This window comes from Pseudoliparis swirei, chromosome 14 (assembly GCF_029220125.1).
Source record: "Pseudoliparis swirei isolate HS2019 ecotype Mariana Trench chromosome 14, NWPU_hadal_v1, whole genome shotgun sequence".
Taxonomy (NCBI): domain Eukaryota; kingdom Metazoa; phylum Chordata; class Actinopteri; order Perciformes; family Liparidae; genus Pseudoliparis; species Pseudoliparis swirei.
The window spans coordinates 8865789-8933506 of NC_079401.1; the positions used below are offsets into that span (position 1 = coordinate 8865789).

Consider the following 67718-nt stretch of genomic DNA (forward strand, 5'->3'; position numbering starts at 1 on the left):
TCTTGCCTGTCTTCAAAACGTGAGAGCCCTGCACACGAATACCGAGTGTTTTACTTAGACAATTAAATGTCAGTACACACACGTAAATATTACATCATGGAGGCATTTACCTAATTTTAAATGTAGAGGGAAATCACTGGTCCTCGTAGGTCTCTAAATGGATGATAACAAATAAATGAAAACACTTTTCAGAACAGTAAAAATATCCAAAAGCAGCTCAATAAAATATAGAAAATCTCACAGGTTTGTTTTGCCATTTACGCTTGCCAGGTAAGACTGGAAGTATCTGGAGTAATCACGAGAATCCAACTATGTGTTGGTTTAGTCAGCGACGCTCGGCTGCATGAGGACACCCGAGCCACTAGGGGGCGATGTCGCGCTAACATTGGAGTGCGCACGCCAGTGATGAGGACAGTCTGGTTTTCACGTCTTAACGTTTCTGTAACCTTGTATATCATTGAACTGCTTTAATTTAAAGCATGTTACGAACTTTGTGTCAGGCTGGTGGCGCCGTCTTTAAGGTAAATAGGCCTACACTGTTTATTGGACTCTGAACAGTCTCTTTGTGCAGGTTGACCGGTCGGCTTACTAGCTGCATGCTAACTTTGACGCTACATGTTGACATGTGAGCTTCCTGTGTGTGTATTTATATCAAGAAACACGGCGATTTTTACCTGCACGAGACAATCTGCTGCTTACGGTAGTTTTGACGTAAAATGCACAGCGTCGGCATCTAAATAGCTTACTTAATGGTCGATTATAAGACGCATTTATCCTAAATATAGTAAACAAAAAGAAATCGTAACCCCTTTCATATATATATATATATATATAACGCTATTGCAGCACCATCACTAGTACATGGAGTTACGCATTTACGTAAATGACGGGATGACGTAAGCGGAAGTGTTAACCCCTCACCCTTAACGAGCACTCGGGACACAGAATTAACTCAAAAGTTTGATTCTAACTAAAGAATATTTTCGACAACATCACCGAGCCAAATATTCATTTCACAAATTATAACTTTCAAACTCTTGCAAGCATTACCAAGAAGTAAAAGACCAATTGTTACAAGACTAACATCCCTAAAACAACAGGCACAATTATATAGATCTATCTTATTAACCAAAACCTCCACTCTATGCATCTCGACCACCGACTGAGAAAAGGAGGCATCAATTAATAGACTATATAATGCAACAGTTTGCTTTAGGTCTGTTGAATTGGTCTGACAAATTGAATTTAAAAAACACACTTGGAGAAGTATGAAATAGTAGTAAGACGTCTTCTTGGAGATGCATGTAACTTGGGTTATAATTGGGGCAGATTAAGTGATTTGTACATCACTATTTGTCTCCTGTCGCTGCAGAACTCCCAGCGGACGGTGCCCAGACTCTGGCCGAGTCCAGTCCAACAGCGATGGGCCTCCCGCTTACCCATGAACACGGTGGTGCTGTTTGTGCCAGAGCAGGAGGCCTGGGTGGTCCAGAGGATGGGTCGCTTCCACCGCATCTTAGAGCCGGTAGTTATTTTAATAGGAGGATACTTTCTCTTTTAGTCAACAATGCATTTGGTGTCAATTAAAAAAGCACGGACATAATTTATCCCAATCTTTTGTCCTTTTCTCCAGGGACTGAACTTCCTCATTCCCATACTCGACCAAGTTCGTTATGTGCAAAGCCTGAAAGAGATTGTTATTGACATTCCTGAACAGTCAGCTGTGTCCCACGGTATGTTCAACAAACGGTTGTGCTTATTATTTGTCTGCTTTACCGTCGTCACGGCTGAATTAACTGACGTGTTCTCCGTCTTTACACAGATAACGTGACTCTGCAGATTGACGGAGTTCTTTTTTTGAGAATCTTAGATCCTTTTAAGGTACGTTGCAAAGAAGAAGCGAAGAAATGCTCCAAAGTCCGAGCACGTTATTCTCTCATCAGTACCTGGTTGATTTTGTTGCCTGACCCGAGATATTATTCGTCATGGCTCATATTTTACCCATCAAATGGCAGAATACCAGAAAGATATGTCTAAAACGAAACATTTATCTAGATTACTTTACAGTTTGGGGCTGAAGTGACACTGTAGTCATCAAGGAGCTGTCTTTTACCAGCAGGGGGCGCCAGAAAACCAGATTATACACAAGACTAATAATGAGTTGTGTGTCTGCAGGCCAGTTATGGCGTGGAGGATCCAGAATACGCCGTGACTCAACTCGCTCAAACCACAATGCGTTCAGAACTGGGCAAACTCACGCTGGATAAAGTCTTCAGGGTAAGAAACATCTGCACCGCCTCGCGTGTTTTACACTGCGGCAACAAATAATGACGTGTGTGTATGTAACTTGAACCTGCTGCTGCCTCTCTGGTTTTCCAAGGAAAGGGAGTCTCTTAATTCCAACATGGTCCACTCCATCAACCAGGCGTCCGAAGATTGGGGAATCCGCTGCCTGCGTTATGAGATCAAAGATATACAAGTTCCTCCTCGCGTTAAAGACTCAATGCAGATGCAGGTAAGACGCGTAACCACGACAACCAACCGTCGGTTTCTCATCCCTATAATTCAGGTTTACTGGATTCAGGAATATTCTGTGCAGTATCACCTTGTTTTCAGGTAAGTGGTATTATTGTATGTATAAATGTAAACAATGAGACGGCCAAAGACAACTCGAGTGTTTCTGATGGCTATGAACACCGCCGGGTGGTTTTTATTTTTGTATTTCTCTGCAAAAAAAGTATATTTTATACAGCCTAATACCACACATTACGAATTTGCCTCAGAGGGCTTTACAATCTGTACACGTACGACATCCCTGACCTTTGACCTCACATCGGATCAGGGAAAACTCCCAAAAAATACAAGAAAAAAGACCTTCAGGAGCGCAACAGAGGAGGATCCCTCTCCAGGACGGACAGAAGAAGAGATGTCATGATTACAGAGTTCCGTAAACGCATTCGATGACGATGACGGAGTGTCTGCGGTCTCCGTTTGCTGCGTAGGTGGAGGCCGAGCGCAAGAAGAGAGCCACGGTGCTGGAGTCCGAGGGAACGCGAGAAGCGGACATCAACATCGCGGAGGGTCGCAAGCAATCCCAAATCCTGGCCTCGGAGGGAGAGAAGGCCGAGCAGATCAACAAAGCAGCCGGTTGGCGCATCTTACTTCTCACTCGATAGACCGGGACGCCAACGCGCACGAATCGCGTGATCGCAAACGTAATTGGCGGTCTTGTTGTCGTAAAACGGTCATTATCTCAAATCCACAAAGCATTTAATTGCGTGCCCGCAGACTCCACGGGGATCTTTCCCATTCAGACTTTAAACAAACCGAACGGGCGAGCACATTTGAGGCGATGTTGAAACGGGAGGTTTAAAGCCCACGATATACTGTAAGTCCAAAACCAATCCACTGCGGTGCTCCTTTACACGCTGTGTTGTCTTCAGGTGAGGCCCAGGCTGTGTTAGCCAAAGCAGAAGCCAAATCCAAGGCCATCCGTCTGCTGTCGGTCGCTCTGGCGGAGCAGGTATGACGTAGATACGGTCGCCTCCTTTTCCGTTCAAGGATGAGACGCTCGTCTGGCGGGCGTTCCCGGTGTCGTACGCTAACCCGAATGCCGGTCGCGTCCCCGACAGAACGGAAGTGCGGCGGCCTCGCTGAGCGTTGCCGAGCAGTACGTCGCCGCCTTCTCCAACCTGGCCAAGGAGTCCAACACCGTGCTGCTGCCCTCCAACACCAACGACGTCAGCGCAATGGTCACACAGGTAAACTGGTTCACCCCTTTTTTTTATTTATTTTTTACGAATTATAAGAAAAGGTCAATTTATCAAAATCTATCTTAACTACCCGTCTCCCCTCAGGCCATGAGCATTTACAGCCGGCTGGCCCAACCGACGCCGAAGGCCGAGAGCGTGAAGACGGATGAACGGAGCCAGTGAGGAGCCTCCGGCCGCTGTGGACGCCGTTAAAGCTCCAAAGAGGGGGGGGGGGGGTTCCACAATTATGGAGCACAATGGCGCCCGCTGTGTGGATCTCCATCTTCTGCAGCGCACAGGATGTCGTGACGGGAGGAACGCCGCCGAACGAGCGGAGACAATGCCGAGCCCGGGCGGCCGGGAGAAGAGAAGCCGCGCATGACATCACCCGTGTGCTTCGTCGCCTTTCAATGGACGTTCGCCGGTTGTTAAATTATGTGGAAAATCCAATATATTTTCTAAATAAGTTGCTTTTCTTGTTTTCTCTATCACATGAAAAACTTTTTAGAAATCCCGAAAGTTGGAAGATGCGTAAAATAAAATAAGTTCTTTATAAACATGTTTGGTGGAAAAAAAACTCTGCGAAACAATAAAAGTTTCTCTCTGTTTCAGAGAGCGATGGCAGAATGTGTTATTCATATTGCGGCGGTTCGGTTCCTCCAGTTCTTTGTGCAGCATTTCAGACCCACATGGCACCCGGAGCTCAGAGGACTCGCCTGGTTCCAGTCCAGACACGCACGGTGGCCGTCGTGGGTCCTTCAAGTGGATTTCTACAAAGCTCCTCGTTGTCATAAATGCACGAGTAACCTCGTCAGGATAAGTGCAACGTGTAGTTTCCCTTTCATAGGATGTGATGATTCAACACATACCTTTCCATTCCTTTAGTTATCCTGCGAAAAATCTGATATGAGCCGTTAGAATAATTGTTTGAGGCATGAACCTCAAATAGTTCGACTGCTTGATTTTGAGAAGCTCCGCAAGGTTTCTTTTCTATTATTTTTATTCTCACTCGACTTTAGCGCAAGCTGCATGTATCGTACACAACGATCAGATGAAGCCTCTTGGTGCCATCGACTCCGACTGAACGGGATGAATCCCGCCATTACAAGCTGATAAACGTCTCGAATTCTTTGCTCCCGGCTCGCATGATGAAATGGAGAAAGCAATGACTGGAATGTGGACTTTGATTGCTCGGATTTCAACACATAAAGCGTGCTGCAAGCAGACACTTGCCGCTGTGTGTGTGTGTGTGTGCGGGGGAGGAACGGGGGGAGGGAGGGAGGGGGGGTGCGTCTTTAATCCTTGAAAAGGCCGGCAGTGACTGGCCCAAAAATCGGATGTTTTCTCAATGGAGAGTTTCCCAGACACACCTCTTCCTCCTTCCGCGTCGCTGTCGGCCTCCTTGTGTCCGTCCGCCTTCCCCGTAATTTATTTTACAGTTGAGGGTAACTGCTTCGCCTCAGAGAGAGAGGGAGAGGGGGGGACGGGACAAAAGAAGACATCACCAGTTAGACAAAGCTCCTGCTCACCGCCTCTTGCCCTCCACTCCTCATCCTCCATGACACCCAAAACATGCCCACAGCCTTGGGGCAGCAGAGGGAAGGAGGTGTGCAAAGTGTGTCCCTCTTTAGGACCTTGAACGGCAAAAGAAACCAGAGGGTTGAAAGAGAACAAGGGAAGAGGCGAGAGGGGGGAGGGAGGAAGACAACGGTGGCGCTCGATGACGTGCGAAGGAGCAGAGGCCGAGGAGGCGTCTGCAGCTGCAGGTGTGCGGGACCAAATTTGTGGTTTTATGTCCGTCTGTCTCTCACGCAGAGGGTCAGAGGACCTTGAAATAGGTAAATGGAGAAACCAGCAGGACGTGCGGGCAGCTGACATGAGGCAGAAACAGCAGAGAGAGAGAGAGAGAGAGAGAGAGAGAGAGAGAGAGAGAGAGAGAGAGATCAAAGGTATTAGCAGCTCATAAAAAGGCACTTAGTGTTGCAGTTGAGCAACTCACACACACACACTTTTTTAAGTCTTGCCGGCAGCTGTTCCCATTACCAGGGATTACACAGATGGAAGGACAAAGACGCCAAGATAAGGAATCAGTGAGGAAAGGAAAGAGCGATTAGGGAACATGTGAGGTCTGTCTGATTTCATAACTGACAGTCAGACAGCTTTTTTTGCCATTTTTTTGAAAAATGGCCTCTCCAATGAATCAAAATCACATAAAAGGAGGAGGATGGCATGTGTGGAGAGGAAGTGTGTCTGCAGACACTGTGTAGCCTGCACTTTCTGGGGGAATAAAAAGAAGTGTGTCCGTATAATCAGCTAGAACGCAGAATCATCTGCTTCAAATCCTTCACTCCGCCCACAAGATACAATCCCTCTATTCTTGTTTTAGTTTTTCCTCATTCACTCCAGCAGGACGTCTGTGAGCAGGACTCCCATTCGCACTGGTGGGCCTTCTTTCTTTCTTTCTTTTTTTAAACCTCCAGCTACTACTTCTTCTTTCTTTCTTTTTTTTTATCACTTAATTGTCTCTCTCTTTGATGCTTCTCAAAGGATCAGGCAGCCGGACAGAAAATCTTGTGACAGATTTAGAGAGAAGAAGGAGGAGAAAAAAAAGTCCAGAGGGAGGCAGACGGCTTTGCCCCGGAGGTTCACGAGGAAGAAACAGGAGACAGATAAAGAGGCAGGCATAGTCGGAGAGAGGGAGGGGAAGAGCACAGCTGTTGTGCGAAGAGAAAATACAGATAAAGAAGGCAAGTGTGAAGGGCGACGGAGAAGAGACTGACGGAGACAACCAAGGCTGGAGAGAAAAAGGGGGGGAGAGACGAGACGACAAAAAAAAAGACTGAATGAAAGGAAATCTTATTTTCCGGTTGAAGGTCAAGAACGACATCCAGAGATAAAGGGCAAACGGACACCTGACGTCACCAGCGACCGCAGTGAGCATGGAGACGCAGCCCGGGGGAAGACCTCCTCTGAAGTGAGAGAGGAAGGAGCCGCGTCTGACGCCGAAGCCGAGGAGACGGTTTCCTCATCATCGGTTTCCTCATCATGTTTTATTCAGCCGCTTCCCCAACTTCAAACAGCCTGCGCCGGGAGAGCAACTTCGTCCCGGGACCGAATGAAGAGAGGAGCGAAGAGATACCTGCCGAGGCTGTGATACCCTCCTACCCCTCCTGTTCCTCCTCTCCTCTCCTCCCTCACTTCCTTTGACCTCACTAACTTCCTCCTCCTCTGCCCTGATATCTCCTCTCCTCTCCATCTCCTCACTATGTGGATACCAGCTTTGCTCCTATGGATGCTTAATACCAGCCATTTGTGCTCAGGACAAGACTATTCGGACTATTACCAGCCCGGAGACATGGGCACCGAGGTGAGACTTTGCATTTATTCATTTTAGTTTGAGTTTCACCAACTTCTACAGCGTGGGAATGAGCGTCTGCTCCTGCTTACATACAGGTGACCAATAAAAGGAGCGGTCATTTGATTCACACACAATGTCCTCCGCTAGATGTCTAAATATATCTGTGTTGGAACAACGCTGTTAGTTAATAAGCTCTGATTTATTCAGAATATGTATTTTTCAAGAGACCTGCCATGTGTGTGTGAAGCATCACAAAGAGATAATCCAGTCACACAATAATCCACCCTGTGTGTTGTTGGTGGACACACAATATCTCTTTAATCCAGGGGAGAGAGAATTGTATGATGTTTAGTCTATTTGGTTCCAGGACAAGGATTCTTTTGTTTTGGGCCCAGCGTTTTCATGGAGGCTATCTCAGGGATATCAATGCTCCGTGCTCCTGATGAACACTGGAACACGTGTATTTATTGTCGACTTGAGTAAATGTACTCGTTGATTAAATGTGCTTGGTTGCATTCGAGCCCTGCACACACAAGCGGAGTGGAGGCGGTTGAATCTGTCTGAATCTAAATTAAGATGCTATCGTCGGCATTAAAAATGGACCTTACCGACCCGGAAAGGTTTGAATCGGGTTCAAGAAGAATCATCAGAACCGATGTGAAGCAGCTCATTCTTATGACGCGTGGACACGTCCACAAAGAGTGCAGCTCGATGACGCAGAGAGTGAACAGAGTCCTCCACAACACCGGCTGCAGGAGCCATTGTTCCCAATAGGTCGGAGTATTGATCCGCCCATCCCTTCTTCAGACAGGCAGGATGGCTGGGATCAGGTCACAAGGTCACCCCTCATCGTCACGTGTTCGTCATCTCTAGGACGCTTAATGTCGGTCATCTCTTCGATACACGCTCTAATAATGTACATCGTCTATTGGCAGAAATGGAATCATCTCCCATAGAGTTGTTACTTTCAGTACCCGAGAATTATATCTCCACACGCAGCCTGCCGCCATGTTTCTACAGGAGCCCAGAAGGGACAAACCAAACACTGGTTCTGGAGAAAGACAATTGAGTTTCCATGTATTTGCGTCAGTGACCGACACGCATTGAGAAGTTTCTGTTCCGGAGTCTTATTTTTAGACCCAGTTTATAAAATCACTTTTTTTTCCTTATTCAAATAGTCTCAAAACATGTTTTCTTTTTCTTTCGTAGAGTCACGTCTTGTTTCAGTGACGTCATTTCAAAGTAAGAGCCCAGCTCTGTGTCAAGGATAACGTCTCCTTTGGCATCGACGCTCTCCTTCCGGTAAAAACCAGGAAACCATTTACTGATTTTCTGTGGAAATTCAAAAGTGTGTCACGCAGTCTCATCACACGCTCACCATCTCCTCCACGTGTTGAAACATGTGTTCACATTCACTGGAAGAGATCCGAACAATCGTCTTGGAATTGAATGAATGAATCCCGATCACATGATCTGGCGGACCAGCGACTTATCAATTGTTTAAAAGAAGTACATTTGTGTGTACAAGAAGAAGAAGAAGAAGAAGAAGAAGAAGAAGAAGAATTCATGGGTGTGTGCATGTGTGTGAGTCTACTGCTGGAGCCCAGTGGGACTATGAGATCATGACCTCATGGTCCCACAGCGATGACCTCATGTCATGCAATCACTTAACAACACAAAGGCGGGAGAGGGGGAGAGGGGGAGAGGGAGAGAAATCTGGGAACATCTTGAAAGAAAGAGAAGAATCCACCCACCCAACTACTATCCATCAATATTATTAGAGCTTGTGTCTCTGAACTATTAACAGTTATGGAACCTTCCGGGGTGAATTGGTGCAAATACCTAAATCTGGCCCCCCTCCCCCCCCCCGTGGAAATCGGTGACGCCGAAGGGAGACGTACTGGTATTTGTCGCCTCTACACTTCACCATGAGAGGAACGTTGTTTCCATCAGCCTGCAGATGTCTGCGTGCCACTGGAGCCTCTTAGTCTTGTCTTCGACGTGGTCACGTTGAGACCTACGAGATGGATGGAAAGACACAGAAAGGGAGGGGTGGGGGGGGGGGGTAGACAGGGAGAGAAGGAGATAAATGGAGAGACTGATAACGACGGAGATCTGGTTTCTGTCCGGGCGATGCCAGCTGTACCCGTCGGCTCCCTCTCGGCCTGGGAAACTAAACAACCGAGGAACGATTCCTCCGCGCTACTCGAGCGGCCGACTCCCCCGGCTGACAGTCGGTCCCCACGGAGGATCCGGCAGCCGGTCCGTTACGCGGGTCACCCTTTCATCCGCCGAGGGGAGTCGTCCATCACGACGGCAGGGAAATCATTACGGGGGGGTGACTCGCTGCGGGAAATGTTTACGGAGCTACTGTAAACGGAGATAAAGCCCTCTCGTACAACCATCATCATCATCTTAATAATAATAATAATAATAGTGTTGTTGTTGGCTGAGCTGACAATCTCCAGTCTGTCTGGTCCACATAAGCAGGACTAATGCTGCATTTAAGGCCTCCTGTGGAAGGACGTAGGAGAGCACTTCTACGACGGGGGTCATCCGCTCTGTTCATAAAAAATACTGAGAACTCACACAAATAAGTATCTTATCATCTTAGAATATCCACGTCCGGCATCGGCTCATAATTTAGCCCCCTGTGAGTTCACTGTGTCGCAAGCCGACATCGCCACCTCTTGATTTTATTCATGTTTTATAACAAAAACAGAATCCTCCTTCACCTTTTAGGAAGCTTGATATTTGCAATCAAAAGGATTTAGAGATGTAGGACAAAAGAAGAGATTCCCCCCCCCCCCCCCCCGTGGGTAAACCGGGTCAGATCACGGCGACTTGCTCGAGGGCGCTGCGGCAGCACGCCGAAGAACTCGTGGCGTTGCCTCAGGTGACTCCGTTTCTCAAGTTCAGAGGTCTGAACGCTTTGAACGGGAACCACAAGAAAGAGCCAGAGCGGGGGGAGGAGAAGATACACACACACCCATAATAACCAACAGTAGCCAACAGCAACATGTTACAACACATTGGTGGCCGCGTGAGGCGTTCACTGCTCACCTATCCGGCGCTGTAAAGTCTAATAGTTTTCAGGATATTTTTTCAACCTGATCCCCCCCCTCGGTTCTTTCCCGCCCCTTAGGCTCCGGAGCTGGCGGACGACCAGCCCAGTTTGGAGTCGGTGACCTCGGTGGATCAGCTGCTGCAGCTCCTCTACCCCGAATACAGTTTGCTTCAGCATTGCCTGAGGAAGAAGTCCTGGCACGCCTCCTCCGCCCCGTCGTTTTCCTCGGCGAGCCCCTCGGTCCACGAGGACCTGTGGGGTCAGCCGAGGGAGGAGGCTCTTTTCAAAGTGGACGGGCCCCTGGGAGGTAAACGCTCACATTATTCCCCGTGCAATATGGTGAATTGAGTCACTCCGATAGAATGCAAATGAGTAGTTTCTGAGCCTGTATATTACCAGATAACTTCCAAAAACTCCAAACAGGGCCGTCTGGGGGATTCCAGATAGATTTTGTTTTTGCACTGGAGACGGACGATGTGCAATAAATTGAAAGCCGAGCGAATTGATGCCCCCAATAACCTCAAAGCTCTCGTGCGTCCGTTACCTAATCCCATATGTTTCCAGTCATCCTGGAGGAGATCCAGCGGACCTCGTGCCAGCCCAGAGAGGTGTGCCTGGAGGCGGCCAAAGAATACCCAGAATCCACCAGTCAGTTCTTCCTCCCTCGCTGCGTGGCGCTGCATCGGTGCGGCGGCTGCTGCAACAACGAGGCTTTCTACTGCACCAACACGAGCCACGCGCTGGTCAACAAGACGGTGAGCGCCGGCCTCGCTCTCGCCTCGGACTCGCGGTCCGGCCAGTCGTGCGACGAGCTCGTCCGTATCGCAACCCGCCCGTCTGCAGCGGGACGCCTTTTAGCTGCAAATGGACATCGAGCGAAGAGTCACGCACAGTTGCGCAACCTTGCAAATAATGACATCAACCTCCTCCGCACGTCAGCCGGAACACTTCAAAACACTCCAGTGTTGTTGTTGCTCTCTCACTCTCACACACACACACACACACACACACACTCGCTCACTCATCTTTCTGTCCTCCTGCCAGCTGATGGAACTTTCCCCGCCCAGGATGGATCGCGTCATCGTCATGGTAACCTTCGTCAACCACACCTCGTGCCAATGCCTCTCCAAGCGGCCGCTGCACTCCATCATACGACGAGCCGCGACAGATCACCTGTGAGCGAGGGGGGGGGGGGGGGGGGTTTACACACATTTCTGAGTCATTCGTCACGCTTCCATTGTTTTTTTTTTATATGCTTGTGTGTGTGTGTGTGTGCAGGTGTTCGCCGCCCGACCTTCCCTGTGCTTCTGGGTCATTATGGGATCCGGTGAACTGCGTGTGCGTCTCCACAGACGACATAAACTACTCCGAGAGAGAGACGGGTGAGTCGCGCGGGTCGCGTGGGTCAGGATTCTAGGTTAGGATGAACTCTGCGGGGATTTAAGATCAATTACACTTTTTTCTGAGAAACCCTTCATACAGTTTCAGCTCAAGTCCATCACATGAATCACGAGGGCTCGCCGCGTCCTTTTAAGATCAAGCTAAAAACATCTGGGCCGATGGACGTGGAAATCAATGCACCTGCTGCAGAGTTTCCCTAGGAGAGCAACTTCTGCCCCCAACATGTTGTCTTATTCAAGAAATGTGCTTATATATATATATATTTTTTTTCTTCTTCTAAAGTGTGTTTTTTAAAACTAGTGAAGAGAACTCAAGAAGCATGGGACAGGCTTCGGTTTGTGGGCCAGATGTTTGTGAAAAATGTAAATATTCCACCACCACGACCTGGTGATGATGATGATGGTGATGATGGTGATGTTGATAGGCGGCAAATGTAATGATCTGAAATGCCCCCCCTTTTATTTTTCTTATAATAAACCGGCGGAGCTTATTGATTGAACACAGCTTCCGATGGGAAAGAGTGTGAGCGATGAGAATCCGTGGATTGCCATCTGGAGAATGAAAACCGAGCAACCTTTGACCTTTGACCTTCTTTTCCTCCGCGTGGCTTCCAGATGCGCTGGACTCGGGTCTGCTGGCTCTCTGCGGGCCCAACAGGGTTCTGCACGAGTCCACCTGCGAGTGCGTTTGCCGGAATGGACTCACCGAGGACAGCTGCGACCCGGGATGGAAACTGGACCACACCACCTGTAAGGAGGGGGTTCGGTTACCGAACATATTTGACATGACACCGCCGCGTGAAAGAGAAGTCAGAGTCGGAGAGGAAGTCAGGGACCTTCCAGAGGATGTGAAGGAAGGACGATACTCACGTTAGAATAAGGTTGCCGAAAGCGCTCCTCTTTTCAGTGAAGAACTTGTCTTGTATTTCACTCAGATGAGAACTCTCCCTCTTCTCCCTCAGGTGAATGCCAGTGCGAAGGTCAGGGCGAGGGGAAGTGGTGCCCCACGGGCCAGCGGTGGGACGACGAGCTGTGCGGCTGCGTCTGCGCCGCCGAGTGTCCCGGGAATCAGCCCCTCAACCCCGACACCTGCCTGTGTCAGTGCCGAGAGAGCCAGCAGTCGTGTCTGCGGCAGGGCAAGAGGTTCAACCCCAAGTCCTGCAGGTAGGCCCGCCGCTCCGTCCTCGCCTTGGTGCCACGCCCCCTTTGGGTTGTGAGAGAGAGCCGTGAGCGTCTCTGCGGAGGAAATAATAATGAGAGGCTCGTACTTTATTGTGTCTTATATCACATGTCTACACCCCGGGATCTGTGCAAGAGAAAGGGGTGAGGAAAGAGAAGCAGTGCTGTGAGGGACGGGGGGGGGGGGGGGTGGTAGTGAGAGGGAAGGGAACCCTCAATGGACATGTCCGACATTCCAGACGCGCAATAGAACAACTTTCTTCCCCCGTTTTCTGGAGCTCACGCGTCTCCACGTGACCTTTTATGGACACGCACAGCTCGGTCTCGGCTGCGTGTCGTCGTTCCCACAGCCGGCACGCAAAGGCTCGACCTCCCTCTGACCCGGAGGGGGGGTGAGGGGGGGGGGGGAGTAGAACTTGAGCAGACGGATGGAGTGACAAGGAAAAACATTCATGCAGACATGAGATATGAGATATGAGGGATTTCTCATCCACATCTAATGTGGGAAAGCTCTCACACACACACACACACACACACACATGCAAGTGACCTTTCACGTTTCCTACAAACTGGTTTCCTAGCAACCACTTTACACATCACTAGTCCTTAACGAGCGTGGACACTTCTCAAGGTTTTAATGGTGCAAACTTATTAAATTAAAAGAATAAAGTAGCCACAAAGTTTGAATGGATTCTTGAACCAATAAAATCTTAGTTTTTTTTCTATTTAGATATTTTTTTAAAAGTTTGATTCCACATCTGGTCAGAGTAGGTGGTTTACATCGGACAATACACATACTGTGATTCAGAAAACGAGACTTCCCAGAACTGTTGGCCATATTATTCCCGTCTCTTGAGTAGTTACTCCCTATTTCTCTCACGCACAGAATCGTTTGATGCACCCTGGATCAAGGTTTTCATCCAGAAGGGAACGTGAAGATCTGAATAATTGATGCCAAGAGAGCATAAGCTCTCCAGTGTTTTTATTTCTTCCTCCACCCTTCCCTCAAAAATATTATTTTCCAATCCTTCTTCCCCTGCACTTTGACTCTAATTCCTTTTGTGTAATCACGTTCTCTGTTTCTTCTTCCACTTTCCATCGTCCATCGTCCCTCCTCTGTCTAGCTGTTACAGGTTGCCGTGCAGAAAGCCCCGACGCGTGTGCCAGACTGGTTTTTACTACAGCCACCAGGTCTGCCAGTGCATCCCCAACTACATGAGGCCTGAGTGGAATTGACCAATCACAGAGGAGCAGGGACTGCAGGTGAAGCCGTTTATCGCCCCCCTCATCACGAAGCCCAAAAAGCTTTTGCCCTTAACAGAAAGTGGACATCAAAGAGCAAGTGCCTCTCGAGGGGAAGGTGGAACTATACATGTCCTGGATTAAAACCGCAGCACTTAGAGGAGTTGTGTTAAAGCCGTCCGCTCCGACACCCAAAGGACGACACGAGGGCGACGACACGAGGGCGACGACACGAACGAGAAACCGCCGCTCGTAAAAAGTGGAGTAATCTCGGCCAAAGACAAAAAGAGGAGATGCACCAATCACACTTAGCTAGAAGCAGCACGGCGAGGATGGAGCAATCGGCCGCTGAGTCAGCGCTCATCCCCGCTGCGACGTGTTGGAGCAAGACATTCAACCACGGCATGCTGCAGACACGCCGCTCACGACCGTGTGAAATGGAAAGTCGAATAAAAATAATAACACAGCAGACTCCATGGTTGTCGTGTGTGTGCGTGTGTATGTGTGTGTGTGTGTGTGTTTTATAGATTAAATAAGCTTCAGGCACTTTGGCAGTCTTGAGTTGTTTGAGAGGTTGAAGGATGAATTTTGCATAAATCCTGTAATGTTTTGTTGCCAGGGGTCTAAACTTCAGCCGTCTAAAAGAGAAGGTGTTTAAATGAGAGTTTAATTAAACAAACAGCTTTTATATCCTCCAGTGTCTCCGTGCTCTTTGACCATCTCACTCATACGTGGCTGACTCCAATCACAACTGACGGCAACACTTCTAATTTAACTTTCACACTCAGTTAATATTATTTGTAAATATTGTAATCTTTTTCGTATTTAAAAGTGATGAAAGGTGGAGTTGTAAAATACTGTATGTACTGTATTGTTTTGCAATGAAACTATTGACATGTCTTTGTACCCCCTGCGGTTGTAATTATTATTGTGAATCTGAATTGTTTTGGATGGTTCGTTCGCTGCACTGCAAGATACATTTTAGCCTCTGCCATGCAAAAAAAAAGTTGGGTTTGAAGATTTATTGCAGTGTAGAGATTATTGTCGTGTTTGTTGGATGTGGAGCATTGTTTTCAGGCTGTTAAATATTTAAAATAGTTATGAAGTATTGATTAACGTCAGACTGATAAGTTTGTATTCTTTTTTATGTTAAATGTTGTCTTTTTTAGGGTTCTCTGGCAGCGACAACCTGTGAGAAATATAAAAAGCATCTACTGTATGTTATATATATATCTATATATATATATGTATACAGGACTGTCTCAGAAAATTAGAATATTGTGATAAAGTTCTTTATTTTCTGTAATGCAATTAAAAAAACAAAAATGTCATGCATTCTGGATTCATTACAAATCAACTGAAATATTGCAAGCCTTTTATTCTTTTAATATTGCTGATTATGGCTTACAGCTTAAGAAAACTCTAAAATCCTATCTCATAAAATTTTAATATTTCCTCAGACCAAGTAAAAAAAAACATTTATAACAGCTGAGTGTTTGTCAAGGCTCAGGAAACCCTTGCAGGTGTTTCGAGTTAATTAGACAATTCAAGTGATTTCTTTAATACCCTACTAGTATACTTTTTCATGATATTCTAATATTTAGAGATAGGATATTTGAGTTTTCTTAAGCTGTAAGCCATAATCAGCAATATTAAAAGAATGAAAGGCTTGCAATATTTCAGTTGATTTGTAATGAATCCAGAATGCATGACATTTTTGTTTTTTGAATTGCATTACAGAAAATAAAGAACTTCATCACAATATTCTAATTTTCTGAGACAGTCCTGTATATTTATATATATATGTATATATTTATTTGAAATAGTCTTATTTTATGTTGTCCTTTAAAGCAACACTATGTAACTTTTGCTTAAAACCGGCAAATGTGGCTACAACCAACGATTATGAGACGATGTTGACGTGCTGAACATGTTTCGAGAAATATTGTTTAGCGAAAGTGAATTATGATGAAAATGAATTTATAGGACAACAACCAGCCAACATGTGTTTGTCATCGCAAACCCCCTGAATGTATTGAACTGAGCAATTGTTTATTTTATTGCCCATGAATTAAACTTTTCATTTGTAAGAGGAACGTTGCGTTATTTTCTTCCCTCTAAAAGTATCAGTCTCGCTTAAAATGTTCTGTCAGGTTTTTCCTCTAAATTTAATCACCCTGGTTTATCGGTATGAAAACGTGAGGATATATTTTTTTCTTATTTAAATTGGTTGAATATGTCGTCGTTTTCTTCCCAGAAATATAAAACATGTAATAAATACTTTTTTGTGTCACTGCTCCTTTAAAAAAAAAAAGGGAAAAAAGAAGAATATTGCATGGAAGCTTTCCTGGGAACTAGATCATAAATGAATGTTACATCGCTCGTGTTTCAAATGACAAAAGAAAGTGCCACACCTGTGGTATCTGAACCCGACTCGTCCCGCGGGCTCTCGTTTCCTCCTCCGTCTGCGTCGACCGCGATAAAACCATATCGACGGAGATGGGTGAAAACGCAGAGGTCACTCGGGTCATTCGGGTCATCGGGCCTCAGCTGACTGTTCCAGGACCCGGACGTGTGGACAGGAGAATAGAGAACACTCAGCAGGGTTCATGTCCACGGTGGCTGCTCCACTTGCAGTATTAGTGCGACACATTGTGCAAAGAGATTGCCGTGAAATTGCGGGCAGCGGGAGGCGCCAGTCGGTGGCAGCTTCAGCTCCTGTTCAAAGAAGAACAAAATGTCATTTCATTTGATCGAGAAGTCAATAGCGTGGCTCCAGAAGGGGGGGGGATGCAACTCACTCTGGTTTGAGCTCGTTACCTTCACATTTACTAACATCTTCTTCCCTTTTTGACCCCAGCAATTAAAACCTCCAGAAAATGATTATAATTCATATTGTTTCCCAATTTTAAGTGTGAGGTACTCTATGTGTGTTTGTTGACGACCTAAATATCCCTTTAAATGAATAAAAAAGTTGATATTCCTTCTATGTTTTACACAGTAGAAAAACAGCCTGGGGTCAAATTGACCCCAAAGAACACCGATGCGTACAAGTTGTGTTCAGCACATTGAAAACATATCATGTGACTTTCATGTTTTCCCAGTTGTCCCCAATAAATTAGGAAAAGTCATGAAATATGAAGCAGAAAAAATGACAATCATATTTTTCGAGACGTTAGACATTGAATGGGGTAAAATTGACCCCAAAGGTAGAGGAGGGTTAAGTCGTGTCACATGGCGGGTTGCAGACGTTGGCGTCAGGCGAGGACGACGCGAGGTGAGGATTATTCTGACGAGTCATCATAATTCAATATTCTCCGTCTCCTCTGCTGCCGGCGCACAGAAGCGATATGTTTCTGGGAGAACTCGCTTCACAGTCCAACAGATAAGACGCCATTTGAAATAAGTTTTATTTTTTACTTCCGAGAAGAAAATATAAACCCTCGCTCCGACACCCACCTTATATAATACGCGATTGAAACTCTTCAAATATTTACAAAAGATACAAAATAAATATAACCTGCGGCCTCCCCGGTAACACTTTAAAAACTGTGGTTGTTTATTACTTTCTCTTTGAAGGAAAGAGAAATCACAATGTTTCTAAGGTCTTGACACTTCAGCCAAGATACAAATCTATGTTTAAATGACAAAATATAATGAAAGCCACAATTTCAGAAATATAATAAACTCAACACGATCATGACAGAACCCGGCAGAAATATGAGCGGGGCGTGTGGTTGGTCTTAATTATTGCTAAAGTAAATCCAGCGTGATGATGGGGACTGGGAGTGACATCTTTTCTCAAATCCCTCCAGTGAAATTATAACATCTTATGCTTTGCAAGAGGAAAAATATGATTGTTAATAAAGAGATTGGTGCGCAGCGCCCCCTACTGGTTACTCAAGGCGAGGACAAGCACATCCCTAATAAAGCCCATAGGGATATAAGAAATACAATTAGTATTTAAACAAGAATTACACATAACATTTTCCAAAAGAGAGGCAACATTTCTAAGTTTAGAAAATTATATGCAACCATAAGATGTTAAAATAGCGTGACTTTCAGATGTACAGTCTCCATCACAGAGTTTAAGCAGAAAAAAATGAGTGCAATAAGCAAACAATGGCATCATATGGCTTTCTGGGGTGAACACATGTGTCCTAGTGATAGCGGGAGCGGCAGTGTCGTGTTTTTTTATCCCTTTCTTTTCACAGCGCTCAAGAGTCCGGACTTCAAGCCACAATTCTTAATCTCCGCTCCAGGGGAAGCAGCTGGAAGCAGCCCGGCGGTTCCAGAGCAGGCACTTCAGTACTCGCTGTCCTGCCAGCGGTCCGACTGGGATTCAGTTCAGTTCTCCTCGTATCGGATTGGCCGTGTTCCGTGGGTTCTGGCCGCCCCCCGGACTTCTCGTTACAGGCACACGCTGCACTGGGAGTCGGGCGACCCTTTGGGTTCTCGAGTCTCCAGGTGAACGACGCCGTTGCCCTGGGAGACGGACAAGTCGTCCGGAGAGCCCTGATGCGTCGAGGTCCGGTCCGTCCGGTGGCTCCATGCAGGTTCACGATGCGTCCAGAACGTCAGTTCACTTTGACACGATTGGACCCGTCGAACTGTTCCCTGAAACAGGAAAGAGAGAGAATAGTGACGATGAGACGTTGCACGAATTAGACTTCTGTGCTCAATACAGGACATATTTATCCTTTTTCTGGAAATTTTTTTTAAATTGAGAGATGCATTACATTTGAAGACTACACAATTACATATAAAGATGATATATATATATATATATTTAAATGGGGAATCTATTGCTTTCATGCCAGTGATTGATATTAAATTGGCTAAGCCAATTTTATTCTTATTTGATTCTCGATAAAGGATCAGATGACGCCCTCTACGCCCTTCAAAGGCGCCTCTAAAACTCCTTCATAAAAAAGGTAGACACAGAATGGGGGGCGGGGCCTGACTGCTCCACCTGGAAACATGGAGCCAGAGACTGATCTGTTACTACAGGAACACACGGTGGGACGATGTCAATATACGGATCTCTAAGACGCATGTTGAACATTAAATAATTTATTCAAACTTTCCATTGAACTCACGCTCGTCGTCGGAGTCGAACCCGAAGAGGTCGGAGCACTTCTGCGCCTGCCGATGACTCTGCAGGTCCTCGGCACTGTTGAAGGTCGCGAAGCAGTTGGCGCATCGTTGTCTCTGCGGCGTCTTGGCCGCGCGGCTCTCGGGAGGAAGGGCGGTCCTCTGGGGGCAGTGGTGACCCGACAGCTCCTTCCTGCGCTTCGGCATGGTGATGTACTTCTCGGCCAGGTACGCCGTCGGCGGCGGCCGCTTGTACGGCCGGCTGCTGTACCCCGAGAGGGCGTCCGTGAACGCCGAGGAGCCGGCGTCTTCCGGGACTGCCTTTCCGTTCACCACGACGGAGGAACCCGCGTTGTTGGTCGTAGATTGTGCCGTTTCCCCCGCTTCACCGACAGAGAGGAACTTCGCTTTCGCCTCGGCGGTTTGGGACTTCTCCGGCTTCGGGGTCGCAGATCGAGCTCCCGGATCGCCGGGCTTCTTCTTCTTCTTCACATTCTTGGCGTCGCCGTCTTTACGAACATTCTTGCGCTTCTCACTTGCGCCGTTGGGGTTTGACTTTTTGGTGATGTGAGATTTCTTGGATTTTTCCTTTGGCGTCGCCTTCTGCGTGTTCTCTTCAGCGGGAGGAGAAGTGGAGGCGTTTGAGCCGGTCGCCGTGGCAGCCGGGTCGGAGGAAAGGGTCGCGCCGAGAGCCGCTCGAGCCTCGACCGCTCGGGCTGCAGATTTCGACTTGGCTTTCTCTTTCGAAGCAGACGTTTTGCTCGCGTCCTTCGGTCTTCCCTTCAGTTTGTTCTTGTCCTCGTTGTGAAGATCCCCGTGTTTGTTTTTGGTCTGGCGTGAGCCGGAGGAAGCCCCGTGGCGATTCTTGTCTTTCCTTCCTTCCGTTTTCACGAGGGATTTCTTTGATTTGTCTCCCACTCCCTCCCGTGTTTTCTCCCCCGAGGTGGTTGGTGGTGCAGTTCTCTCATTTGAAGCCGAGCCGGCAGAGCCGCTTTGTGCCGAGTCGGTGTTTTCCGCCGCTGCTTTTCCCTCGGCTTCTCCGAGAGGACTTTTCTTCACGCCTATCTTTGCGTTGGCTTCGCCATTTGTAACCTTATGCTTCTTTGACTTGCTGGAGTCTGAAGAAGCAGTTGGGCTTTCTTTCGAAGTGGAGCGTTTTTTCACTTCATGCAGTTTCTTAGCTGTGAAAGTGTGTGTTCCGTCTGCCGTGTCGATCGATTGGTTTAAACCGTTTGCTGTCGTAACAGCTGTCGGGGTATCATTTAAAATGTCCTTTTGTTCTACGTGATTGGTCTTAATCGGCTCGTTTACTGATTTCTTAGACTTTAATTTGTTAATTGACACGTCTGTAGTTTTGACGACGTCTTTGACTTGCTCTTCATCTCTTGACTCGTTGCCAACATTCGAGCTCTCTGCTGCTTTGGGGAGGTTTGCGATCTGGGCTTTTTTTTCTGGGACAGTTTGATTGTTTTGCCCATCGGTCGTATTCTCGTCATGCACAGCTTCCTTTGACTTCGGAGGACGCCCTCTTCTTTTAGGACCTTTCGCGTTTCCTTTGTCCTGCTTCTTTTTGAACTTGTGCCTCACTTTGATATTCAGTTTTAACAGCGATGATGAGATGACTTTGTGACTTCTGGTTGTACTTGTCACTTTTAACGTTTGCCGTAATCTCAGATTAGGGCCAGCGGGCTGTGAAGAAGTGTCTTTGTTGGAAAGATTCTTTAAGACGTGTAAATCCTTGGTCTCATTCCGCTCTTTCGACTCCTCTTTCAACACGGATGCACTGACAGTAAGAGGCGCTTGTTTTTCTGCAGTGGAGTTTTGTGCATCTTCTCCTCCTAATTTACAATCAGCCTTCACACCCTCAGTCTTGTTTACAGTAGCGGTTGCATCTTTTGGCGTATGACCCGGTTGTTTCTTCCCATCCGGCGTGTTACCCCGTTTGTCTCCCGTTGGCTCGTTTGCATTCTTGTCTGGTTTGGAAGCATAGTGCTCTCTTTCATGGAGGTTCAGCGCCCAGAGGCAAATGAACAGCTGAGAACAACCAGGGACGCAGCACGCCGCCTGCAGCGGACTGTGCCTCCTGGCGTGGCGTCTCATTTCTATTCCAGTTTTGAACCTGGAAGTGCATCCCAGGTGAAGGCATGGATGCCGAGGAGATAGTCTATGTCTTTCAACATGGTGCTGAAAGTGTTCCAAACTCCACAAAACCCTCACGCAGCAACTGCATTTACCGTGTCCCGCACGGAACGCCACTTCTAAGGGTTTGACCTCGCCGGCGTGATCTTCGAGAGCGTGGTAGAGGAGCGCAACGCCTTTCTTTGACCGGTCTTTAAACCAGCTGCAGCCCTCCACCGGACAGCAAACTCTCTCTTGTGGCTCCTCAACAACTCTCTCGCGTCGTTTGCCGTCCGTCTTCAGGACCCGCGGTGAGTCGGTCTTCTTGGAACAGCTGACCGCTTGGTCCACCTGTGCCCATGTTGCAGAGGAATCCATCTCTGCATCTTGGTTTTCCTGCAACCTGGAGTTTACAGCTCCATCCTTTGTTCTTTCTTGAGGGATCTCCTGCGGTGTCGGGACAGCTTCCGAATCCACGCTGTGCCTTTGCAGAGGGTCGCGCGCTTTCTTTTTCCCATTATGCCCGTTTACCTTGTGAACAGGAGTTTTACCATCAGGGTGCTTGGACACGTTTCGTTTCATTTCATCCCCTGGCTTGCCGTTTGATCTCAACTGTCTGGACCCGGATGGGGTTGAATGTGGAAGGCTCGTTGATTTAGGACAGTCTGTAGATGTCCTCGATCTCCCACTACAGCGGCGCTCAAAAGACACGCTTGTGCTCTTAGCTTTGGCAGAGATCTTACACGTGGAGATATCTTTGGTCTCTTGGACATCGTTACCTTCCGACTCTTTGATCCTCTTCAGCTTTTCAATGTGGTCGGACAGGTGCATCATGGCCAGAAGATCGTCTTTGAACATCGTCCTGCAGAACATGCACTCGTCCTTACGATAATGGAACATGGCATGTTCGACAACACGACTTCCCTTAAAGGCCTTGTTGCAGAAAGTACAACAGAACTCCAACTTGGATTCCTCCGATTCTGGCAGATCACTGTCCTCGGGTGTTTCTGGATCAAAATCCTGAGTTTCCTCCTCCTTTCCTTGGACATCGGCAACTGAGGAACATGTGGAGGTAGTTTGTAATTTGTGAGGAACTTTGTCATCACTTCCAGATGTGTGCTCCGTGGACGGACCATCCTCTGGCGCTGGCTGTTTGCACTTCTCCAGATCTCGAGCAAGTGCCTCAGGCTCAAGTTCAGTTAACATTTCTGTTACCAATTTCAGATCAGACATGTCATTTATGCTGTCCTGATCTGTAGAAGCAGGGCCCATTGCACTTGTGTCATTTTCACAAGGCACGTGTCCGTTTGGGGATTTGGGTGAAACATCCAGCTCAGACAGGCTGCCGCCAACAGCTGTGAGCACCTTTGGACCGTCTGCTTTTGATTGGACGACAGGATTGTTGACAGTTTCAGCCTGAGAAGAGAGTGACTTCAGTTCTTGCCTCCCTGCTCTAAGACCAACTTGAGACGGTGTTGGATCAGTAGCTCCCATGCTTAAAATGTTGGCCATCTTTGAGACTGGAGAGATTTGATCAAGAACCGCCATCTGATTGTTGACCGGAGGTGAAGTTTGCAAAACCTCAGCTGAAGTTGTGGTTTCTGAAGCGTCTTTAACAGCGCGAGACCCTTTATCTAACCCTGGGGATGGAATCACTTTAGTCGCTGTTGAGGCAATCGTGACCTTCATCTCAACAGCAGACTCGTCACAGAGCCCTCTTGCTGAAGCGATGGCTTGAGCTTGCAGGACCGTATCCAACATCGGGGCTTCTGGAACCTCAGTTTCTGCCGACGTCTGCGACGCATCGCTGACTTTCATCTCAGCGGCAGACTTCTCGGAGAGCTCTCTTTCTGAAAATATCTTTCGCGAGACTGCTTTTGTAGTTTGAGCGTGAAGGATTTTCTCCAGTGGTGGGGATGTTGTAACCTCAGCTGCTTCTGGTGCGTGTTGAGTGATTCCGCCTTCGGTCTCCGTGGCAGGTTTGTCAAAGAGCTCTCTCTCTGGATCTTTTGGAGGACTTCCTTGCACTGAGGAGCGTGTGATTGTTGAAACGGAGCCTTGAATATTGGGCCGAATACCTTTCCCTTTAGGCCGCCGAGCATAACAGTGCAGCTGCTGTGCGAACATGGCCGCGTCCCGCGCTCTCAGAATCACTTCTTTGCGGTGCACGGTCTTCACGGGTTCGGACGTGGCAGGAACCTTCAATGTCGGTCTGTAGAGAAGCACTTGAGGGAAACCTCTCTGTCGGTTGTAAGTGTCCTCGTTAAAGGTTCCCAACAGTTCATTGTCTGGCAGGGAGAGCTCAAGGATCACTTGAGGAAGGGTGGCTGGTTTGAGGGTCTCAAATGTAAACCCCTTCTGGTGCTTGCTGCTATTTTTTCTTGCCTTAAGATGACGGTTTACTGAAGGTTTGTGTTTGGCATTGTTCTCGAACTCAACAGTTTCGGACCCCTTTACAACATTGGATCCATGGTGCTTTTGATGTTTCAACCCATGCTTTTTGATCTTTGAAAGAACATTGTTCCTTCCAAGATTTCCTGAGTCTTCAAGAAGCCACCTGGGTTGTCTAATCTTCCGTTTTGGTGGGTTCTTCTCTGAGAGTCTTGTACTTGGACGAAGTTCTCCATACCCAACAGCTCCGTTGTCCTGTAGTCTGTCTCCCTGCCAAAACGAACGCCTCAACGGTTCAGGTGATGACAGCTGGCCGCCTTTCTTCTTTCCGGTGTGGTCAACATCAAGCCGTGCTCTTCCGGGGTTCACCTTTAATCTCTTGGATGCAGTGTCGATGTCATGACGGCCGTCATCTTTATGGTCCCGCTTTTTAGCTGCTGCCCCCTTACTTCCTTTCTGAAATGCTGATGAGCTTGATCGCGAAAAAGGTTCTTTGGCGCAATAGCTCAGGATCCATTTGTCCTCCATGATCTCTTTGAGGTCACCACTAACCAGCTTCTCGGTCATCAGATTCAAACAGTTGGTCCGCAACGCAATGAGGTTACAAAACTCTGGGTCAAAGTGCATGTCCTTCTTCAAGACCTGAGGAGAGATAGAAAGAAAAATGTTTTGGTACCACAATATGGATTAATGACTAGCAACAATGCTCGTCTTTAATGCCACGATGCATTTTCAATGTCACAAGTTGTTTAAAAGGTGCTCTACCTGCAGGGTTTCAAAGCGAACGTGATTTCGGATGGGGCTGTACTCTACGTGGTAATCCTGATCAGGATGCATGTAAAGAAGGTACACCAACTTGTAGGTCTCAACAGTGCGTTCGAGGAAGAAGATCAGAAGAGCGCACGCCCGGGAAACCTCAAGGTCATTGGGGAGCAGGCCGGTGATGGTTTTGTAGATGAGGGACTTGGTGATGACATCGCAGGGAAGGCAAGACCCCAGCGCATTAGCACAAAGCTCCACGCAGAACTGGATACCATCTTCACCCAGCTAATGAGATACAAACAAAAGATTGAATATCAATTCAATGCATCGAAATCAATCAACTCAAAATGATAAAAAGAAATATGCACAGCAGTTGAAATCTCCCACCTCTTCCAGTATGGCTCTGATGAATGGAAAGATCGAGTTGGCGTTGGTGGCAGACAACATCAGCCGATGACTCTCCTCAAGTAGAGCTTGCTTGGATGTATTCAACCGACTGTGAAGTTTACTCCATATGAAGACAAGATAACTGCAAAGGACAGAGTTAAAATGCCTCGTAATGATTTCTTAAATGGGGAGGCGTGAGTTGGTGTGGTAAACTGACTTTACATTACATCGGCATGCGATTTAAGTTCACTTACCACAAATAGTACATGTCACCTCTTCGCAGCTGCTGGGAGAGGAAGGCTCTGCTGAGGGCTAGTAGCAACTCATCCTTTTCCTCACCCTCCAAACTACAGATGATATGAATTGCATCTTTACCATTAAATTCAGCCACCTGAAAAACAAAGGACAGCGAAAGCATCAGTTCCATCAACAGACAGTTCTCAGACATCATTGTGTGGGCGCTAAGCAGCACTAAGAACAGACTGAAGCAAAAACTCTCGCCCATGATAGTCATCCGTCCCCACACACCTCTTTGTGAAGGCGGTCCTGCTGTGAGGTTTTGAAAAGCCACGTGAGGTAGACCTGGAGGAAGAACAAGTGTTGTCCTGCTGGGGGATGCCGAGCACAACACCCAGCCAGGGCCAGAGCCTCGCTGACTCGTTCACAGGATAAGAGGTAGCGCACCCGGAGCTCAAAGAACACCGGCAGCTCAGAGCCGATGCACCCGTCCACTGAGGTACAGACAAGAAGCCACATGGGAGGGGGAGGCAGGGGGAGAGAGAAGGAGAGAGAGGTTTGCTTTGCTACTGCTTCAGAGATTAGCAGCCAAAAAACAAGGATCAACCTATATTACGATAAAGTTTTTTTAGATAACTGCAATTCAGCTAATTCAGTGTTACAACTACGACCGATGCATAATACCACGTCACCTACCTTCACTTTGGGGTAAACTGGACTCACTGAGGATTGCCTGTAAGGCCGGGCCGGCCCAAGGCCCACCAGCCTGCACCAAACGCTCGACCTGAAGCAGGTGAACATTCTGATGCCTCGCAAGCGCCGAGTAACATTCCTGAAAGAGCAAGCGGACAAATACCCATAAATATATTAAGAGAACCGTCGTCTTGTATTAATATAATGTTCTGAATGTTTTTAAATAATCAACAGATGTGCACATCATGCTCACCTGGAATGCAACAGTGAAGTGATTGAGTGGCTCCTGACAGAAGTCCTTGTGGTCAAAGAATAGCAGCAACTCAAAAACACTCCTGTGAGGAGATCAAAATTATTTAGCCTAAAAATTAAATTCACATTTAAAAAAAAACTGTTTTACATCCACACAAACAATTACCCTTCTGCGAGTACTCTGATTAAAGTTAGTGAGTAGGTTTAGAGAGACAGAGGTATGCACTTAATTGGAAAGCAGAGGGAAACCCTTAGAGACACAGGATGGAGGGAGTACGGTCAACAGCTGGCACCATGCCAGGGTTTTCCTTGGCTCACAAATTGAGTTGCTCGAGCCAAAGAACACAATCAACTATCGATTCCAAAAATATTGCCATCAACATTCCCCAAATATACCAGACTATGACAGAGATGGTTGAGCAATATATACAAATAAACGTTTTGCATATTGTATATGTGAATATTCTAGTTGTTTTGTGTATATAATAGATTTTTTTTAAACAATTCATCCAGTTTATTTCAAAGCACTTTTGTTTTATGAAAACAAAAGTGTATTATCAATGTTTTATCAGCATCAGATGTGTTTGTGTCCAGGGTAAATGTAATATCTGATGTTTTGTGTGTGCTTTTCCAAGGACACACTGTGCAAGGCCGGTTCCCTAAGGGGCAAGAAAGGCTTTTTAGGCATTAATTCACAATTAAACATATGTGAAACTTGGAGAGCTGAACAAAGCTGTGACAAAAACACACCAGTGCAAGATACTTCCAGTCTACTTTCTTCAGGGAACCTCAAAGGAAGAGCGTTGGCAGAAATTTGAGAAATGTGCATGTCTTTTTGTTCAGGGACAAATAATTAAAACAAGACATTTTAACAATGCCTTTGACAACACAGTCCAACTGCCAAATATATTGTAGTTATAACTACTGCTTACAATGTAGCTAGGCTGAATGATAAGTAAGAAAGATACTAAAATATGGATTTACAGAGAACCAGTACAGAGAACCAGTTGCATAGACACACCCACAGCAAATATGGTTCAGAGGAAGTAGTTTCAACTCAGAAAAAAACATCTAAACTTTGCTCTAAAGGAAGATTTTACTTGACACAAAAAGATAAACAGATTCAGAGGCAACAGGTTGAGTTAGGATATGAAAGCCTGGTATCATTGCTCTGTCGCCTACGATAAATCTTAAGAGGTGCATTGCAATAGCACTGTACATGATCGTGACTGGTGCAAGATTATGTAACAATAATGTGCAGCAAGTAAAATCTGTGGAAACTACTCAAGTCTTTAAGGGGGGGGGGGGGTCTGTGTACTTACAAGGCCAGACTACTGAGTGTGTGTCGCACATGATCACAGTTTGGTGTGAAGAAGGTGGAGGCTCGAGCGAAGTAGCGGAGAGCGATCCCAAGGATCCTCAGCTGAGGCAGCGGCACCTGCCAGCGAGAGGCATACTCCTCCACCAGCTGCACGGAGAAAAGACAAAACAGAGGCAGTTTGTACCATTTAGCATGTTTACATCTGCGGTGATATTAGATGTTTGAACTGCAGTGGCAGGTACATTGGTGATGCAAGATGAATATGGTTCAGCCTAGTGGCATTTATACATTGTTACCAATAGCAACCAATTGGAGCTGCAATGCTTAGTCAAAGTTTCAAGCAAAAATGCCCAAAAATTCTGTTATGAGCCGTATAAATATTACGATTCCCAGCTTTTCTTAGTTTTATAACCTTGTCAATATAATATCTTTGGGATTTGGACCGTTGTTTTAAAACCTTGGAGCCATACAACCAGATAAATAACACTAAGAGATAACAGATTGGTTCCTCAATTACTGACAGCAACTAATACTAAAGAATAATCTGCTTGTCTGAGGAAAGCATGTTATCATATTGCTTAATATCAAAGTACTCACTGTACAGTGATGTGAGACAACATCTTTACTTTAGAGTCTACAACCTTCACCCTGAAACCCCCTTTGACGAGCGTGCAACAGCAAACGGATAGTTAGTGCTCCTGTGTTTTCATACAGTTAACACTGGAATAAAACGTCTGCATATCATGCCATTAGCCCAGCAGCAACATATTTGGATTAGTCAAAAATCTTGAGATGTGAACGTTTCCTCCTGTTTGTTTTTAGGCTGAACTCCATTGATAAATCTCTTCAGTGACAGTTGAGTATTTGACAACAATGCTATTCAACTGACATTTCAATGCACTTTTCCACGTGATGCATTGACTTGTAATGCGCGTTATGAGCACGACAGGATGTGAGGACATCATGTTATAACGTCACATCGTACAGCTGCATGTTTATTTGACAACAGATTGGGCTTTAGGTCAAATACTTGATAACGCGGGCTACTAATAGCATAACAACCTCAAGTGAGAAGTTAGCTCACATCAGCTGAAGTTAAACGACTACCAAACGTGTCACAGACGTGCAGAAAAGTTGCCCAGCCGATAGTTTGGAAAACAGTCGGCGTACTGAGCGAACTTGCAGGCAAATCCTGTGCTAGCCGGCTCACACGGTTAGCCGACGTAGCTTGCTAGCTGAGCAGTGAACACCCATTCGTGAAAATATGACTGATTTACCGACTCTGACTCTTCAATAACGTTAACTGAATCTGAAGATGGGTTGTCAGACGTGTTGTTTAAAGGGCGCTACTGCGATAAATTTGCGTTTTAAAAAGCGACTACGGGCTCGTTAGCTCGGATGCTAACGATCCTATGTGCTAATGCTAGCGAGTGTAACTGGCAGTTCTGGGGGAGGGGGAGTTCGGCTAACGGCTCGTTTCTACGACGACAAGCATGTCACCAACTTCGGCGACCGCTCCTTACCTTGCGAAAGTCAGAGCAGAACGGTTTACTATCGGCCCATGTTTCCCCGCTTGTGTAACGGCTCAATAAACTCCCCAACTGCTCCTCGAGCGCCTCTGACTCGCGCACGCAGCCCTCCTCCTCCGCCATACTGCCCGTCCAGCGCTGCTCGTAGCAGCCACCACTCCACACATACATCGCGACGGCATTGACGACGCTGATTGGTTGCTGACAACGTAAAGGGATCTGCTCCTTTACTGGTGCGGCGGGCACCGGAGAGGGAGCTTGTTAGGGCGGAGTCTGAGCTCCTAATTAAAACAGAGCCTCAAATTAAGCCCCGCCACCACGGGACAGTGAGGAAAAATTACATGCGCCACAACCCACATGGCAGACACAAACACAGCGCGTTAATGACTATTAGAGCCATTCTGCTGTCAAAAATCTTACACTGCATGCATCTTAAATAACATAATAATAATAACAATAATATGATCTTAATCATATATATATACATGAATAAGTCTATTTACAAAGAATTGTCTGATAGAAGTCCAATAATTTCTTTAAACTTTATTAAAATCAAAGGAAAAATTACGCAATACAAAACGTTTTAGATACAGTTGGGATTAAATGTTAAGGCAACTTTACACCCCAGGTTGCTGGACAATTTGGAAAATACACTGCATAATTTTAAAGAAATCCGATCACCCATTACAGCGTTTGTGTTTGCACAACACAAATGAAAAGGCAACACATCATGAACAGCACTGGAAAGATAATGTGCATATATATATACAGCAGCTAGCTACTTGTCTATTCTTTTAAATGAAATTAATTTGGCTTTTACACAATTCAGTTATATATCTGATGTTTGATTGATACAAAAGGAACAGCGAAACAATCTTGTACTTAAGACAAATAAATCCCCAACACAGATGTCTCCATCCAAGACTCTGATGAAGACACATTTTAAAACATTTGCTTTGAACACAACAATCACATATAATAAGTCATAAGTAACCCAATAACAAGTTGACACAGTGGAAAGACATATTTAGCTTATTAGAGCTTCAGACTAAAGTTAATAAAAAACACAAAAGAATCAGATTTATTGTTATTTTAAAAGACAAACCTCAACTAAAAACCTTTACGAGATTATTTGCCATGTGTAGTCTGCAGCTACCAAACTTGTAGTGGCGTTTGTTGTGCAAGCGGAGAAATGTACAAGTGGTTGCGATCAGTTCAGTTCAGCTCGTCGGTGGACTCTGACATGGATCGCTCTCTCCTTTCCCGACCCGTGACAAAGTTGAGCAGGTCGACGGCCGTCACCACCCCGAAAACCATCTGCTTCAGACACGGAGAGCCGTCCGTCATGTCTGTTGAAGGAACAAGACGAAGAGATGAAGAGGATGAGACAGATAGCGAGAGTGTTGCTAGGAATGACTCCTCTGCTTGAGGAGTTGGCATGTGGTTGTCCAGGTGGCAGTCAATAGTGTCCTTGAGAAAGACATTAACCCTGCAGATGTCTACTTAGCCAAATTGTTTGGATTACAAACACTGGTCCCGATTGTGTGCCACAAATTAAATATTACTAATCCGAGTGTTTGAATGATAATGATTTTATTTGATTCAACAGCACTGTTGCACAGCTTTCTGCTACAGTGCGTTTCTCCACACTGCCACGAGGGGGAGCCAACTGCCAACATATTGCTTAGTTTATCAGATTTGGGCGCCCATGGGGGAGTGTTTGTGTGACTGTTTGAAAATGTACTTACATTGGATCTGTTCATGTACCACCAGGGCGAAGTGGTCAGTCTCCAGAATGCGGGATAACTTTCCCAAATTATCATTCAGACGAATCTAAGAAAAAAGAACAGAAACAAGGGAATGACTTAACGAGGACAACAAAAAGAGCAATATTTATTGAAATGAAATCAACTCGTGATCAAGTATCACGTAATGTTTTTGACCAACTCCAGTCAAAACATCCCAACTGGACTTTGTCTCTTTTCACACCCTGACTTGATAAAAAACCCTTAAAGGGTACCTGTAGTGCAAATCACTATGTAGCCAGAGCAAAAGATAATGTGTTTCTAAAGTGTATTCATGCACTGACGGTCCAGTATTCAATAACAATACGTAGTTTAGGCTGTTCAAAGTGCTCAAATCCGACATGCGACAGTGCACTGGAGCTTGAATATGTCGCGGGTGGTGTGACGTCGGAACGTTGATAGAGCGACAGCCAGCCACAGCGGATGTGTTCAGATACCAATGTAAACAACGTCGAGCGCTCGCAAACAAATGCTGAGAGATTGAGAATATGGACGATGAAAGATTGTCTGATTCAGCAACTGGATACTTGTTTGAACCTTTGAAAGCAGACTATCCCCATTTAGTGAATTGTGACAGCGATGATAGCGATGATTCTGATGAAGTTGATGCCGAAGGACCGCCGGTCCAGATGCTTCACCGTGCGGACCGTGCACGCAAGTCGGCGGACGTTTGGTGCAGTTGTGGGAAATGTGTGCCACAAAAAACAGACAGAGAGTGCATTTGTTGTAAAGAGCACGAACTTATGTCCGATGATATAGTGTCATTAGACCTCATCTGCTTCACACAAAAGAGTGAGCTTGATAGCTACATCGCGCATAAGCCAGCGCTGGAGATGTCTTTCATTGATGCAATGATCGGCCGACATGTTCGGGGCCTGCACCCGAGGGAGAACTGTCAAATCGGTAAGTTAGCCAGTTGCTTCATGTAGGCTAATTTGCGATCACCAGAGTTGGTGTGATTATTACTAATATTCTGAATATATTCACCTTTATTCTCCCATAAGCGAGAGTCCTAACATTTGCCTGCATACTATCGCATACTATCGCAGCCACTTCTTCGCGAGCACCTTCTTTTCCTCTGTAGTAGGTTTGGGCACGCAAAAGAACTTTTTAGTCTTGTGACTCCGTTTATTATTGAGACAACCGAACGCCTTGCACTGCGCCATCTTGGCGTGAACTCCAGACGTGAACTGGTTTGAGGCCACCGATCTATCCCAAGAAGCAACGCGTGTAGAAGTGGCTCCGGATTGGCTGAATTCCTTTCAACGTTCCTACGTCATAGTTAGCTTTGAGCTGGAGTAAATAACTAGCAAAATGGCTGCGCCCACGGATTCGGAATTTTGACAAATAAATGTAAATCCTCGGGCTATGCGTGACTTGTTGACAATAGCAGCGGGGTAAATATGATTTATTTGATGCGCCGAATGGATGTAGCACGTTGCTGTTTTGCACTACAGGTACCCTTTAAGTCAGTCTAACTCAGCATTTTCACCAGGAGATCCTCCCCTGACCTGGTTTGTCTCATTGGCTGCTGTAAGCCCATCAGAATAAATAATGTTGTCTCCAATATCATCCTTCAAATCTTTGAGGAAACACCCAGAGTAGAGACATTTAAATGAGAGTCTTACCTGTTTGAACTGCTTGTAGAGCACTTTGCTGAGGGGGTCTGACACCTTGATTTTCCCTGCTAGAATGCAGGCCAACATGTTCCCTAATGTCACCATGCCCAGGATTAACCTGTACAAACACACACAGGTTGAAGTTAAAGCCTTTGCACAGCACAGCAAATAAACAAAGGTCCAGACATGCGTGAGGGTTGGCCAGCGTCTCTCTCTGGACTCTCACCCCTCCTCATCCACCACAGGCGCCTGGTCAAAGCCCTTCTCATTCAGGATTTTGATGGTCCTCTGACATGTGACGGTGGGCAGCACGGTGAGCGGGGCAGACAGGTTCAAAGCCTGCAGCTTCAGGTTCCACCACCACGGCTTCTTCACCATGAGGTCCTCCTCATTCAGGAAGCCCTTCTCGACCATCCACTTGTCGCTCAAGAACTTGGACCTACAGGACAGATAATTAAAAAATAATTAAAAATCAATACTTGCTTTATCTGTGTTTACACAACAAAGATATCTAATAATCATCAATGACCCCGATTATCAAACTGTACCTTTCATTGTGACATGTTAGGCTGCTCAGATTACTTTTGATTTACTTTGGAAGTCGCTAAAGAATATTTCCCACCCTGGTTTCAGCCATTGGTTGGCCACAAAAAAAAGATCCCAAACTTTAATTTATGATAATCACTTCTAAATTCAATGATTTTGAGCAATCAGCACTATTTGCTGCACACGTTGATGGTAAACAGATTGACGAATGAGGCTCTGTTTCTACTCAATGTGGCCTCCGAATGAAAAAATTATCTACGCACCGCTGCCCATCCAGTTTTGATGACGAGTTATTATTTATAAATAGACGATAATTTTTAGCACCAAGCGATCGGACAGCAACCGATACCGTCAGTTCGTCAATGCCTGAAGATCAGCGGTTAAATATTTTGACATTCCAGAAATATTCTCACATGTAGTTGCGGACGGAGTCCGGCAGGATGACCACACAGCGCTGGCCCTCCTTCAGCTCTTTGGCGACGTTCACTGCGGCCGCCATGGCCGTCCCAGAGCTGCCACCTGTCACAGAAAGGAGCGAGAGGTGAGCCGACCTCGTGACCTCTCTGGCTCACTATGGCGGCGGCGGCGGGAAACTCGAGCGCTTACCGCACAGCAGGCCCTCCTCTCGCATCAGCATGCGAGACATGTTGAAGGACTCGTCGTCGTCCGACTTGTACCAGGTGTCGATTACCTGGAAGAAAGAAGAAAAGAAAAAAAGAAAAGAACAAATTGTGAATCAGGGAAATGTAAGAAAAAGAGAATACAAAATAAACAAGTTTGTGGAACTCACTGATCTGTCGAGCACGGTGGGGATGAAGTCGTACCCGATGCCCTCCACCTCGTACTGGGTCTTATCGGTCTTGTTAATCTCCTCGGGCTCCGCTAGGATGGAGCCTTCCGGGTCAACACCGACAATCTACAGACAGCACAAACCGCTCATGATGTACGAGTGGCTCAACAGACCTTTATCAAGAGTAGAGTCTTATTATATTTGACTTACTTTGATGTTGGGGCATCTTTCTTTGAGTTTGCGGGCGATGCCCGTGATCGTCCCGCCGGTTCCCGTGGACGCCACCAGCATGTCCAGTTTTCCTTTAGGAGTTCAGAGAAAATTCAGGTTTACTCTGCTGATTAAAATGTATTCACACAACAACCTGTAGATGTTGTATTCTTGAGATTAATACAGTTAGTAGGTGGTTAAAAGACGTGTTGGTTTTTTTACCGCCGCACTGCTCCAGTATCTCCTCCGCCGTGGTGTCGTAGTGAGCCAGCGGGTTGCTCGGGTTGCGGTACTGGTCCAGGATGTGAGAGTTGGGGATCTCGTTTTTAAGGCGCCACGCGACGCCGACGTGAGACTCCGGGGAATCGAAGCGAGCGCTGGTGGGCGTGCGTACAATCTCGGCTCCGAGTGCCCTCAAAACATCCACCTGGCCAGAAAAGAAGAAATCGGAGCTTGATGAAATAAACACGTGATTTTGGTAGAGCTTACTTACAAATGAATTGGCATTGTGGTGAATAGTTTGTCTTGTAGCCTGATTGCCCTGCTATTAACCCGACACTATAACGGAGCTACCACAATTTAGATAGGAAGTGGCATTTAAACTTTTCTTTACCACCTTTAAAACTGAATTTGGGGACACAAACACTCCACAGTAACAATTTGAGGTTGCTTCCTATTAGAAATCAATCAAAATATGCCAGTTCAGTGCATCTCCAGTCTGCATTTAGCAGAAGTAATGATGGAGTAATACAGGGCTATTCAACTTCAGTAGCAAGTGGGCCGAATAAGAAAATCACGGGGGGTGTGAGGGCCGCACAGAATATTGATCAAATAATGGCTCAAAATTAAAAACAGTAATGTATATTTCCACAGGTAAACAGTCACACATGAAAATGCGTCGGTATTGTGTGGCAAAAGTGTTGCGAACAAGCATCACTATAAACATGTTTCAAAGTGTAAATATCCGCTCAAGGCAACCAGTTGTTTCAGATCCCAAACCAAACTGTTCCCATGAAAACATAAGAAATGTGACTTAATGGATCAATATATAAATTACTTGGAATGACAATAATATCTGGTGGCGCAGCGCACAGACTGCATGTATTTGAGTGCAGACTCCTTTTGCGTGAAAGGGATCGAAACCAGGTCGGGCGATCTTTTAATTTTAATTTTTTCGAAAATGTATTTCTTCCTCCGTGGCTGTGATGCACTGCTCACTGATACAATCGTAACCGCCGACATGGATATGAAAGGTGGCTTGAAGATCTCCAGCAATATGTTTGTGAATGTGTGACAAATCTGGTGAGCGAGACAGAGCCCCGCTGCAGATGTGAAGAGAACACAACGCACGCACGCGCAGGGAAACCAGTAGGTTTGAAAACCAGTAGGGGTGTAACAACGGCAACCAACACGGGTGCGTAACATAAAGATGTAACCATACAGGTTTGGTTGAGGCAACAGTGAAACTCAATGGCTCTGGGTTAAATGTCTCAATGTATAAAAGAGGCGTGTCCGTCAGTTTTATTTTTTCTTACCAAGCTATACTGATTTGCAGGCAGTCTTGCGGGCTGTAGTTAAACTCAAACGGGCCGTATCCGGCCCGCGGGCCGCTAGTTGAATAGGCCTGGAGTAATAGTTTCAATATGACTGAGAACTCACCTTCTCCATGCTCATTTTCTCAGGCATGACAATGATGCAGCGGTAGCCCTTCACAGCTGCAGCCAGAGCCAAACCGATCCCTAAAACACACACACACACATTTCACAACACTGCTGCTTTCAACCTAATAACTTTAAATACCTCCCTTCCCCCATAGCAACACATGCAGGTAGTTACCAGTGTTTCCAGAGGTGGGCTCTATAATGGTGTCTCCGGGCTTGAGGAGGCCGGCTCTCTCGGCGTCCTCCACCATCCGCAGGCTGATCCTGTCCTTGACGCTCCCGCCGGCATTGAAGAACTCACACTTGGCCACTGCAAACACAGGCGACCCCAGAAAGAGTTATTAGATGAAACGAAATGGTGCATTCAACCCAGGAGCGCCTACAACACTCTGGCGGGACGACGGGTCTGGGGGCACGACTCACGTAATTCGCATTTGAGTCCATACACTTTGGAGATCTTGTTGATGCGAACCAGCGGGGTGTCGCCGATCATGTGCAGGATGTTTGGGAGGATGTTTGGAAGGATGGTTGGAGCGGCGGTTCTGGGAGGAGAAAGCGGAGACAATGCAAAGAAAATCAGGTCAACGGTCTGACTCGACTTGTTTTCCTTCTGGTTCCACAAGCCTGATGCTGCATCTCTCCTCGTGGGCGGTGAGCCACTCCCTGGGAGTTTACACACGCCACTGTTTGAAAAAAAGTACGCACAATTACAAACTGCAGACACTACTCGTGTGCATAATCACACCGACCTTGGGACTTGTGGGTGGGGGGACTCGGCCGCCGGTTCTTCCAGGCTCCATGTGCAGCGGCTGGGGAGGTCGGGCCGGATCCATTTCCTCTCGGCAGCGGCGCTCTTCGCGTTGATCTGGATGGTTCGGGTCGGCTCTCCGGCGTCCGCCAGCGTCAGCTCCTCGAGCCCGTTCGGCGGGAACGACGCCTCGCGCAGTTTGCCTTCCCCGTTGCTGTGGGCGAGCAGCTTGGCGGCGTGGGGGCACCCGGGGGACTTGGTGCCGGCGTCTTTGGTCGAGGGCACTGACGGCATGGCTCAGCCTGGGGCAGCGGCAGAGGGAATGGGGTCACGTCATCCGTCGATATGCACGTACGAATGCCAGTTCAGGGCTTGTCTCGAATTCTCACCACATCGATGTAAACAGCAGAACAAAGAACGAACCACTCCTTTCTTCCGTTAACGCTGAGTCATCCCAACACCGATAAATACATCGTCAGCCTGCTTGAACTGTCGCTTTGACAGCTTCCCCCACACCGCTTTGCCTATTGCATCATTCATTCAATGCATAAACAAGTATCAATTATATGCATTAGGAGTCAAAACCTCCTACGGCTCATGTTGAATGTGCAGACGTGTTCTTATCTACCTTCCAATATCTCCGTGTTTGTGAATTTAAGGGACTCAATCAGCAGTCATTACCAGTTGTAAAAGTCACAAATGTGTAACTAAATGTTTAAGATAACCGTAAACGGGAGTGTTCATTCTGAGAGGACTGAAGTGGAGCTTGAAAGCCGACATGACGGGGAAAGAATTCTTATGTCGTTGAATAACAGTTCATTTTTTATCAAGCAAAAATACAAACAAATTCCCAGGTCCAGCTTCTGAATTGTGTGGATTCGCAGCTTAATACATGGTGATTTGCTTCTTTTTTTTGTATCTGCCGTTTTGCTGACACATTGTTGACATTGATGTTTTCCGAGTGTATTAATGCGTGCATTGGGTTTCTCCGCTATCCGGCGCAGCGTCACTAATATACAATGCACACAGCGAGGTCAGCTGTTAAGACCTCTCTGCAATCATCTACTGAAGCAAACAGCTCTGAGGTGGGGGAGAGAGTTACCCGCTCAGGGGTTAGTGAAGCTCTATTAAATGAAATGCTACATATACCATAAATGACATTTTAAAATGACAGACTCCAACGTGCGTTGGAGTCTGTCATTTTGAAACCAGATCTCTGCAGCCACCAGAGGTCTTACAGCTGGTTAAGGTGGCAAATGTAGTAGAGGGGTGGTATATCTGGTTCAGGGGGAGGGGGATGTGATCCTCCCGTGAAAGCACATGCTTCACTAAGCCCAGGCTGCATGGCAGAAAAGACTTAATAATCATCATAATAGCATAACAGCATTTAATTTATAAAGCGCTTTTCGAGGTACTCAAAAACACTTGCAGGGGATTTAACGAGGATAAACTTCTTATTTTTTGGGTTTTGTTGAACAAGCCAACACAAACCAAGAATCAAATCCTCAAATACCTACCAGGCCGAGGCAATACTGAGCTGATGGGAGCCGGCAGCTCAACGTAGAGACAAATCCTCTGGTGAGACTTGGTGATCTGCTTATGTTGAAGTATAATCTCCTTTAGTATGTGCAGGTCTCTTGAAGCATAATGAATACAGGGGGCAGTGGAGATTTGTTAGGCATGTTAAAAAATAAAATAAAAAACAGACAACTGCTCTGCCAGCATCAAACTCTCAGCTGGTCCCCCAGCATGGGAAGAGCAGCCTATAGATATCCGGTCAGCCATTACAAACGGGAGCAGCAGGAATGCTGCCAGTAAAAGTAAACCAGCAGGAAACATACCCCTGGAAACCCTCCACATGGTCATGAGCTTACAAAATGCAGAAAGTAATGAGAGTAAGAGCTGTCAGGAAGAGAAAAACACTGGTACTATAATAAAGCTGATATTAGTCGATTTAAAAAATCATCATGTATTTTTCTCCTCGGGTTCTTTTCTTGTTTTTATAATATAGATAATTTCTCCAACAAACTACATTTGACTGATTGGAAGATTGTTTTTTTCCCTTTAGTTTACATAAATTAAGAGTTATGTATTAAAAAAAAGGAAAAATGTCAATAATTCACTCAAATAAAAGTCCCATTACAAGTCGTCGCAGCCCTATCCGTTAGAAATTTAACAGGACGAGTGCATGTCAGAATAAAAGCCATCAGATGTAAAGAAATAAAAACATAATTGATTTGAGGGAATAAAAGTATACTCTGAACGGGTCGGCGCAGACTGCGTGGGAGGAAAACACGTCGTAATTAACGCAGAATAGTTACACACCAACGTGCATCGGGTTCAGTGCAAGAGGAGAAATAAACCAAATTAACTGAAAAACGATGCAAGAAAGAAGGTTTCTGCGCAGTTGCGATGTTGCATCATAATTCAGGCTCATCCAACGTCACAGTGATTTGTTTAATGGATTAAATATTTCGTGCAGCGTATATATGTCACGTACTCGTTAATTCTCACTCACCCTATGGTTTAAAAAGTCCTGTAAAATAATATAAATACAAATCGCTGAGGAGCCCCACGTACACGGGATGCTAGTACAGCAATGCGGAGGGAGGGCCTGCAGACAAAGACACACGTGGATCAGGAAAGGGGGAGGTGGTCAGTTTTAGGCCCCTCTCCGATTGGCTGCAGCGAGGGCGTCTGTTTGAAACGCTCCACCAATCATGGGAGAGATTTCTTAATACGGTAAGTGTAAACTCCTTTAATGTCGCCAGCGCCATCTTTTCACCTTTTATTGACTGCGTGTATTTGACGCATGACATTTTGAACCCTCTTGTTGGTTCCAAAATATGAATATATATACATATACCATTAAAAAAGATCCATTTATATTTTTACTTAATTTTAAGTGCAATTTCTTAATCCCCAAATAACCCAATTGGTTATAATGATCTTATACCAGTATGTTTGTACATCTAACTGACTAATCTTAAATAGACTCTGGACTGGTGGGGAAAAAGCATGGATGATTTGCTTTAGCTAATATTGCATTAGATTTAATATTCCAAGAACAGGATGAGACATTTAGATAATCATTCGGATCTAACGTCTGTGTGAGAACTCATTTTCAAAGCAGTTTTTAATGAGATACCATCAAAATCATGACACACAAACTCAAACTGGACTCATATGTTTGTCATGCAGTTTATGATCAGCCCTTTCCGTAGTAAAGGTTTCTCCAGAAGAAATAATCTTGTGTTCATATAAACAAGCGGTGCCAGTGCAGAATTACAAATCTGTTTTATTGAGAAAGCGACACAAGCTCGTCTTAAAAAAAGGGAATAAAAGAAAAACACTTCCAACGATTCACCAATAAAGAAAATCAATTTGTCATCATCACTGCTGGGGTTAGGAGGGAGGGATTCGGTAGAACAATGGGTCAGTCGTGGCTTCTTTCAGAACCTTCCAGAGCGCTCGCGGTCCCCCGACCTTCTTGGCCTCTCGCGCTCCCGCCGTGGCGGCGGCGGTGGTCGTTCCCTAGAGCGGGAGCGTCTTTCCCGGGTACGCGACCCCGAGCGGTTCCTGGTGGGAGAGATGAAAAGTATTAAAATCGACAAATCCCGATTGATCAAATATGAATTTTAAGCTCTAAAATATCTCCGTACCTTTTCCTGCGCCGGCCGTACAAGTCCCTTCGAAGTTCCCGCGAAATTGGTTTCAGGTGCATGAAGTTGCAGAAGCCACCTCGGGTACACTCTCTGTGAGAAAACAGGGATGGGTTGAACTTGCATGTGGTGAAGCATTGCCCCGAGGAAAAGTCCACCAAGTTGAACATATGATCTTTATCCCCCCGCCGCCGCACAAGTTCTTCTTATCACTTGTAGAGCAAACAACCCACCGATTGAATGGAAAAACACTGAGGGATTCATAAAGGAAAGGAAAACGTTTCCTCCCACTGCGCAAGGACACTGGGAGGAAAAATGTGATACAATTCGCACGGAGCCCATGCAGCTGTCGTGGTTTCAGGGCTGGGCTGAAGTCTTATCTAGTTTATCTTCAGCAGCCCAATTCCCCCGCTGGAGGTCCGAGTGGCACAAACAAGATCCTGAGAGCCGCTCGGTGTGCAGCGTGTAGTTTACCAAAGTGAAGCAACCTCCTTAAGGCCCTTATCATGTCAGACGCTACCCAAACAGTTAGCAGCAGACTTTCATCCTGCTGCCTCAACTATTTTTACCGGTGCCATTATCCACACTCTTAATACAAGAAACAAGACGTTGGCTTTCAGCTGGGCTGATGGAGCAGCAGCGTCGATTTGTAGTTCTTCTGGACTACAGATAGGTTATATAGACTAGATTGTAAACATTATGAAGCTGGACATGGTCTTTGGACATGCCCCCAAAAATACTGCATGAAGATTCACATATGTGCAACCAGGTGTTTCCTACTTTTCCAGAATCACTGAAATACTGGACACAATCAGTTTTAGGACTTATTACATTAGAGCACAATGCTGACCAGGTGCCACTCACCCCATTTCATACTGGCGGCAGCAAGCTTCCCTGAAGTCGGTGACGGGGGAGAGCTCCGAGTGGACGGCCTGGGCGTTGAACCAGCGATTATTCAGGTCCATGACGGCTTTCTCTGCATCCTCTTCACGACGGAACTACACGCAGAGAGCAGTCTTAAGGTAACCACGCACAGCGCAGGATGACGGACAACTTGTGGCAATTAATGTGAGAAAGAGAAGTAACACTGTATTTAGAAAAATAAACACGTTTTCAAAAAGACCGAAGCAACAAAAAATATTTCCGTATCCGACATAGTCTTTTTTAATCACACCATTTTATATCAATCTGAAATGCATTAGCGCCGCCTCTCATGAATACATTCAGACCGATTACCAACCTTAACGTAGACATTGCCGACAAGGTGGTCGCCCAGGTTATCGCACACGTTCATCTCCTCCACCTCGCCGTACTTCTCCTCCATCTCTGCGAACACCTCCTGTATCAGAAAAGAGAGAACAGAACATTAAAAAAGTAAACAGGCTCTCATTGCTTAGTTTTGAATGGATGTTAACTAGGAAATTGGCCATGTTTAACACTGTGGCGTAACACGTGTAGACCCGGTGGAGTTAAGACTTTAAATGAGAAGGAAAAGTCTGCCTGCCGTTCGTCGCATTTATTTCCATTTCAAAAGCAGCTGAGAAATGTTAACAAACATCTGTCTGGATCACTTGGACTGGCCTCAGTCCCATATCCAGGACAGACAAACAAAGTCAAAATTAAAAGGTCGACTTAATCTGCATTGTTCTACAATATCAAGGAACACCACAGGGATGCTACAGAATGATATAAACACCTCCCCGCCCAAAACACCCTGAAATAATTGACACTAAACTGAATTAAAGTATGGTAACCTCTCCGATGTAAAAGCAGCTGTTGCATATCTCTCCTGTGTAAATATTAGCCCCCGAATGACTCTTGCTTCAGTCAAAGCCACTTTGCTCCCTCTGCTCCAAAAAGGCAGATAACGCAGTGTTCACGTCACACCGCCCGACATGTGGAGAGAAGATGAGGCGGCGGCACAAAAGGTCACGAACCTCAAAGAACTCGTCGTAGTGCTCCTGCATTTCCACATCGCTGACGGCACCTACAAAAGGTCAACAAGGGACAGTCAGGGCAAGGCCAGATGGACAAGGTGGGCCGTGTAGCTTTTTAAAAACGCATTCCAACTGTGGCAACATAAATGATACGTCTTGCTGTGAGAGTTACACCCTGTAAACATGTTACTTTCCCCCAAAATATTTCAAAGTAGAACCCCAAGGTCGCCCTGTTTTTTCTTCTCTTCTTGGTTAGTGGGTTTTTACTTTTAAATGATTTACCTTCTTTACAGATCTGTTTGTGTAACTATGTGTACCGTAGTTTTTTAAATTTTATTTTTTACTATTCTTACGTCACGACAACACTTGCAACATGAAGGAGAGTTCCCTCCATTGAGGACAGCACTAGCAGAAACCTGCTTCAATGAATCAGAAGCAAGCATGGTGTATGCCTTTTGGAGTGTAACATCTGTTTCACATCTGCAGAACGAAGGACCTGACACCAAAGATGTGCACATTGAGGCACGATATACTACGTTAGATTGAGTTAAGCCAGGGAAATATGCAGAACAGCACGTGGCCTGTTATTCCATCTCCAGGAAATGAGAATATGTTCCTACCCTTAAGCCACATTTATATGGGGAGGTGTGATAAAGTAAGTTAAGTGCAGTCAGTGCTGGAGGGTCCTGCAGATGAAGGGAGAACTTACAGTGTAAACCATCAGCAGACTGGGCAGAGTTTTGAAGGTTATGAAGGGAAATGTTCAAGAGGGGAATGGTCTGAAATACAAAACGCAAACTTCTGTGACATAAATCAACCAAAGTAAAGAGCTGAGGAGGAAAAATATAGGATTAGAATTGTTTCTGTCGGTAAATTGCGGCCCTTAGGTATTAGGTGTCGTCAGTTCTAGGTTTTATTTATGGCCACTCCGTTATTATTGTTGTTGGAAGAGAAGTGTATTGCCTGCACCCTTCCCTGTTTATGATTTAGAGATACTCGCTTCTTTCCCTTTCCATTTTAGCATTGGTTTTGTTTTACATTTGTATAATATAAACAGATAATTGGCTTAAAATGGGCTACAGTTTTTGGCTTAGAGAGTATTATTGGACTAATTCCCATTTTATGTTTAGAGGCTATGGCACACACACACACACAGACACAAATTGATTAGCATGAATAGGCAGAGCTACATAAACAAAGTCAAAAGAATGTGTCTCAGCATAGAAGTGAAAAACAAAAACAACCAAACACAGTGAGGTCATATGTTTGTGTAAGTTACACTTACCTGCATAACAGTTTCAGCTCTGTGAGACTGGGCTCAACATATTTACAGTACACATAGTTCTAAGTATTATACCATAACTAGCAGTCTGTAAGTCATGTTTATGTTTTGGCATGATGGCTCAACTACACGAGGTACAAAAACAGAGTCGAAGAATCATAAGCAAGTGTACTTTCTGTTGGTATTAGGTAAAGCCAGACAAATAAATAAATATTTGGTTTGGGATATTAGGGAGATAATAGGGTCACCAACCGGGTCTCCAGTTACAGGGCTGAAGCGGTACATAACATCCGTTGTTATATGCGAGCGCCACGTTTAGGAAACGCGAAAGGGAGATTGCCGACATGCGTGTAACTTACAGCGTGAGGCGTCGGCGGTCTGTGCGCTGTTCTGGGGGTTACGGTAGATGTTCTGAATCAAGATGGTCTGCAGGAGAAAGAGCAAAGAAGCATATGATCAGAAAGACTCCTTTGATGAACGTTTAGTTTTGTGCCATTTCCAAACATCAACTTCTATTCAAGATTACAAATATTTGTTGATAGTTATGCAGGCACAACATCCTGAGAAGTGGCAGACTCAGAGGCACATTGAAATGCTACTTACAGTAAAGAGCTACATAAATACAGCCCATTTACCATGCACAGTAATATGTCAATAAGTGAAATACACTATTATAGTAACACACATGACAATGGGATCCTCACCTGGCTGAAGGTTGGTTTGTTGTGCAATCTCGAGCAGCGGTCTCCATGTCGACAAGCACCAATTTTAAAATAAAAGGAGCAATTGACCCTGGAAAAGAAAGAAAACATACGTATTTTAGATTTTTCTCGTTTGAGGATAAAACTCTCAAAAAAACAACAATGTGTTAAAAAATATATAATATATTAACGTCGCATCTCTATGGCCCAGAGGAATCATTTAGATAAGGCAATACGTGGCCTACCTAAGTATTAGAAAAATACAATATCAACTAATCGCGTCTTGGGTGTTAAATTATATCAATACTGTATTTATAAAAAATACAAAAATGTATTTATTTTTTGTAATGCGTCTCTTATCTGTTGTGGAATGTGGACTGAGTCTAATGCCAATTGAATCTATTAATTATCAAATCAAACCATTTCCACTCACTTGAATGGGGGAAGCGGCTTGATTTAAAATGTTAACATAAAGTAATCGTCACATTACTGCGATAGTCGTGCCGTGAACACACCAAACTGCACACAGTAGATCGTGTGGAGGACGCAGTTTGCTGCTCTCCACCGGTGAAACGGAACAAAACAATCCGCAAGCTAACGTCACTCTTCCACCCCGCTCGATGATTAACCAAGCCGATTACACGTTAACGACTATATTTAATAATGCACAAAACATTCTGGGGACATTCACGCATGTAATAACTAACTAAAATGAGCGGAGTTTCATTCAATGCGTTAGCTCCGAGTTAGCTTCTCGTTGCTAACGTTAGCTTGACTGTGGCATTCAGCGGCGCAGCGGCCGCAAACTGAGACCAACTGGCGACGAAGAAGCGCAGCCGCAAACAAACTTCGTATAACGGTCGTCGTTTATGCGACAAATACGATACAAATTCAATAAAACTTACTTGTCTTTCTCTGTGCCGAAAATGGACGCCAAATACTCCGCCATTTTCGGCTCGTTGGAGACGTAAGGATTGACGTCATTACGTAAAAGTAGTGCGATTGCGCAGTGGCGACCATCCAACAACGTGCAGGGACACTGAACGCCACACGGTATCGCTGTTGTTCGATAAAATATATAGTCTTTTCTTATTATCCCAAATAACCAAACTTGTCTCATTGAGTGAATCGAAACAAGAAATCACTCAAATTATTCTAAAAAAATAATGTTTAAATATATATATCCACCTTCTCCTCTGTATCCATCCAAGAGTGTAAAACAAGTTCATTCAGTACTATTTAAGAACAAATGTGAGGGAGCCTACTTGATTTAGCCTACCTTGTTTTTTTATTTTGCTTATAAGATGTTGCAGAGATACCGATGACACACTCAGAATATAAATTATGGAAATTATGTAAGCTTATCATAGCTAAAGGTATCAGTAATACTCACACATTATTGTTATGACCCAGAGTGTCAAGGGGATTTTTAGTGTTGTTCACCTCCCTGTCTGAGGGGGAGTGCTGTGTGTTATGTGTTGTGCATTCCTTTTTTCAGGTAATTGGACGGCTATTTAGGAGGAACCTGTGTTGCCGGCCCTTCTTCTCCAGCTTCCAACCGGGCCGTGCGACGCAGCACAGTTTCGTGGGTGGTGGGTTAATTGGTGTTTCGGTAGCCCTTTTGTTTAAACCTGTTGTCTCCTGTTTTCTGCTAGGGAGATAGGTAAGACACCTGTACTTTCTTTGTTCCTTTTGTGGTCTATGGAAGTTAGGTGACTTGCACAGATTGTTTTGTTTGTTATTTTGGGTCAGGCCTCACCCTGAAAAATGGTTAACACTTGTATTCACAAATAAACACATTTTGTTCATGACAAGCTGCCACATTGGTCCTAATTTGGGAGGTGGGGAGACCCGTATTAATGTCACACTCCAGCTCCCCAAGGCCGGGCGTAATATAATAATATAACTACCCTGATTAATTGTTGCTGATTAATAAGAGTATTCTCACAGGGAGGTATTGCCAAACTAAATACATCCCTACATTGTATTTTCACTCTACTCCAATTATATGATAAAGCAAATTTGGATATGAAAAACAACCTGAAATGATAAACTCATCACAGACTCATATAATACATTGTTAGAGGTGTTGAAGGTGGGTCTAAAAGTTTTTATTGCTTATGTATATTTTTATGTGGGTATCCATTTGAATGCAGCGCATTTATTGCAGTATTTATCTTTGTCAAACTAGGCCACACAAGTTTGCAGGATATGCAGACGGTGAAGATGAAAGGATGGGAGAGGGTGGAGGAGGTCGGCTTATAGAGTGAAACACGTTGACAAGAAGTCACTGTCAAGGTGCACATACTGAAACGAGACTCGAAAATTAAAAGGAGAGCTAATGTAAGGCCCTGTGTCACCTTGATTGTTTCATTCCTTGCACCTGCCCTCAGCCACTCCTGTCTCCTTGATTGTTTCATTCCCTTCACCTGCCCTCAGCCACTCATGTCTCCTTGATTGTTTCATTCCCTTCACTTGCCCTCAGCCACTCATGTCTCCTTGATTGTTTCATTCCCTTCACCTGCCCTCAGCCACTGATGTCTCCTTGATTGTTTCATTCCCTTCACCTGCCCTCAGCCACTGCTGTCTCCTCGATTGTTTCATTCCCTTAACCTGCCCTCAGCCACTCATGTCTCCTTGATTGTTTCATTCCCTTCACCTGCCCTGAGCCACTGCTGTCTCATCGATTGTTTCATTCCCTTCACCTGCCCTCAGCCACTGCTGTCTCCTCGATTGTTTCATTCCCTTCACCTGCCCTCAGCCACTCATGTCTCCTTGATTGTTTCATTCCCTTCACCTGCCCTCAGCCACTGCTGTCTCATCGATTGTTTCATTCCCTTCACCTGCCCTCAGCCACTCCTGTCTCCTTGATTGTTTCATTCCCTTCACCTGCCATCAGCCACTCCTGTCTCCTTGATTGTGTTTTTTGTTTTCCACACTGAGTCCTGTCAGTTCCTCTGCACATGAGCTCTTGCACCTCGCTACCCGTGACGCCACCCATGACAGCTAATGTGAGAGAGAAAGATCTTTGCTATGTAGCTGTATCGTCGCTAGTTGAACACCTGACATTTTGGGATCCTTTTAAGCTGAGATGTTTTACTGCATCACACCTGCAACATTTACAGAGAAGCAAGCCCATCGACCTTTGCTCCCCTCTGGTGCACTCACTGCCTCTGAGGGGAGAGGTAGTAAGGGAGCGAGCAGGCAGTAGAAAAAGGAAGCAGCATGCTTGGTATCTTCAACATCAGCTTCAGCACTTCTCTGTTTTGATAACCAAATAAGGATGTGCTCGGAGGAACATTTCAAAGGACTGGCTCCGACTGAGGCATCATGAGGCCGAACCACCGCTGTACCGCCCTGCATGTGTTCATCTTGGCAGGGTTGCTTCTCACCTTAAAAGCTGATGGTAAGTTATTATCCTTTGTCATATTGTGCAGTCTCAGTCTTTGTGCAGTATTGACCCTCCTCTGTGGTCTGACATGTACTTGTTTAATCAGGCCATTGGACTAAAGTCAGCTTCCGAAGCCCATGATCCAAAGAAAGGTTTCTAGAGAGGGCATGAACTTTAAATTTATGTAATGGGAGTTTACAAGCAGCGTATACAAAATGTTCATCTCCAAAACCCAACAAGTTAGGTCAGTAAGGTGTTGAAGTCATGGCGGTTACTTTCATACATTATATCTTGAGAACATCATTGTTACATGCTGCTGCAAAGTGTATTATATTTAACCAAACGGTTATTAAAGTACATGTGTTGACTTAACACCTAACTTGTTGGACCTGCAGAAACAAACATCCAAAACTTTTTGTTGGTCAACTAATTGTATTGTTGTGCAAGATGTATCATATTCTTACTTGACTGGCCACACTAGAGCATGGTTTATAGTGATACAGTAGATAGATGAATAGTCCATAAATTAGAGAACTTTTAGGCGTTAATTGAAGATTGTGATATCTCGATGTTTGTTTAAAAAAAGTAATCAGATTAAATTGTCCCATCACAGTAAACTGTAACGTAAGGATGAATTAACCGTATGTCTGTTTTTTTCCTTTTACAGATTGTGAAGTTGAAGTTGAAGTCCCTGATGACACGGTTTACGAAACCGTCGTCGGAGAAGACCTTCAGCTTAACTGCACAGTTCAATTCTGCGCCGCTTCCCCGCCTCCGGTCTCCTGAGACGACCGACGTCCGCGTCGATGTCAGCAGCAGCAGTCGCATTAAAACCATGTGGAAACTTTTAAAACCTTCAGTAGGAACGTCGCTTTTGATCTTTCAAAAAGTTCGCAGAAACGACTCCGGTGTGTATCAGTGTATAAGCGAAGAAAGCACCAGCCACCACATCAACGTCTCTGTCCTCGGTGAGTGAGACCTTTACAGTAATGCACCCTGACCGAAGAAACCTGTGCTCACGCTCGTATTCTTGACCGCTGCTGAATAATAAAGGAACATGGCCGTCTTCACATCAGACTTGGCTCTGCCGCTGTGCTTTTGTCTTGTAGGTGTTGGTGAGCGTGCCAATGTTACAAAGAACAACGACGCATGTAAGAACTAGAATGGGCACTCAGTAGAGCGCATACCTTCGCATATCACAAGATTGGGCATTCAATTATGAACATTTTGGCATTAGTTGCATGCCAATTGGACAAAAATATATCGTGCTATGGTAAAAAATAAGATGTTGACCTTTCCATGACCTTGACCTTTGACCCGATTGATCCCAAAATCTAATCAAATGGTAAGAAGATTTTGACCTGTTCATGACCTTTGACCTTGATCTTTGACCCGCTCGATCCCAAAATCGAATCAACTGGTCCCCGGATAATAACCAATCATCCCACCAAATTTCATGCGATTCGGTTCAATACTTTTTGAGTTTTGCGAATAACAAGCATACAAATAAATAAATAAATAAATAAATACACGGCGATCAAAACATAACCTTCCGCATTTTCAATGCGAACGTAATAAACTATGAAGGCTTGTGCAGTGAAACTGCCATTCCACTGGCTTTCTATGTCTTCATTTGAATCTATACTCTTCAAACACTTTATTACTGAAAATTACAAACATTCCCATCAACTTCTTCCAGCAGGAACAACTCATGAACACACAAGATATCTGTGGCTGTACGTTGCTGCAGGGGTTGGGCGTTGGTCATCATCGTGATAATTATATCGGTCTTATCAATGCACGGGTGGAAAGGTGAGATGTTGAGGAAGTACACAGGACATGATTGTGACTTTAAAAAGAGTGACTAATGTCAGCAAAATGTCCCCCATGCAAGAAAGAGACGGGAACTGAAAATCAGGTCAGAGAAAGCTGCATTTTAAACCCGCCTCGCTCGCCACCTGCCCTCAGCCGCTGCCGAGAGGAAGCCCCGCTGCGCCGCCATCTCACAGGTCGAGCAGGGGGAAGACCCCGCCCTCACAGCCCGACGAGGCGGCGTCACCGAGAGGCGACGAGCACGCGTACGGCCGCGTGAGAGAGGAGGTCGGGGGTTCTCTCGTGTATGCCGCTCTCAACCATCAGCTCGCAGCGGCGGCTGCTGCTGCTCGGCCGCGGAGGCCGAGGGAGGCGGCGTCAGAGTACGCGGCTATCCGTGTTAAATAACCGCAGTAACAATACATTAATTTGTGCTACATTTTGTCCGTATTTTTTCATCTCCCGTAAAAACTAATGCGCTCAGAGGTTAAATAGAGGTCAAAGAGTTGGGAGCTGGACTGAAGTGTTGGAGAGGCCCAAAGCAGCTCCTTCTCTTAGGGGGAGGGGAGAGGACACCTTCTCACTGACCGTGTTTACATGCATTCGAATAACTGGCTTAGTCGGATTGAAATCGAATTATCCGTTTCATGTAAACACCTTTGTTTGACTATGTGCGGTCCGACTACGATCCGATTAACACCCCTGGATAACTCGATCCGATCCGGTTGATAATTCGACTATCGCGGCATGTAACGGTGAATTGGATTAGGAACTGGACTTTGCGTCTTTGCGCATGCTTGAGATCCCGCCGCCCTCCTCCCCCCTTCCTCCCATGTCGTGACCCGGAAGTCGAAAGAGACGATAAGTTGTCACTGCCGGGAGCCTGGCCGACAGAAAACAAACAAACAACGCCAATAGCGCCATTTGCATTCGCTGGACTCCTATTAACATCATGCAAGAATAGTAGAGGGATGTAGCTTCGCCTTGCTCTCTGTTCGCCTTCTTTCTCGAAATGTTGATGTTGTTGTTGGTAGTGGTGAAGAGGTCAAGCGGAAATGGCTGTATCACCACGAGTTGTAATGAAAACAGCGCCACCTATCGTATCGGATATGACATGCTTTCGGCCAATGATTCGAATTACTCACTGCCATGTATATTGGGATAACAGCAGATCCCCCAAAAGATAGCATAGTCCGACTAAAGCAAGATTCGAATTATACCATCATGTAAACGCACTGAGTGTTGTATTTCAGCTCATCACGCCATCAACTCCCACTCTGAATCCAGGAAATGGGGGAAATGGCACTTTTCACTTCCGACTGAAACCCGCCACATCGCCAATGACGACTGAAGCAAAACTCCATGGGCCTCCTTCTGAAAGGTCATGAAGCGTTGCATCGGGACAACAAAGTAATCACTGCACCGCAGCCTCACCCCGGTTCGTATGGATGTGAATGAATGTTGGTGGTGGTCGGAGGGGCCGTAGGCGCTGATTGGCTGCCACGCTTCCGTCAGTCTGCCCCAGGGCAGCTGTGGCTACTGATGTAGCTTACCACCACCGGGATGACTGTGTGTGTGGATGACTACTGGACTCTGGACTGTAAAGCGACTTCGGGTGACTTGAGAAGCGCTATATAAAATAAATGATTATTGTGTTATGTAAAATAAAAATGTTTAGAGAGTGGACAGATGCTCTAGCTTCCTATAATGTTTAAAATCTGTATAGTGCTCGTGGGATGTCTGGTTTTAAAAGTGCATTGCTTGCAATATCTGGCACACTCACACAAATCCACCCAACTTTGTCTCCTACCATGCACCCTCGATGTGACTCATGCATGTCGAGGGACTCGTTGCCCCCTTGGTGGTACAAGCACGTGTTCATTGTGCAATGCAAGCGTCTTCATTTTGTTATTTAAGTGCAGTGGAAGTGGAAATGTTGTGCACAAAAATATGAATTATGGCTGAGATGGGACCACTTGAAAAACTGACCTTAAAGCAAATCAGTCACCGTCTTGTGGCATACGAGTAAAACTCTGGATTCTGAACCAGCCAAATACTTTATATCAATATTTTTTCGTAAAGTCACTCAAGGTGAGCAGTTTCCTCCAGTTTTTTGTCCAGTCCAATTATTTGCTTTAAATCAAAAATAAAATAAATATGTCAAGTGCCTACAAGTAACAAAGGGACTACCCTTTCCTGTCTTTGTGTGTTTTTTGGAAACTGTGGGGAAACAAAATGTCTATTTACATGAAAGATGTTTGGGGAAAACGTTACAATAGTACAATTTAGAGTTTATTTCCAAAACAGGATGAATTCAGCTGAAGGAAAAGTCAAGTAATGACTTTAAAACAGTGCTTTTAATGGGAAGTCCAATCAAAATATAGCCCAGTTTCCTCCAAATAAGCTTTTTTCACCATTTATCTGATATAATTCAACAATTCGTTTATTATTTTTAGCTATTAGAACTAACTACGGCTCTTTTTTGTGTGTCTCAGAGTTACAGATATTTGATTATGTGTAACCATCAAAAGCATACAAATCAAATGAACAATAAAACCAATTGCATCCTGTGGACATGAGGTTGAACTCAAAGTGCTTCAATGTCATGCCAATAATGAGTTTGCAATGTGTTGTTCGGATTATTATGTCGGCGTAGAAACTGACTTACTCACCTGAAACAATTGTGGAACAAGTCGTGTTATTTTTGGGAGTTTTTGAGAAATTATTGGAAAGGAAAATGTTTGGAATTAATAATCAATATCATCAAAAGTCAATTGAAAAAAGTTTTAAACTGAAGCAAAAGCAGATAGTCTCAGGTTATATTTATGATCCCCTTTCAACTTCAGATTTATCTCAGCACCAGTACAAGGAACTAGTTATTAAATCTTACAGATACTAAAAAAGGTGAATACTGAAAATTAAACAGCAGGTAGACAAAGATTATTTTAACTTCAATGTAGACATTTATTTTCATTAAATCCTTATAATCCTCCTTATATACAGATAATTACTGAAATAATATCCAACAAGGGTGTTTCATTGTGATTAGAAAATACTTTCTGCTGATAACGTAACTATGCGACAATATTTCCCCAAATAAAAAGTTAGATTCTAACACTGTCATGAAATACTGTACAACAATGCCACAACACACACACACACACACACACACACACACACACACACACACACACACACACACACACACACACACACACACACACACACACACACACACAATCCTTTATACTGTAAGTGTGACATGTAACATGAAACAATGTGGTTTTAGTTCAGTTAACATTGTGGCTCGGTTCTGTGGAAGCCCTGATCCCTGATCCCTGTTCCCTGTCTATGTCCCCTGTCCCGCTAAGCTGGAGGTCACGGTGCTGAGCAGCGGGGTCAGGCTCAGAGTGCCACTGGACCTTCATCAAAGCAGCAGTGACGTGATCAGTCTGCACAGAGAGAAAGAGGGAAAGAAAGGACACTGTTTGTCAGAAACTTTCCACAACGTTTCATTTCCCCATTTTACATTCATCAACCCAAATCCTCTCTCAGCGGTCCTCATGTCCTGTCGGACTGCGACACCCTTTTCCTGAAGCAGCAGTGTGAGATTAGCAGGGAAACATCAGGTTGTATAGATTAGTTCTGAAAGTAGAACGTTACGTTTATAATAATAAACTTAATCTTCTCCAACTCTTTCTAATCTTTGGACATACATCTTAAAAAGATGAAAGCAGCTCTCTGCAGCTAAATGCTAACAGGACATGAATCATCTTTTTGATTACAGCTCCAACGAGTTCTCATGTTCCGACAAATCAGAGAATTAGAGGCGGCTCCTGGTATTCATCGTAGTCTGAGAGGTGGAAGTTGGTGCAGAAAATCAAAGTTGTTTCTGCAGTCGCACCCAGAGAAGAATGAGAGTTACTCGGGGCAGAAATACCATAACGTCACGGTCGGAGGTTGCATTTACGCAATATAAATCCTACGCAGGGATGCAAAAATAAACACAGCGAGCACACACACTTCTGCAGAGGACACTCGCATCCAAAAAGACCACGTGCACTAAAATAATGGAGGAATTCCTCCGCCGTGATTCAGGCGCCTGCCACTCCTCGGTGTGTAATGTGGCAGCAGAGTCTGTCCCACACGTGGAGCCGGGGGGGAAAAGCCAATTAGAGCGAGAGTGGCGAGCAGAGAAGAAGTCAATCGACGCTGCAGAAGGCCTGAAGGTGCGTCTGAAAAAGAAGGTGAAGTCACTCTCATCCTGTTGTCGTTTTCTGTTCCCAATCTCTGAGGAGCGATTCAGTCGTGGGTTCATTTCTGCCCTCGAGGCCGGATGTGGTGCAGCAGATTAAAAACATGTCCCTCTTATCTGAGGTGAACTCCCTGTTCTTGTAGCCGTGCCACCGCTGCACCGGATAGTCTGCACACGTCTCAACTCGGCCACACCACACACACAAAGCAACAGCATGGAGACACAAATAGGCGAGCGGGATTTTACTGGAAGAACCTCGGCCCCGCTTCCCGGCCGGGATTGAAGGCCGAGTCACGCCCACTGGTTCCGAGGGGAACCACAAAAGGTCGGGTCAACAGTGGCTTTCTCGGCACTGCTCTCTTCCCTTTCTTTTCATCGTCTGCTACAGCCATCTTTGCATCGCTCATATCCTGAGAGCTCAGGTGTGTGCTCTCGGTCTGTATGATGCCTTAAAAAAAAAGCCTCAACAGGAAGTCTGCTCCAAATAAGAGCCGAGGCATCGCAGCTCTCCTCTCTTACATTACATTACATTACATGTCATTTAGCAGATCTGAATCACATCACAGTAATAGCCTGTGTTCCCGGGCCCACTTCAGACAAGCAGAGACCGGGAAGGACAGTACATGTGTGTGTGTGTGTGTGTACAGTCGAGTGTGTGTGTGTGTGTGTGTGTGTGTACAGTCGAGTGATGTCATCAACTGGGCAGGATCTCAACTTTTGAGCTGTGTTCCTCCTCGTCACCGCCCCCTCCTCCAGGCCAGGGTTAGACAGAGAAAGGGGGTCTTTTCTTCTGGCTGCTAACCAACGACAATTAGCACAACCACTTGGTATTCTCCTCAGGGTTTGAAGTCAGGAAAGACTTTCAAGCAAATGTGGAAAAAAAGTCTCACGCTAACGGGAGAACATCTACTTTTTGCAGTGACCCAGCTGCCATGTATTCAAGATATCCCACAGATGCTTGAGAAAGCTGCGGTGCAACACGGCACCATCAATCACATGCAATACAGTGTTTATGATGACAAGACGGACCCTGAACGATTGGGATGTGAGAAATAACACAAACACTCTTCACTCGACGGCGAGGTTGAGGCCTTTTGTTGCGGGCGGAATTTGCAGCTCGACATTGGGAGGTGATGAATAAAGTCGCATTTAAAGCGAAACATCAGGAAAATGGGCGTATGGAAACAAAGACGAGGAGGCGCTGAGGAAGGAAAGCTTTTAAGGGTCCTTGCAAGGATGAGGAAAATATCAAATATGAAACTACATAAATTGGGATTTTTTCGTATGACTCCGTTTAGCTCACAAATGCTGCATTGTCAAATCGAGATTATCCGTGAGACCGCGCTGACCTCGACGCGCCAGCGAACGCTTTTGTTTTTCTTCCCTCGCGACCTTTCAGAATCGCCGACATCAGCGAAGGCTTCTGTCTCCCTGCCTCTCCTCGGTGGGCCGAACCTTTAAAGATAAAAGGGGAAACGAGCTGTGGGCCACACGCCACATTACGCTGGCACCACGCTGTTTCCACGACACCCAGAGAGGATTGTGGGAAAGGTGTTAACAGGATGTTAAAGGAAGGGGTTGATGACACCTCGGTGTGGGGAGTTGACCTTCTGACTTTGTGTTCAGAGAAATGTGAAGTGCTCCTCTGGTCACTAAATAAGACTGATTGTTGAGAGGTCTGTGAGAAAATGACTCCTCACTGGATTTATTACAGTAATAAACATTGTAAATATGAGTTTATGATCTTCTTTAAGAGAGCGTGATGTTCGTTTAGTAAATGATGGTCCATTTTGAGTAAAAATAGACCATAAAGCAGAGTACGCTTTAGGGCGGGGCTACAAGGTGATTGACAGGTCTGGGAGTTGTCTGTGTTTTTATCTCACAACGCTAACTCGTGTAAGTTTCCAGTTTATAGAAGTTAATTTTATAAATGTTATGAGATCAAATTGTGAAAACAGATAATGTTCTTTTTGTTTGTTTTTCTAAAGTCAATGGCTTCAAATTGCACAAATCAGCTTCTTACTTACTCATCCGGCAGTTATGGAGCAACACCAGCCGTTTGTGTCCACCTGATGGATGTCAGTCCAACCTTTGACCTCCTTTCAGCTCTATTTTTAGATGTTAAATGCTCCACCGTGCTCGCGATGTTTATGTAACCAGTAGAAATACTTCATCATAATCACGACAATGACAAGAGGCTCTCAAAACTTGGCCATCACAACAGGCCACAAGACAAACAAAGCGCTGCATATCAGCAGTGTGTTTGATGGAGGACAGCTCACGGATAAGACGATCAAATGCTCGGCTTGTTTTTACAGTTGCACAGTTGCTCCCTCCATTTCCTGCTGAACTCTGGAACCGTTTAGGATTTACTCAAAGTGCCTCTTTTTCACTTTTCTTCGCCCACTTTTTCCTGTAAAAAGAAAACTTCCACCTTCACATAAGTCGTAAAGAAATGGCACCTCAACAAAACGTGGACAGTAACCGTCACATGTCACTTCTGAGCGAGTGCGGCGAGAGGGAGTGAACGCGCGGGGGGGGGTGGGGGTGGGGGGGGGGAGACTCACCGTCGGTACAGATGAAGCACTTGCAGAGACACACACACAGACCGAGGAGGAGGACCGCCAGCACACCGCACACTGAGAGCAGGATGACCATGGCTGGACCCACTGCAGCACACACACACACACACACACACTTAAAATCACAGTTTATGTTTTATGACATCTGGACGAAACATGTTGGGTGCTTTGGGACCAGAATAACGACCTTTCTTATGAGAAACATAAATCCTTCTCGCAGACATTACAGGATTCAGGACCCCTTCAAAGCATAACCATAATTACCGTGACTAAAATAGATGAGAGTACACACAAAGAACAAAAGGCCTCTTTCTGCCCCACCTCAGCACCCAATAATGTGAAATATAACATTCTGAGAGCCTTTGGTATGGAGCTGTACTTCTGGCCTGGTTTCGTGTTCTGCTGTAACAGCTGATCTGGGGTCTGTGTTGAAACTGACCCATTTGGGACATATTTTTTTCACTGACATTTTACGGGGAGGTCGTTAAACGCGTGGCGGGACGTCGGCGAAAAGATGAATCGGGTTTCATTAGAACAGGACCTCCTCCGAGCTCCTCACCGTTTAAGTTGAGGGACACCGTCAGCGGTTTCTCCAGACCCGGGTGGTGCACGATGCACTTTAAGGACAGGTCGCTGAGCAGCGCCGATTGGAAGAACAGCGTGCTCGTCACCACCGTCGTGCCGTCGCCCTGGTCGAAGGCGGAGGCGATGGCCGGTCCGAGTGTCCGGTTGTCCCCGCCGACGTTCCACGTGATCTCCGCCGCAGGTCGAGACTGGGCGGTGCAGTTTGCCTCGGTGACCCCCGAGGACGAGGTCACGCGACTCACCTCGGGTTTGGGTAAAACTGGTGAGAGAGAGAGGCGGTGTTCAGGAGCTGCTTGTTTTGTTTTTCTGGCAGTAAAATTAAGCAAATTTTTTTCCCAGTTATACCAGCATCCTTTTTTTAGTGTGTGTGTGTGTGTGTTCCAAACAGAAGCAAAGCAACTTTTTCTCACTCTGTGTTGTGTTTGTGCGTCTGGGTCTTCTGTTAGTTGAGACAAAGCTTGTTTAGCAGAGCGAAGGACACACACAGACACACACACACACACACACACACAGACGCCCACACTAAAGCCTTGTGTCTGGGGAAACAGTGAGCCTCTCATGCCCATGGGCTTCCTCCTGAATTAATCACCTCTTTTCCCTACAGTGACACCCTCCCACTATCAACATCATGAGCCCAGAAAACACACACACACACACACACACGCAAAAGACAGCCATTCACACTCCTGGAACGTTTGCGGACAGCTTCTAGTCACAGTGAGGGGGAGGGGCTTAGTGTTGGTGAGGGTCATCAACAAAACGGTGGTTTAATTCAATTCAATTCAATTCAGTTTATTTGTATAGCCCAATTTCACAAATTACAAATTTGTCTCGGAGTGCTTTACAATCTGTACACATAGACATCCCTGCCCCAAAACCTCACATCGGACCAGGAAAAACTCCCAAATAACCCTTCAGGGGGAAACTCTCACCTCAGGGTTTGTTTATTCACAGAGCTTCCTTCTCTTTCCTGAGCTATGTCCGGGATGTACACACACACAAACACACACACACACACACACACACACACAACACACACACACACACACAGTAGCACACATTTCCTGTCAGCTTGAAGTATATCTCCAGTACAATACGCAAGACTAATACAATGTAATATAGTTTTAATGCTGTTCTGTACGTATTTCCCTGTTGACCTTTGTGTATTTGTGTTTAATCTTAAGAGGAGAGCCTCAGTAAAGTGTGTTTGAGACCGTGGGAGCGCCACGCAGAGCGATATATATCGACAAAGCAAGGAGGAAAGGGATCAGCACCACTGGTGCTCACCGTAAACCACCAGGCAGGCGGTGTCTCTTCTGGTGCCGTCCGGGTACGTGTGGAACTCGCAGGTGTAGCACCCCTCGTCCTCCGTCCGCACCGCCTTGATGGTCAGCTGGGTGTCGCCCAGGGATTGGCTCAAGCTGACCCGACCTCTGTACGGCTCCTCCGTCTTCTGGTGGCCGTGCTTGGTGAAGGAGGCCACGGTGGCGGTGTCGCCCTGCTCCGCCGTCTTCCTCCACAGCACCTGCTGCACCCTCTCGGGGAGGTCGTACCGGCAGGAGAGGGTGGCCGGCTTCCCGCTCACGGCCGTCTTGTTGCCCTCCAGGCGCACTTGACCTGAGACGGAGGGAACGCTCCGGTTATTCATCTCGACATCGAGGGAAATGAAGACGACCGCGTGTTGGACGTGTGGGACATTTCTGCTGCTTTCTGTCCAGCTGGAGGAGGCTGGTAAAATGTGTGTGTGCACGTTTATGAGCAACAACAGGAAGTGCCAAGACCGGCGGGGTGGGTGGGCCGTCCCCCCTGCTGGTCTGCTAGTTCAAACCTAAGCCTACTACTTCCTGTCTCATCAGGGGTCTAGTGAGTACAACAAACACCCTCTGTGACCCGAACAAGATGTTTAGTGAGAGCTGCAGCACGGGGAGATGTGTGTTGGAGATAACGGGTTCTTTCAGAAGACAGAAATCCCAAAAGAAACACGAAAACTGTTTCATCATCTCGGAAGATATTAAGCAATGGACTCTTAATGATCTCAAATATGGATTAAGTTTGCTGCGTTCTCTGGAAGATGAGATTTGACCTCCGACTGACCAGTGAGGCTGATGCACGTGAAGCCCTCCAGCGGGCCGCGGGGGTAAACATCAAAGATGCATCGGTAGCAGCCCTCGTCATCGGGCCGCACCCTCTTGATGGTGATGGAGCTGGCGTCGCGGTGGGAGGCGGTGAGCTGCACGTCGGGATGCTGATGGCTGACGCGCAGCGGCGCGCTCGGCTGGTACGCCAGGAGGACCTCCCCGCGCCCGTTGAGCCAGCGAACTTGCCGGACGGTTTCGCCGGTTTCCGTGGTGACGTTGCAGCCGAGCAGCAGGGGCCGGCCGACCTCTGCCCTCAGACTGGCGGGAGCCGTGACCTGACCTGAGTTCAGAGACCATGTGACATTTCAATTTCATGTTTTGAGAGGCAGTGAGAACATTTACAACGATATTCTTTTTTTAAAGTCCATCATATGAAATCCTTCGTACAGCACAGAAGTATAACCAGCAAAATGTATTTAAAGTATCAAGTGGAGGAACTCCTTCTGCATAAAATGGCACTGGTAACATTACTGTGATAGAAGATCGTTAATAGTGATGAATCAACGTTAGAGCAGCGTTTTATAGTTGGAGGTGATCGAGATAAAACAAGTTTTAACTATTTTATATACAGTTTAGTTCCCAACCTGGAGTACATGATAAACCTGAATCAAAATCAAACCATCTGAAAAGTTTAGAGGGGGACATGTCTCTTTTGTATATTTCTTTTGAGCCCCAACTAGATGCTGCAAAAAGGCCATAAGCCAAAAGGTTGTGAACCACTGGTTTCATCTTTTTAGTATTTAGAAAATGTTCTTCTAATGTAAACATTGGTAAAATACCTGTAAGATAGACGTAGAAAGTACTTTCTAAAATGTGGGGCGGTAGGAGTATAAAGTATCAGAAAGCAGTAAGTAAATGCTAAAATGTACTTCTATAGTTCCCATCAGAACCAACTGAACTCACTAAAGTCAAATCTTTTTCTCTCAGAACGTACCTCGCGTCCTGGTAACTCCCACCACTACGACCCAGAGCAGCAGACACGGGGACCAGGCCGCTCCACACATGGCACACTGAGGCTGGGCCACCAGCTCACGCACGAACACCGCCACCGCCAGAGGGCTGAGCCGGCCAGAACCACAACCAGCGACCTACAGCTCGCTTGTGGCCACACAACATCAGCAAAGACACCAGCGTGAATGCAGATGCTGTGATGCAGATGTTCCCCCCCACCCCCACCCCTCCCCCCGTCGGCTGTCTGGTGTCGTGAACTCGTCTGTGCTGCTGGCTGCTCAGCACATCGTACTGCCGGCTGTAGCGGGAGACACAAAGCCAGAGGAGGACGTGAGGAAGGGCTGCGTCCTCTCAGCATCGTCACAGGTGACACGCTTTGCCAGGGAGGGAACAGCTTTGAGACATTAGTTACCATGGTAATGCAATGTGTCAGCATCAACAACAACAACAACAGTAGCTGTCGACTCATGAAAACATCACCTGGAGGTTTTATATGATGATCAACAGCACACGCACACGCACGCACACACACACCCTGTGCCACACTTTGATGTCTCGACAGGGACGACCTCGAGATTTCACAATTAATACCTAAAACTCCAACGTTAAATAAATTACAGTGCTGTGTGTGTGTTTTTGGCTTTAAACATCACAGTGTGTGTAGAAGATGTCAGAACTTCACTCCCACACCACTTCTCTGCATCAACCGCTCTTTGATCTGACTCAAACAAGCCGCCTAGAAACCACAAGACAGACCAGCTCTAGACCTCGGAGCTTTCCGGGCGTCTTGTGCTCATTTACAGGGCCAACCATCTGGCTTCAAGCATGCAGCATGCTGCATGCAGCATGCTCCTGTTGGGCAACAGTTAAAATCACGCTTTACACTACGAAAGCTCCACTGACGTCTCATTGCAAATCTTCTCCAGGCTTTTATTGTGAAATTCAAGCAGATACAGCCGAAGGAGAGTGGAACGTGTCTCATTCAATATGAACTGAAGTTACAATGTTCACAAAGAGACTGAAACCAGACTGCAACCGAGATCCTGAACGTTGGCCCCTAAACATCCAGATGTGCTGGTTCAGTCCCAGAGAACAGATGATACATGAACTATGAACTATTCATACACTCTGTCATATTCATTGAATGTATTTTAACTCTAAATCTGTCCTTCTGTACACATGACATCTATTGCACCTGTCCATCCTGGAGAGGGATCCTCCTCTGTTGCTCTCCTGCAGGTTTCTTCCCTTTTTTTCCCCCTGAAGGGTTATTTGGGAGTTTTTCCTGGTCCGATGTGAGGTTTTGGGGCAGGGATGTCTATGTGTACAGATTGTAAAGCACTCCGAGACAAATTTGTAATTTGTGAAATTGGGCTATACAAATAAACTGAATTGAATTGAATACATGAGATCTATTGATTAGTGGTGGGAAAAAAATAATCCAGCCAATGTTGTAGTTGTAAATCTGTCTCTAACGATGCAATAAAAGAAAACACATATTAAAGCTTTTCTACAGCCTGATAAACTCACATAAATATTTCTTTAAAAATGTGCCACATTTACATTGTTTTGTGGTTATAGTAAATTCAGTTCGAAGTTTGTTTTTATAGAGTATGATCATATGATACGATACTGGTATCTTATTCATTATATGGAGAATTCAAATTAAATTGTTAACACACATTATCTTCACGGACCGGTCCATAAGAAAACTAACTAAATTAATTTAGGTGTTGACATTTTTGAATTAAGAAAGAAAGTTGACATGCTTTTTATGTTCTGTGTCTCTGACATGGATGTTTTATTTTGTCCATTTTAACAGAGTTCTCCCTTATTTTATTTGCTTTGTCTGTTTTGAATGTGTGAGTCTTCTTGTTGACATCAGAAATAGCCTCTTCGCTAACTGGCATATTTACAGATGTTTGTATTAATATGCAGTCTCTTATCAAATAAACCAAGAAGAAAAACAACAACAAACTGCTCTCATTTAAACCCCGGATCGATATTGCAGCCACTAAAAGACTCTTTCAGAATAAAAGACGGAACTTACCGGCAGACAGGTGAAAGACAACGCGAGCTCCCCGAGCTGTGAGGGCTCTGGTGGAGCAGGAGGATGCACTAACCACCAGCGACCCGCTGCGGGTTTCCTGCCGCCGCATTTCAGTCCCTGATTTCCCGAACAGCGTCAACTCTTCCTCCGTATACGAGAGGAAAGAGGGACCTCTAGCGGCCATGTGGTGCAACTGCTGCTTAAAACCCGCAGCACGCAGAACGTTACATTCTGTTCTGGACCTTTCATGGAGGGTTAGGGTCTTCCTCTGTTTGTGTTTATCACATGCAGCTCATTAAGTCCTTTCCAGAGATGTAGAAGATTTTAAGAGAATTTCATTTGCACACAAAAATATTAATTTAAATGTTCCTTGAAGAAAGTATGATGAACATGATTTATATTCAAAGTCCATACGTTTGACTATTAGATGCTTTAACACAAGAATCATACACATTAAATATTTAAATCCAGTAAAAATGCTCGTAGTTTGATGTTGATCAAAATTGTTTTTATACAAAGAGAAATAATACAAACTATAAAATACAGAGAATTATTAGAAAACTACTATTTAAAAAACAAAATTACTGTAAACAAATTATTTTGATCTGCTCTAATTATTATTCATAAACTGATACTATAAAGACAAGTTCTCTATCAAATATATCAGGATGTCAGGACTTTTCCGCAGCATTTCTTTTGGCACTTCAATCGTGTGGTACTAAAAACTAAGTTGTTGTCTTTTCACAGATGATTTTGGGGGCGAGCTGCTTTCATTCTTTGCAGGAGGAGACCTCCGAAACCGTGGTTGGTTTTCTGGATTCATTAAAGGTGTTCCGGGCCTTCAGATAAAAACAGTTATTCAGAAATCATTCAGAACAACAGTGATGTGGACAAACACAGTGGTCCGTGCAGAGTAAAGTGCATCACTCCTTGATATCCTGGTGCACGACCTCTGACCCCTTCGATCATCCGAAGAATGAAGGGACTCGAAATAGCAATTCAGTCTTATTATTATTCTCAAGTTAGCAAATAAGTAGAAAAGTGAAAACACATTGGACTGAATTGTTTTTTCAAGGGAAAAATAATTTAAAAAATAATTAATTGACTTACACACTACTGTCTTTCTCGTTTTTCTCGGAGTCCCCCGGTAACACAGGGGTGGAGTTGAGGAAGCCCGGTGTATTGCTTTGTGGATTTTGTCTGAAACGATTTGGATCCGTCGTTACCGCATATTAACTGTGAGAAACGGGTATTCATACAAGAAAGGTGATTAAAAAGTTACCTGTTGTGTTGTTTACGTCTATAAAAGACAACAGCAGCAGCAGCAGCAGCAGCAACAACAACAAAGCAGAGCACCAGCACCCCAATGGTCCAGCTGATATCAGATCCAGATTCCACATCAACACCTGGGAATCAAAACCAAAAGACGTGAGCTGCACGGCATTCATCGACCTCTGACCCCGTGTCTTTAGAGGTGTGTCTCACCAACAGAAGGCGACAGCTCGACCTCAGGAACCACCGCGTACATGACCGTTTCACGACCGGAGAGCACTCGCACTGCACATCCGACCCGCCAGTCGCCCACGCGGAGACGAGGCACCGCGGCCGTGGCGGTGACGGTGACCGTGCCGTTGGTGTTGGTGGACTTGGTGGTGTTGGTGGTGTTGGTGGTGTTGTAGTGGGGGACGGTCAGCGTTACCGTGGGAGCAGGCCGACCTGTGACCGAGCAGGACACAACCACCTCTTCGGCTGAGTTTGATTCTCTGACGTGCAGAGAGGCTGCATGCAGCTCTGGAAGAGAAGCGATACGAGTGGTGATATTAGAAAAGAGGATTATGGAAGTGTACAGCGCAGCAGAGTTCTTACCGTAGAGCTGCAGGCATGTTCTCCCAGTCAGAGCACCGTCAGGGTTGGTGTTAAACAAACAGAGATAGCATCCTTTATCTCGGTGCGTCAGGTTCCGGATGACTATGGAGCTGCTGTGCAGTCCGACATCTTCAAACTCCACTCTTTCTCGAAATTCAGGGTTCACTTTCTGACCAAAGTATTTGTTGGAAGTGGCGAGATCCTTTTTGCCCTCCGGTGAGATTTTCTGCCACGTGACCTGCACGACATCTTTAGACTGCGTCAGCCGACAGTTCAAGAAGGCGCTGTCTCCGAGAGCTGCCAGCACGGTCGGCTGTGATTGGATGAGAGCGGTTTGACCTGTTGGAAGAAAAGAAAAATATATATAAAGCTCTTGTCAAGAGTTCATTTTCATCATCAGGTTGGACACCTGACACCGATAGGGATCTCACTTATGACGACGCCCAATGCACATACAGAATAGAGCATGCATTTTCACCAGTATATTTGGCTCTTACATACACACAGCATATTGTTTTGAGTGTCGTGAGGAAGACGATGAACATGAAGAAGAAAAGAAAAGGATCACATTGTGGATGCGATGAGCAACGACATACTGCAAGTGAAATTCTGACGTAGTTTGATTAATACAAGGAATTTGTTTCTTTTTCAAAAATATGACTATATACAGGTATTGTATATTTTACAATCATAGCTGCTAAAAACGTAACTGCGATAAATAATCATATTATAGAGCCACACTTTAAATCATACGTGCGGTGTGCAGCTCCGGGTATCACCTCTTCCTCACCTTTGAGAAAGACTCCCACCACACAAAGGAAACGTAAGACTGCTCGCTGCGACATTTTGACCTCATGGAGATTCAAATTTACCGCCGACGATTGTGAAAGTGAAAGTATTGTGTGCGCATGCGCGTTGCAGGGGAGAGGGAGATAAAGCACTGTGGGCGGGGCTGTAACTATCCAGATACTTACATATTGACAAACTGTTTAGCATCCAAATGAACGAAATTAAGAGCAAAAATAAATAGTTAGACAACATCTTAAGAGGATTTATTTTATTAATTGGATGCTAAACACCACACATATACATTTATTATGTCAGGGTGCGTTGGTTCTGTGTCCCATGATGTATATTTACAGATAATTTAGAAACAACCCCCCACTGTCATACAAATGAATGACGATGAATTTGGTCTGACGCTGTTGTTCCGCTGGTTATTTACATAAAGTGAGGGGCCTTTCTTATAGATATAATCCAGGGCCACAGACAACATGTTGGGGACACTGACAAAAATAAAAAAATTGCTTTATTAACCAAACTAAAATAAATGTTCATATGTAATGTGGCACAGAATAAATAAAGAAAACATAGAGTACAATATAAGCTCTTTTAAAACAAGTTAAATACAATTTGTACAAACAAACGTTAAAGTGCAACACAATTCTTGATATATTATGTCTATTGTTTACTATATTATAAATAATCTAACAGTATATAGATATATATAGAATAGTTATATATATATATATATATATATATATATAACTATTCATAAGTGCCAATCTTGCAATCGCACAATCACGTGTCAACTTTAAAAAGATAAACTGTTTAAATTTGCTGTGAATTTGGGCTTCGTCTTCTCCCCCACTAAGTACACTAGATGGCGCTGTTGCTACGCGGCACATTTTCTTGTTTTCACCTCAATGTGACTGTGAATAAGAGCAGAGTTAACTGCATATTAGGGAGTTATGTAAATCACATCTGTGTATTCTCTCTTTGGTTGCTCCATACAATGTTCAAGTGCTTAGTATTGAAATTTAAAAGAAGAGATGGATTTGAAAAAAACCTGCGGAGCTTTAAACTTAACTCACTGTTCACCTCTAAAGTTTAGATGTAATAAAATGCAGATTTTTATAATGCTTGAATGTCCACAGTCGGCAGCGTGAAAGGCTCGTCAAACATGTTCATTTCGTCTGATACCCTTTAACCTGCCAGGAAGAGAGGAACAACACGTTAATTATAAGGAGAATTAAACTTATATGTATTCACTGTTGTCTAATATCTCACCTGTGTCGTGTCATAGCAGCAACGATGATCGATGAGATGAGCAACACGGCGACGATGACAAGTGCGATCCTTGCTGAAGACAGGCCTTTCCCTGGAGGCGAGCAACACAGGGTTAGTCAAGGGAATAAGGTCGATAACATTTCCCTAGAGGAGGACCGCGGTGTGGACATAATGAGGAGGAGGGTGAACTTCTCCCATCTGTCACATGAGAGTCAGGACTCGAAGTCCTGTGACTGGTTTTTCTTGATTATGAAAGCTAATAGAGATAAAGTGAAACAGAATGGATCACGTGTGACCTGCAGAACTGACTGTTTACTGTTTTCTCTCATTGACTTTGGCAAGCCAAAAGCCAGTGGGCAAACTGGTTTCTATCCAAATAGTTTAGGGAAGTTTGATCTTCCAGTAAACTAGAGCACTGGGAGTTCCTTAATTGACATCAAATCATCTAAAGAGACAGTCTTTTTTTTGCATAGGATGCGTTGCGCATGTGAGAGAAAGAGTATGCTGCTGGTGTTTCTGAACAATGATTGACATGCATACCCTCCTCTTCCTCCTTCCCATCAGGTAGAGAAAAGTGGATCCTCTCCCGCCGTGGTCCCGCCTCTCCGCCGTTCAGCAGACAGTCTGCGTGCCCCGCCCACCCTGCAGGCGCGTGCAGAGTGACGTTGCCACTGCTGGTGAACGTGTGGTCACTGTTCGTTACTATCAAACTCTGCGGTGGGTCTGAGGGCGTGGCGCCCGGTGAGAAGGCCCAGCCAATGGTTGGAGCGGGTTTACCTGTCGCAGAGCACCTGAACACAACCTTCTCGTCCTCCCGTTCAACTTCTGTTTTGACTTCGGAAATCCCTTCATGGAGAATAAGCATTGATCATTATGAGGGCTGAAGCCATTCTGACACAATAGAGAACATACAGAATTATTTTAGAAAAAGTCATCTTGCAATGCTGTTATATTTCTATTATCTCTTGATTATTATAATTTCATGACATTTCCCTTCATAATTAAAATGTGCATTTGCTACAATTTACCTTGCACCGTGAGGCAAGTCTGCTTTCGTTTGGACCCTTCAGGGAACACGTTGAAAGAACAGACGTAACAGCTCTCGTCCCCCCATGTCACGTTCCTCAGAGCGATGGACGTGGAGCCGAGAGACGCCTCTGTGAAGGTCACCTTCTCTTTGTGAGGGTCATTTACGTGCTGGCCGAACCGCTGGCTGTAGGTTGCCAAATTCTCAACAACCTCTTCCTTGAAAATCCTCTGCCATGTGACCTGGATCACACCTGATTGGATAAGCAATTAAAACTCAAGAGCTAAAACCATTAGGATTTGAGCCTATTGTGGCCAAAAGGGGTATTACAACAACAAACAGACACAAAGAGCTTCTGTTCTGATAGATTTCAAGACAAAGTTGCATTTTTAGTTTTCTTTTGCATGCAAAACATAAAAAGAGCTTAGAAAATATGATGCTCAACAGCATATTCAAATAGATTTGTAGATTTGCAAAAATGTCAACATTTCATGGTTCCAGCTTCTCAAATATAAGATATGTGCTGCTTTTTATTTTGAAATATTTTACTTTGCAGTGGAAAACCTTTACTTGAGTTAAGGATCTGAATCCACGACCGAGAATGCCTTCACTGGCATAAAAAAATAAATAAAATTCTCACCTGTGGGGTTTGCTACTGAGCAAGAGTAGTGTGCATCTCCGCCATAGACAGCTGTTTTACTTCCATAACCACTGATCTGCGACCTGGAGGCTGATGATAAAGCATCTGGGTGTCAGGAAATGCAGATTTGAAGAAAGATTTCCATTTATTTTGCTCCTTAGTATTGTTAGTGACTACACGTATAACATCCATACAACAATAATTTTAAAAAGACGAGATTGTATTCTTGAATATAAAAAACACACAACTACAGTGAATATAAATTGTCAGTGCCACTTACCTTTAAACTGCAAAGCAGTGAGTATCAGGATCAGCCTCATCTTCTTCTGTCAGACACAGAACTCTTTCAGTTTTGCCTCTGAGCGTCTTCAAATAGCTTCTGTAGAAGTGAAACCGATAGCGATGTGGGTGGGGAGTTTCCAGTAAATTGCATGTGCACTATTTTATATTCAGAGATGGATTTAGATGCAGGACCAACGACTTAGTTGTAACTCTTTATTTGTTTGATTGTTTGTTGTTTGTTATCATTGTTACGGTATAATATAATAACGTTGTTATGCTGACTTTTAGACATTAAACTATACATAAAGAACACAATTGTTACAAAG

General features: G+C 45.3%; 9 protein-coding genes and 1 long non-coding RNA gene across 13 annotated transcripts; 3 read left to right on the plus strand and 7 right to left on the minus strand.

The window, feature by feature from the left end:
• Nucleotides 1-395: 395 nt before the first annotated feature.
• Nucleotides 396-4373, plus strand: LOC130204683 (stomatin-like protein 2, mitochondrial). The gene is made up of 10 exons (XM_056431587.1): nt 396-521; nt 1373-1525; nt 1634-1733; nt 1823-1881; nt 2176-2277; nt 2381-2515; nt 3003-3147; nt 3444-3523; nt 3633-3761; nt 3858-4373. Exons 1-10 carry the CDS (start codon nt 480-482, stop codon nt 3933-3935), a joined length of 1023 nt encoding a protein of 340 aa, XP_056287562.1. The 5' UTR covers nt 396-479; the 3' UTR covers nt 3936-4373.
• Nucleotides 4374-4450: 77 nt separating this feature from the next.
• On the minus strand, nt 4451-10808 carry LOC130204688 (uncharacterized). The gene is made up of 3 exons (XR_008833758.1): nt 10722-10808; nt 9012-9127; nt 4451-5210 (listed from the first exon to the last, which is right to left on the minus strand). It is a non-coding gene; the product is annotated as an uncharacterized LOC130204688 (long non-coding RNA).
• LOC130204681 (vascular endothelial growth factor C-like) lies at nt 6190-16094 on the plus strand. Its single transcript, XM_056431586.1, has 8 exons — nt 6190-7119; nt 10256-10484; nt 10742-10932; nt 11222-11352; nt 11456-11559; nt 12193-12327; nt 12540-12741; nt 13881-16094. Exons 1-8 carry the CDS (start codon nt 7018-7020, stop codon nt 13990-13992), a joined length of 1206 nt encoding a protein of 401 aa, XP_056287561.1. The 5' UTR covers nt 6190-7017; the 3' UTR covers nt 13993-16094.
• Nucleotides 16095-17390: 1296 nt separating this feature from the next.
• Nucleotides 17391-28944, minus strand: LOC130204673 (uncharacterized). The gene is made up of 10 exons (XM_056431571.1): nt 28777-28944; nt 27255-27400; nt 25934-26015; nt 25684-25819; nt 25279-25481; nt 25005-25141; nt 24751-24892; nt 24367-24648; nt 19098-24243; nt 17391-18615 (listed from the first exon to the last, which is right to left on the minus strand). Exons 1-10 carry the CDS (start codon nt 28903-28905, stop codon nt 18581-18583), a joined length of 6438 nt encoding a protein of 2145 aa, XP_056287546.1. The 5' UTR covers nt 28906-28944; the 3' UTR covers nt 17391-18580.
• A 366-nt stretch (nt 28945-29310) lies between these two features.
• cbsa (cystathionine beta-synthase a) lies at nt 29311-38768 on the minus strand. 4 transcript variants are annotated; one of them, XM_056431401.1, is made up of 15 exons: nt 38680-38768; nt 37679-37797; nt 36163-36463; nt 35837-35955; nt 35589-35723; nt 35412-35491; nt 33975-34179; nt 33753-33844; nt 33543-33668; nt 33359-33443; nt 33166-33271; nt 32433-32645; nt 32216-32324; nt 30531-30615; nt 29311-30131 (listed from the first exon to the last, which is right to left on the minus strand). In XM_056431401.1, exons 3-15 carry the CDS (start codon nt 36453-36455, stop codon nt 29998-30000), a joined length of 1782 nt encoding a protein of 593 aa, XP_056287376.1. In that variant the 5' UTR covers nt 36456-36463; nt 37679-37797; nt 38680-38768; the 3' UTR covers nt 29311-29997. The 4 variants fall into 4 exon arrangements, with proteins under 4 accessions (XP_056287376.1, XP_056287377.1, XP_056287378.1 ...); XM_056431402.1 differs by having other exon boundaries at nt 37679-37754; nt 38680-38748; XM_056431403.1 differs by lacking the exon at nt 37679-37797.
• Nucleotides 38769-39433: 665 nt separating this feature from the next.
• Nucleotides 39434-44730, minus strand: LOC130204671 (splicing factor U2AF 35 kDa subunit-like). Its single transcript, XM_056431569.1, has 8 exons — nt 44649-44730; nt 43747-43834; nt 43402-43468; nt 41761-41810; nt 41064-41162; nt 40688-40821; nt 39824-39916; nt 39434-39740 (listed from the first exon to the last, which is right to left on the minus strand). The coding sequence occupies exons 1-8, from the start codon at nt 44690-44692 to the stop codon at nt 39614-39616; spliced, it is 702 nt and encodes a 233-aa protein (XP_056287544.1). The 5' UTR covers nt 44693-44730; the 3' UTR covers nt 39434-39613.
• A 2253-nt stretch (nt 44731-46983) lies between these two features.
• LOC130204609 (uncharacterized) lies at nt 46984-51140 on the plus strand. The gene is given in 4 exon segments (XM_056431438.1): nt 46984-47149; nt 47802-47916; nt 47918-48102; nt 50200-51140. Coding segments are annotated over 4 exon segments (474 nt in total). The 5' UTR covers nt 46984-47073; the 3' UTR covers nt 50298-51140.
• A 608-nt stretch (nt 51141-51748) lies between these two features.
• Nucleotides 51749-61398, minus strand: LOC130204608 (OX-2 membrane glycoprotein-like). The gene is made up of 6 exons (XM_056431437.1): nt 59441-61398; nt 58463-58786; nt 57656-57985; nt 56343-56627; nt 55769-55870; nt 51749-52398 (listed from the first exon to the last, which is right to left on the minus strand). Exons 1-6 carry the CDS (start codon nt 59508-59510, stop codon nt 52394-52396), a joined length of 1116 nt encoding a protein of 371 aa, XP_056287412.1. The 5' UTR covers nt 59511-61398; the 3' UTR covers nt 51749-52393.
• Nucleotides 61399-62004: 606 nt separating this feature from the next.
• On the minus strand, nt 62005-64229 carry LOC130204579 (nectin-1-like). Its single transcript, XM_056431409.1, has 6 exons — nt 64164-64229; nt 63374-63712; nt 62993-63298; nt 62790-62913; nt 62618-62707; nt 62005-62346 (listed from the first exon to the last, which is right to left on the minus strand). Exons 1-6 carry the CDS (start codon nt 64216-64218, stop codon nt 62226-62228), a joined length of 1035 nt encoding a protein of 344 aa, XP_056287384.1. The 5' UTR covers nt 64219-64229; the 3' UTR covers nt 62005-62225.
• Nucleotides 64230-64415: 186 nt separating this feature from the next.
• On the minus strand, nt 64416-67452 carry LOC130204544 (OX-2 membrane glycoprotein-like). Its single transcript, XM_056431355.1, has 6 exons — nt 67391-67452; nt 67111-67200; nt 66472-66723; nt 65984-66289; nt 65444-65534; nt 64416-65364 (listed from the first exon to the last, which is right to left on the minus strand). The coding sequence occupies exons 1-6, from the start codon at nt 67428-67430 to the stop codon at nt 65331-65333; spliced, it is 813 nt and encodes a 270-aa protein (XP_056287330.1). The 5' UTR covers nt 67431-67452; the 3' UTR covers nt 64416-65330.
• Between the last annotated feature and the right edge of the window lie 266 nt (nt 67453-67718).

Bases quoted from the DNA above. Each gene is read 5' to 3' on its own strand.
- LOC130204683 (XM_056431587.1), top strand. From the start codon at position 480: ATGTTACGAACTTTGTGTCAGGCTGGTGGCGCCGTCTTTAAG. The intron at 1,734-1,822 runs GTATGTTCAACA...GTCTTTACACAG, and splicing joins ACAGTCAGCTGTGTCCCACG to ATAACGTGACTCTGCAGATT. The intron at 2,278-2,380 runs GTAAGAAACATC...TGGTTTTCCAAG, and splicing joins CGCTGGATAAAGTCTTCAGG to GAAAGGGAGTCTCTTAATTC.
- LOC130204681 (XM_056431586.1), top strand. From the start codon at position 7,018: ATGTGGATACCAGCTTTGCTCCTATGGATGCTTAATACCAGCCATTTG. The intron at 10,485-10,741 runs GTAAACGCTCAC...ATATGTTTCCAG, and splicing joins AGTGGACGGGCCCCTGGGAG to TCATCCTGGAGGAGATCCAG. The intron at 11,353-11,455 runs GTGAGCGAGGGG...GTGTGTGTGCAG, and splicing joins CGAGCCGCGACAGATCACCT to GTGTTCGCCGCCCGACCTTC.
- LOC130204673 (XM_056431571.1), bottom strand. From the start codon at position 28,905: ATGGCGGAGGAGGAGGGCTGCGTGCGCGAGTCAGAGGCGCTCGAGGAG. The intron at 27,401-28,776 runs GTAAGGAGCGGT...TTCTCCGTGCAG, and splicing joins TCTGCTCTGACTTTCGCAAG to CTGGTGGAGGAGTATGCCTC. The intron at 24,649-24,750 runs GTGGGAGATTTC...GTATCTCATTAG, and splicing joins TCAGAGCCATACTGGAAGAG to CTGGGTGAAGATGGTATCCA.
- cbsa (XM_056431403.1), bottom strand. From the start codon at position 36,455: ATGCCGTCAGTGCCCTCGACCAAAGACGCCGGCACCAAGTCCCCCGGG. The intron at 35,956-36,162 runs GTCGGTGTGATT...TTCTCCTCCCAG, and splicing joins CCCCACCCACAAGTCCCAAG to AACCGCCGCTCCAACCATCC. The intron at 33,845-33,974 runs GTAAAAAAACCA...GAACTCCTAAAG, and splicing joins GATACTGGAGCAGTGCGGCG to GAAAACTGGACATGCTGGTG.
- LOC130204671 (XM_056431569.1), bottom strand. From the start codon at position 44,692: ATGGCGGAGTATTTGGCGTCCATTTTCGGCACAGAGAAAGACAA. The intron at 39,917-40,687 runs GTGAGTGGCACC...GTTTTCTCACAG, and splicing joins TGCCGCCAGTATGAAATGGG to AGAGTGTACCCGAGGTGGCT. The intron at 39,741-39,823 runs GTACGGAGATAT...CTCTCCCACCAG, and splicing joins TACGGCCGGCGCAGGAAAAG to GAACCGCTCGGGGTCGCGTA.
- LOC130204608 (XM_056431437.1), bottom strand. From the start codon at position 59,510: ATGTGTGGAGCGGCCTGGTCCCCGTGTCTGCTGCTCTGGGTCGTAGTG. The intron at 58,787-59,440 runs GTACGTTCTGAG...CTCTGAACTCAG, and splicing joins GGGAGTTACCAGGACGCGAG to GTCAGGTCACGGCTCCCGCC. The intron at 57,986-58,462 runs GTCAGTCGGAGG...CCTCCGTCTCAG, and splicing joins CACGTGCATCAGCCTCACTG to GTCAAGTGCGCCTGGAGGGC.
- LOC130204579 (XM_056431409.1), bottom strand. From the start codon at position 64,218: ATGTCGCAGCGAGCAGTCTTACGTTTCCTTTGTGTGGTGGGAGTCTTT. The intron at 63,713-64,163 runs GTGAGGAAGAGG...TTCTTCCAACAG, and splicing joins GGTGGGAGTCTTTCTCAAAG to GTCAAACCGCTCTCATCCAA. The intron at 62,914-62,992 runs GTGAGACACACC...TTTGATTCCCAG, and splicing joins CGAGCTGTCGCCTTCTGTTG to GTGTTGATGTGGAATCTGGA.
- LOC130204544 (XM_056431355.1), bottom strand. From the start codon at position 67,430: ATGAGGCTGATCCTGATACTCACTGCTTTGCAGTTTAAAG. The intron at 65,535-65,983 runs GTATGCATGTCA...GCTCGCCTCCAG, and splicing joins TGGGAAGGAGGAAGAGGAGG to GGAAAGGCCTGTCTTCAGCA. The intron at 65,365-65,443 runs GTGAGATATTAG...TCTTCCTGGCAG, and splicing joins GCTGCTATGACACGACACAG to GTTAAAGGGTATCAGACGAA.